Raw genomic sequence first — 72089 nt, forward strand, 5'->3', positions numbered from 1 at the left:
TATCGTGGGGCTTGTGATTCCCACCCCAACACACTACCATCACTAGACCTGTATTCACTAACTGTCACGGGGCATGACGGAGGACTCAAACGCAGACCAGGCAGAGTAGCGTGAAACCGGTATTTATTGAACACAAATAGGAATAGTTACCAACACACAACAGTCCAAGCACAAGACGAGGGGGGAAACCCAGCAGGAACCGGGCGGGGCAGGCAGACGGGCAAACCGGGAACAGGACAAGCACAAACGGCCAGGTAGACATGAACAATGATCTGGCAGTGAGTGATTGAGAGACAGCGGTTTATAAAGTGGCTTGAACAGGTGAGGGGCGTTGTGTTGATGAGGAGGGAATGCTTGATTAGAGGCAGGTGAAGGTAGTTAGGCTGATGCTGAGGGAGTGACTGACAGGTAGAGTGAGGTGAAGCTACACAAAGACACACGGAACACACAAGGCAAAGCCTGATCGTGACACTAACTGAGGAATTAGTAAATAAAAGTCTTTATGAGACAGTTATTAGAGACACACTTTCTATTTTTGAGTACATTTGTAGTTTAGTGGTGGTGCTTGTATTCAAGCAGATTACTGGACAACTACAGATGTCACGTAGAAAGTTTTCCAGAGTTTCAGTGGAACTTGAAGTTAAAACAGCCTGGATATGAACTCAGCATTCGTTCACACAAACTGAAAACCAACAGAGGAAACCATACCTTATTTCACAAGCAACCACTTTGTTTAGATAGACAACCATGAGAAAAACCGTTTTGCAATCCTCAATATTTTTATACTGTGACGACAAAACATAAGCCTTTAATTACCGGCAGATAACATAATGCAGAAATGCTCACCGCAGTGGTCTTTCACTCCTGCTGCTAAAATAATTACCAGCCATGGTGGGATGACGTTAGCTGTGCGAGTTTAAGCTGGCGCACATGTCAGCAGCTTCGCAGGCTTTAAACATACTGCACACGTTTTTGTGTGAAAAGTATTGTGAAAAAGAGTCAAAAGTCCACCACTCGCTTGGAAATTGAAAACATGAGGGCGTTTTCACACAGGAAGGGAAGAGGAGGCTTTGATTTCTTAAAGTGTTGACAGTGCAAGGCCACCTTGTACAGAAACCTCCTTTGTTAATGGCTCCTTGAGCAGCTCCCAGCACAACAAAGACTAAAAAGAACTGAAGTACAATGACGGTACTATGAGAAACAAATGCATATGATGCAATATCTTCATTGACAGTATGTGGTAATGAAACTGTAATACTGAGCGAGAAGAAAAGGGCAATGGTTTGAATGTAAATAACTTCCAAAATGTCCATTTACTGTTGCAGTGATCAGGCTGTTCTCATACAGCAGATATGCCAATGAGAATACAAACAAAAAACAATCTTTCAGCTCGGAGACCGCTGTTCGTGCCGCGTTTGTAACAAACAGCCAACGGAGATTTATTTGTCGCGGAAACTTCCGTAGTTATTTGAGCCCAAACCATGTACGGAGCAGAAATCGACACAGTTGCTGGACTTTGGTAAGAAGACGCACGAAAAATGAGGAGTAACTTTTTTGTAAGATGTCTTACAAACAGTTGCATGAGGATACATTGCAATGATGTACACATATCTAAACCAGGAGTCAGGAGTAACTATCAGGCGCTAATTGAACTTCAGGGTTATGCAAAGTCTCTCATCCAAAACAAATTTAAAAAAAACTTTTTTTTTGGCCTGCTGATCAGAGACTGATTTGAGGCAGCAAAGGGTATAAATAGGAAGTTGAAAGCCAGCAATGAGAATGGCTCTCGACCACGAGAACAAAGATGAAGCCGGGTTTTCAAATCACACTAACAAGAGTCATATGGGGAGAACAAGGCACCAGCAGTCCACACTGTGGATTGATGTAGAGAGTATGAGAGATCGTGGCAGCACTGTGTTTTTCTTGTGCCGTTGCGAAAACAGACACCAGGACTTTGTGCAAGTAGCCGCCACACCATAATGCGTGGTTTTAGGAGCAAATGAGCAATACAACCACTTGTGACTCTAAACGCTGACACCATGTATCAGCATTAAACCACAACGATCTGCCACTGTGTGGGTCACATTTATTTTGTCAGTATATTCAGCAGAGAAATTGTGTATTAAAATCAGTCGATTATGATGCCATTTCACTGAAGAGAAACATTCTTTTATGTATAATAATAGAACTTGCAATCTCTTCTTCATGGAAAACTAAGTTAGAGTTCATTATAAAGATGATTCGATGCTCCACTGGAAAGTTTGCCGAAGGGCCCAGTAGGCTTCAAGCAAAACCCTAATTTCCTTGCAAATCCCATACAACAATATTAGTTTTCAACCAGCAAAGCATTTTACGTCATCTCAAGAGAGCGATGGTGGCCAAAACTGTAGAAAATAGAGTCACAGGAAGGATGTAACACTCGTGCCAAGAGACTGAGAGAACTGTGTGAATTTGTTCATATTGCAGGCGAGGGTGATTTAAATTGTGTTATGACAGTATTTTTTACATCTGAATATCCAGTGGGATGCAACGATACTATGCTATTGTTGAGAAGCAACATTGATACAATAATATTTCGTGTGATTGTAATTTTTTATAGCTGGAATGTCAAATAAATGACTTGAACTTCAACCAGGGGCTTGATAAAGGCCCCAATCATAACAGTAACAGTGTATTGTGTATTCAAATAAGCACAGGTTGTTTAAAGATTTATTTACGTGGCTCAATATATTAAAAATGTAGCATATCTGCTTTCCTCCCTCATCTTTCGGTATATTTTCATTGAAAACACATTGAGTATTGTACATTGTACATTGAACATCTGAGGTATTGCTTCTTTTGTCCTGCTAGAAATAAGTGCAGGCCTTTCATATTCAGTTTTCTCTGTCATAGCCGTTTGCCATTTGCTGATAGAGCAACCAAAGTTCCCCTCATGGATCATTAAGCTTCATTTTTAGCTTGTGATTAACTTTGGTTTAGCTTCCAGCAGGGAGCAGGGGAGGGGGGGGGGGAACTTCCCCCACAACCAAAATGTGATGCATCGTCAGCCTGTATTTCTCTGAGAAGGATATCTGTTGCATCACTTTGCATTTTTGTGTAATGACTAATGTTTTGAAAGCAATACAAAAGCTCGGGCTAATTGCTGCGTGGGATTATGATAACATGATAACTGTAGTAACTTCCCATACACTGAGGCAGAGGGTGAACTGGGTTGAAGGGGAATTTAACAGCCTTTTAGCTGCTAGTACCCTGCTTCACCCCGTAAGCTCTTACAGTTCTATACAGATACACGAGTATTCTTACCAACAAGAAGAAAATATTCGCATGAACAAAGTATAATGCTGTCACGCTAAACACAGATCCCATGTGCATGCTAGCTAGCTAGCTAAACGGTGTGTGTTAGGAAAATCAGAGTAAATCCAAGGCTGCTGAGGCAGTGGGTTCGGTAGTTGACCTAATCAAGCCACAACCAGCTCTTGCTGTTTCTAAACATTCGTTGGGCTTTGTGGAAGACTATGACTGACTGTAATTCACTAACCTGGCTTATAGGAGGGCTGATGTAACTTCCCTTTTCGCTCCCAGTGATCACATTCACAGTTGACCTTTTTCTTGCCAAGGGATCATTTCCAGAGGAATGGCGGTTTTTACCTCCCTAAAATCCAAAGAATTCACATGATATTCAGCCCAAAGGGCAAAAAGGCAAACCGATGGACAACTGATGCAGCGAATAAGAGATCTGTGTGGTGATTCACACACCTGCTTTGTCAAATAGTGAGATGAACAAATAAGAACCGGCCAGAGGATCCTGGATCAAGTTCAGTCTGAGGCGGCCAGACAATGACTCAATAGCAGGTTATTGATTCAGTGAGTAAATCACAGACGACAAAGTTTGTGCACCATGGACCGTAAGAGCAGGTGCCTTCAAATGTGTTCCAGTAAATCTTCTTTGTTCTTCTTGATTAACATACTTGCTCCCAAAAAGCGGCTGATTCTGACAGTCCCATACTTACGTATTCATTATAGTATGCTGTGCAGTTATTGTTTAATCAGACACCGTTGTATTCTGGTGATCTCCTCTTGATAAACTAGGCCAAGTTCGAACAACTGAGGCAACCGGCAAGACGCACGATAAATACATTTTCATTTACATCCCGAGATGATGCAATTCACACAATGTTTTTAAATTCAGTTTCACCAGCAAAGGCCTTTTTCACATTTTGACTCGCAAGAGAAGTACAAGAGTTATTGATATCATTAACACTACAACCGCCAAGACAGTGTCATAAAAAGCCAACGGTCTGTCAGAGTAATAACTCTGTTTAAATAAAAACTGCAAGCCTTCCAGTGCGAACCTTTTCCTACATGTGTGTTTATGAGACCGCGAAGACATTAAAATAAGCTTTTATTCCTCTGAATGCCACTACAGTCATATAGACAGCAGTTGCCATATTATACATCATTACCATATAGTGTCTTTTTTTAAATCGCAAAATATTCCATTTCTTAATGCGATGAGAAAAACCTGATGAGAAAAACAGGCTGATTTCAAGTATGATAGAGCAACACATACTGTAATTTACTTAACTGTGATCTGTAACTCAAAATTGAATGTGAATAAGCCTGTAATTAATATGGTTATCAACACAATTCTATGGGAACATTTTGGGGGGGAAAATACATCGGTGTGCGTTTTAAGTAAGGATCTCACTCAATAACAGTGTTAAGGCTGGATCGGTGCCTGGACGCTATCAGCCAACAACAGCTGTGTTTGTTTGAGGAATAAAAAACAGGGTGAGTTTTGGATACAAGTCTCTCTGCCTTCACTTTCCAATATCTTCATCCAGATGATTGTCAGTTGAAGAATTCCATTTTCTTGTGATCTCAGGACGTGTTTGGTGGATCAAAGTGGTCGTGGAGGTGATGTGGCTTGATTTTTTCGTTTTTCATTGCCGGTGATTGATCTCAGGGGAATTTGTCGAAGAAGAGATTCTCTTTGAACACATGTTGGTGGGCGTTGGTGTGCAGCAGTGCTTTGGCACAATGTAGCATGATGTAGTCATGCAGAGCATAAAAAGAAAAAAGGGATCAGATTGTCATGGCTTGTAGATATGTTTTCTGTAATGTAGAGGACATTTAGATGTCGATAATGAGCTTTGCAAGGACACAACAAAGTAATACAAAGAAAGGTGACAGCACCTGGCTCAACAAATCAGCATCATCTCTGGAACAGGTAACTAGATGTGCAGTGTTAGAGTCACGTTTCTGGTTGATTACAACCATGACAGGGCTTAACAATAAGGATTGCACACTTTCGTAAAATGTCTCGTCGGGCTAGTAAATCTAGCAATTCCCTTGTCCAATCAGGCAAGTGGTAGAAAATAATCAGAAATCGATCGAACTAAATGGTTGTTGTGACGGAAAGTTATTTTGAAAAGACACTTTGCATGTAATGGGTGGAAACCGACACGCCGTCCCCGACGTGTCCAAAACTAGAGCACTATCTAGAGCGTCATGGTTTGATACGTCAATATTTGATGAGTTGAGAGGGAGGATGTGTTGACTCTCACTTCAACACTTATCAGACATCAATTTCTGCATCTTTTCATGTTTATGGTTTGATTTATGGAGGTGTTTATGGATGAGAAGAGTGGTAGAAATTGTCAAAGCGCCCGTCAGATGAAAAACTGAAAGCACTGTGTCTAATGGTGTTAAAGTTTCCATCGCCAAACAAACAGATATGGCTTAAAGCCATCATGCCATTATTCATATATTGACCAATAGATTACTGTGCTGTCGGTCTTTTGAACATTATAGAATGAATGTCCAGTATTTCCGTCCACTGATGAGTACTTTGGCTCTAATGGAATGCTCTGCTATTGGATTTGTCCAAAAGCAAATGGGAACAGTGACAGATCCACTGGACAGATCCACTGTGACCGAGAGCTTAGATCCATACAAGCTATTTTCAACGTTACGTATCCGTCTGGTTCACTGGATTCAGACCCCACTTTAAAACAATGTGAAAACTGCTGCTGTACTTCCTATTTGAAGAAAAAAAGATTTCCATCCATGTTTGTCCAAAATCTCATCACTTCATAATTTTAGATATATTAGACGTTTGTGTGAAATTGTCGTAATTAGCATATGAATAACTGCGTTATGGCCAAAAACATGGTCACAGTGACCTTTAACCAGCAAAATCGAATCAGTTCATTCTCAAGTCCAATTGGACGTTTGTGCCAAATTTGAAGAAATTCGCTCAAGGTGATCCTGGGATATCCCTCACACGAGAATGGACCAGACAACCCAAAAACGCAGATCGCTGCGCAGAGGCATAAAAATGTACAAAATGAAGGTTATCAGCAATAATTTAGTTGAAATTACACGAACTTCATAGTGCATGACATATTTTTGTCTTTTGAAAAACCATGTGTATATTACCAACAGTGTGAAGTTAAAAAGGTACAACGCATTTGCCAAAACAAGTAACAGTTTGATGGTTTCTATTAACAGACGGTAATTTCAGAAATTGTGTTCGGAATTAAAATCTAGTCTTGTAATAAAGTGCTTTTTAATAAGATTAGTGGTGGGATTGAGAGTCACAATGAAATAGATTGATGGTAGCTTTCTTTCTTCAGACTGAGGACAAATGACGCAGTGTGTGATTAAATCCAGGCCCTTCGCTTGGACGCTTCTGGGGCGGATTTTCCGAGAGCAAGGGACTTGGCGCCGGGGATCCTGTGTATTTTCCACCCTGATCTCTGCTTGGCAGAGGCCTAAATAATAAAGCTCTCTTTACTGAGCAGCCCGGGGTTCCCTGTGTACAAACACAAGCCCCCCCCCACCCCTCCCCCTCCCGTCTCCCCCTCCCGTCTCTGCTGTTTTAACGTGACCCGCCGCCGTGGGGGTTTACCTTACACCCCACCAAGCTCCCGTCCTGCAGTTGTCTTAAAGTCCGCCCCCACTCTGCCACAGACTCACACTGGGGTCAAGCCAATTTGGTCTTGAGGTAATTTTACTGGGACCCAAGTGCACAATGCAAGGCTTGATCAGTGAACACAGGAAGCAGCTAACAACTGACAAAAATCTAAACCAAATCTTGAGAGAAAAAGTCATGGAAAAAGCCCCAAGCGAAGGAGGTGATTTAGGGAGTTTTCACTACAGTGCCCACTACACCCAAACATATATTTCCTTGTCAGTCAATATTACACATGTTTTAGTGTTTTGACTGTTATTCTTGATTGCATCATTGAGTGCAGTAGGGTGTGAGACGAGTACGATCACGGAAATGTAGCAAGCAGTGATCAAACGTCCATTCATGCGGGCCACGCATGGATGTGTGTTTATTTAACTACTGTGCAGGTTAATCTGGGCCCTCAAAGCCTGGTGCAGTGTGTTAGTGCCAAGGCTCACAAACTTTCTGTGCTCTGATCAGCCAGCCAGCTTTGAAACCTGAGGCAGAGAAACGAAACCTCCTCCAAAAGCTGCGGCCCAGGCCCCCTCTGCTCTCAGAAGTACCTTTTTAAAAAGGTAAATCAAGGTATGATTTCTGCAAATTATTGCATGAATACCTCGCTTGTCATTAAGTGTCTGCACAGTAGAAAAATGTTCTGACAGTACTGTTGTTCCTTTTGGATTTGGTGGCACCTTTTCCTCCAGTTGCCCATAAACGTAAACCATTTAATGGAGATCCGGTCTCTGGACAGCTGCATAGGCAGAGGAGCGAGCTCTAAAAGCCAAAACAGTAGCTCGGCAGTGGAGGAAAATTAAGCGATTTTCCCGTTTTTTAACCGGCTGAGCCATTTTCCCCATGAACAATAAAATGAACAACACAGGGGGAACACTGGAAGAAATTAGTCCCCAACTGCAGCTAATCAACACAGCCACAACACACATCACAACGCCCTCATTTTGTGTGACAGAATTGAAGGCAAACGCTGGCCTGGCACCGAAAGATTTTGTGCTGTAATCATGGCAAACCACAAAAAAAAAGTCTCCATGACATCGTGTTATTTAAAATGTACAATAATTACAGAGGAGGGATGCTTAATGAGATTTTTTACTGTTTAAAAAAACAGATTTAATATGTGAAAGTATTTCAGACGAGGGCAGTCTGCATGAAATCTAAATCATCCTTCTTTACGAGACTGAGACGTAATACAACCTGAAGAGTTGTGGCTTCTTTGTGTTTACTGGAGGATTTTCATGCCCTAACTGGAATCTTCTGCGTGCGCCAATCATAAACAAATACCTCTGGTGGGTTCCGAATAGAACACCAAACATACATTTTCTACGTTTGGTATTTCAAACATTCATTATAACGACTGGAGGCCCCGCGCAGACCAACACAAACACGTCCGAAGAAGACTGACCGAACTAAGAAAATGAGACAAGTCTTTATGTTCTCTGTGGAGAGAGGAAGAAGAAAACACGGGTACCAAGCACAGCTCCTCTGGCACCGAGCCACTGCTGAATATCAAGAATCACAGTTGTACTTCGTAGCAGCACCTCCCTTCTCTGCAGTCCATCTGTGAGTGAGTTATATTCCTCCAGAACATGCATGGATGAGGTGCTCGTTCAGCTGCCTCCCCAAAATACACAGAGTGGCCATCTGTGTGTGACACAGTCTTTACCACACTTACTTGTGTTTCACTTTCATCTCCCTCTCTTTCAACTTGCAGTCGCTTCGGCATCGCCATTTTTTGTTCTCATCTCTATAAAATGATCAAATTCTTTTTTCCATTTCTATTTGTCTGCTGTGCTTGGGTGCACACCGCTCCCTCTTAGCGACTCTCTTGTACGTGGCCAGTACCATCAATCTGTGCTGTTTGAACAGGTAACAAATGTAGGAGGCAATGTGTCATGGTGTGTTCGTTTCAGCTCCAGCTCCCACCCCCTCCCCACCCACCTCTTCTCCAGCTCGTGCTTCAGGAGGCTGATAACTATCTGCGCTCCTATGCTAACTAGCATGCAAATTGATGGTTTCATTTTAGTTTCTAGTTGTCGGAAGGCCTTCAATCTAGTCCATAAGTCCAACTCGACATAAACAGCATACAACTCATTGCACAATGCCTTTTCCTCCCACCCCTCTAAACAGAATAACTGCAGTGTTTGTGATTTTTGCAGCGTATTTCAGGGTGTTGGGTTTGTGGGTGCAGGATGGATCATGGTGTGGATAGTTGATAACATCTGAGAAGCGCCAGCAGGCCGATAGAATCAGCCGCCGTCAGGGGCAATGACGTACTTCATCATGCAACAGCGTTGCAAAGTTAACCATCAAGCCATGGATCCTCACAAGAGAGAGTATTCAGTGTTCGAGGGCAGCGCGCCATGAGAGTGAGGCACACCATCACCCATCCTGTGGTAATGCTGGTAGTAATCTGTCACATTGGCATTTCTTTCAGGCGGTGAAGGCGACCCATCTCTGGGGGCGGTGTGACGTGATGATACATGCTGCTTTGTGAGCTAGTGGAGTGCCATGCTTTACACATCAAGAATGATCCCAGCTGATCAATGAAACACTCGTATCAATCTGTTACTCCTTATCAGCCAATACCCAAAGCCAAGGAACGGTTCAACCCTCTTTCCAACCTCCTTCACACCAGCCTTTATCTGCATTAGGAGACACGCTTTGAGTTTCAATGCCGACAAATCAAGCAACCAAAGGAACGACAACGAATAAGCAAAAACAAAAGGCCCCTTAGTAAGAACCAAGTGACCTAACTGTTTGCATGTACAGTAAGTTCTTCCAAGCAGAGCTACGTATGCCATATGCATACAAGGGGCCTTATTCAAACATCCATCTCTGCATGTGGGTGGGCAGCCGTTCAGGAGTTTCCCCATGCGAGCCTGAGGTCACACCCTGCTCGTCCTCCTGTGACCTTCCTGTCTGCAGTTCATATATTCCACATTAATAAAAGGTCATAAAAAAAGGAAACTCTGCAGTGCAGCATACTGCATAAACAGTGTTGACATTACAAATGACGAAAAGGGGCACGATGTCAGCCGTGTGCATCCTCGACACAACCAAACAGAAATCTTCTCTTTGCATTTTTCCTCTTCATACTTCTCTTCAGTGCTAAAGTGCTGGAATAACAATACCGTAGTAGCAGCTGAGTCATGGATGACTGGCAGCTGTGAGAATGCAGAGGGTGGTATTTTTATGCCATCCTAGCAGCTGGGTCTCATATTAATAATCTATCGATCTACATGCAAATGAACCTCCGATGAAAAGTCATGACAGAAACTACCAATGTATGCCAAGAATCAGTCATTAGCCAACAAGAGAACAATGTGATCATGAGAGAAGCAGTCAAATGTACTGGCCTCAAGTCAGGATGATCTCATAGCAGAGCGGAGGCAACTTTATATCTCTACTTATGCCAATGAGAAGTTTAATGTAGGAATTCATTCAAACCAAGACTTTGCTGTCTTCATTTTCAAAGCTGATTGAATAGCAATAGAACAAATCATAATATGGCACTGGGAACACAAATTATATCCACGACGGACTGACGATTATGTGTTTTTTCTCTCTCTTGTGCCCCTCACCTGGATCCTTCCTCGCTTTCTTGTCCCTTAGAGGAGTTTGTATGTAACAATGCGGCCCCCATGTGGCCAAGAGAGGTACCTATATACACTCCTGTATTTATTTGTATTGTACTAAAAAAATGAATGGGATCACTAAGGACGTATACAGAGAACGGGAGGCTCAGGTGACTCAAGTCAAATCATAAAACTGATTTACCAATGATTTAGGTCTCTAGCAACAACACTGCTGTGGAGATCTGCCTTTTTTTGTTATTATTGTGAACATGGTTTTTTTTCATACTTGCAAGCAGTAGGCCCTTTCCCAGCGCACTACAGAACGCAGTCAATAGTCTTGAGGCAAGTATATCATACAGACATGCAGTACACATATGAATTTCTTTATAAAAATCCGACAGGTAGCCATCGTCTGGGGCCCTCTTGGACCTCCCGCAGTGAAATGTCATTTTCAGTTAAGTCCATAAAGAGGAAATACATCTTCAGAGTGAAGAGGAATTATATATTTCGTCTGCTCATTTGTGTGTGAATCCCCTTGAACTAAAACATTCAACTTAGTGAAAGGGAGAAGTTCAGGGTGACACACTCTCCTACTAACTCTCTTTCTCTCTTTTGAATGTGCACGTTGTTTTTTTAAAACAGTCCTGTATAGTGCAAGTACATTTCTTGGCTTATCAAATGTATTTAAGAACAATGTATCCAGAAACCATCAAGGCCTAAACACTAGTTTGGAACTAAGGGCCTCTCAAAAAGATAGAGGGTCTCCAACACACGCATTACCTGAATGCTTAATTACTGAATCATCACAACAAGGTGAGCCTAAAGTCTTTGGGGCAGTTGTCGAGTTTGTAATCCAGCCTTGGATAAAGTGAATTTCATTCTTTAGAAACAAGGACATGAACTTTTTTTTAATCATTAAATAATTAGATTTGACTGTCTAATAAGACAAAGTCTGCATCAGGTGTCCCTGGTTATTCGTTCTCTTGCAGGATCTGGGTTGTCAGCCTCAAGACTCACTATTCAAAAGTTACAGGCCGAAATGTAAAGTTATTTTTTACAACAGCAAACATTATGCAAGATAATCGTTGTGTAAACTGCTGTGCGTGCGTTTTTTTTACAATGATCGGTGGCTTTCAGTCAGGTAGTTTCACCCTGAGATACAAATTGTGATGTAAAAACATGTGACCAATTAAAAAAAGACACTTTATAAAAGTTTTATTTCATGTTAAACAAGTAAACATGAATAGTGTTACAGACAATATTACACAATTGTGTATAATTAATATTTCATCCCTTACTGTCGACTTAAATATGCTGCTGTATAAATTAATTTAATCACAAAGATCTTCCAAAATCACTCACAAGAACGTGGATACTGTGAATATATATATATATATATATATTTATATATTTTAGGGGTGTAACGGTTCACAAAATTCACCGCTCGGTACAGTAGAAAACTATAAATGCCAGAGAAATGTACTTGATTTTAAAACATATTTATTCATTACAACTAACATCATGAAGTTATTCTTTGACTTTGAACAATGATGGAACTATACCTGAGTGACCCGTCTTCTGGGGTGTCTTCTTAGCAACACATAAGCATACAAAACTAAAACTGCTCCTTAATATTATGTAGTATTTTTACTTACATCTTGTATTGTTACTTACATCTTGCAAAACAGATTTTTAATCTCAATGGGACTACCTGGTTAAATAAAGGTTTAAAAAAAAAAATTAAATTAAATTAAATTAATATATATATATTAATATTAATATATATATATTAATATTAATATATATATTAATATTAATATATATATATTAATATATATATATATATTAATATATATATATTAATATATATATATTAATATATATATATATATATATATATATATATATATATATATATATATTAATATATATATATATTAATATATATATATTAATATATATATACACACATAAACTGTAAACTCAAAATACTGACTGGTAAAATTGTTGAGGCATAACATTTTACAGATTTCTCTTTCAGATATAGGTTTCAATTTACACTTAAATATTAAAAGAATATTTGTAATCATTACATTTTTAAATGCTCAAATTGTGCATTATCAGATTTAATTCAGCCTTTTTTTCTTTCTTTTTTTTACTTGTTTTTATTTATAAATACTTGCATCTAACAATCGAACTCTTCTTAGAAGGGAAGTGGGTCTAAAGACTTCCTGATTGTGTCGTTCTATACGTCACACTGCAACAGGATGGAGATCATGGCGCTTTCCAAGGCTGGTATGTTGGCGTTTGTGTGCGTTTGTGTGTTTAAAACTTGGATTCCTCGATGATAGAGGCTGCAGCCAGGCTCCCATTGTGGCAGTCGGCGGGTCCCTATCAATCAGAACAGGCTTGTTAATTCAACCGTTTTTATGGATTCAACACAGAATTTGTCTTTCGTCTGTAGATTTTAAGTCGATTGGTGGCTGAGTTCGAGAACACATGTGACACTCATATTAAAAAGCCAAACACGTGTTCAGATAAACGTGACAGTACATTATGTCCTTCCAACGTGCGCAATCTTTCTAGACATATTGCTACAAATGAAGATAACATGTGACTGAAAAGAGCCCAGATGATCTTTTTCACATCATCTTACCTGTACATGTGTACGGCTGTTGCTTCCGGTTACTGATAGATGTAAGGTGCACGGGACCAAAATGATCAATTCAACTGCTGAAGCCGCTTCTGTAAGGCTGGCTGAGACTAATAGCTAGTCCTGCACTTCTCAAGCGGGTTAAGGCACAAAAAAGCAACTTTACGTGTTGATCTTCTCATAAGCTTTTGTTTTCTACCCTGCATCTCTCTCACACATGTACATTACAAAACATCACATGAATAAATAAGACTGTAGTTTTATACAGGATGCAGTTTCCAATCTAAGTCTCTGTGTACCAACATGTAACAGTCTCTGAAACAAGCTCAGTGGAATCATTGTGTGAACTGAATTCAGCGTGATCGTAAGAAACAGAGTGAGAGACAGTAAAGGCAGGTTGAACAGTGACAGGTGGAAGGGTTTGCAGCGGGGTGTTGGTGATTACAGACAGTGTGTGCTGATTGTTCTGTGCGCCTACCTTTGTGCATTTGCGTGTCGAGCTAAGATTTGAGGAGATTTTTGTTTTGTGGAAGGAGAAAGGTTTATTGATCAGCCTTTGCAGGAGGAGTCTCCGGCTGCTGGGAGATTAGCGCCGTGCCTCCGTAGTCTTGTCCCGACATCTGCCCCTCCGCCTAAAACAACAGCTACCCATCACTTCTCATTCAGCGCTTATAGAGGCGCGAGTCTCCAGTCCTGGATGAAGCTGCTGCGACAGAATCTGATCTACCAGGCAGTTTTATAAATCCCTTCCTGAACCATGCTTGAATGAATCCCTTCTTTTATAACAGAGTAAAGTCACTTCAATCATTCTTAAAGTTCAAGTAAAATCCAGCTTGGGTGTATTGCTTAAAGGAATAGTTCAGCATTTTGTGAATTATGTTTCATTTCGAGAGTAAGCTGAGAAACAACGAAGTGGTATTTTTCCTCGGCCTGTACCTCAAAACACCCATACAACTGTGACTATGGGGTTTTTTTTACACCTAAGTGTTTGTACAGATTAAAACAAACAAGATATAATATAATTACTGAGCTTTAGGGATGTTGGTAGGTGGAGGCAGACTAGCCGTTTCCCCCTGCTTTTACTCTTTAAGCTAAGCTAAGCTAAGCTAATCGTCTCCTGGCTCTACAGTAGCTTAGTGTTTAACAGACAGACACCAGAGTGGCATCGATCATCTCATCTAACTTCTCTCTTTTTGAGTCGATCATCTCTGTTCCTCACTGCATGTTTAGGTGAGTAACTTCACCACAGGCCTTGGAGACTCACACAGGCATAAATAATGACAATGTTGTCCATGATCATGTCACCTCCTGGGGGCAGCATTGCAGGTTCTTTATCCAACAATCTGCTACCAAAGGCGGGCAAGTTATTCAGTGGTGGTGAAATAGAAAGGCATGCATTAGGAAAGAACTAAGACAGCATGGGTTAAGAACAGGAGGTAAATCACAGGGATACAGCATTAATTGTTGGTACTATCCAGACAAATTCAATCATCTCCTAAGATATGCGTTAGTTAATACATGAACTCATTAATGCATGCTCTGTTCTATAAAATACAGAAGACTGAGAAAGATGAGAACAGCCCAACGTGCAGCAGAGGCAGTGTAGCAGTATCGGGCCATTTTCACCAACATATGAATGTTAAATTGGGGCAGGCATGCAGGCCGACTCAACGACAACAGAAATAGACACAATAGGGAACAGAGTAAGTTATTTCTGGAGCAGCACAAGACACATGTGACACGCAAACACATGACATGCAAACGCATAACGCATTGGGCCTTTTTCACAGCAGGGATTTTGACTCGTCATAGTAGGAAAAGCACAGGTTTTTTTTTTTTTTACCAATAACATTAACAACGGCTCTGTTCATGCAGATGTCTGGTAAACTATGGGAGAACCAGACAATGAAACTGAAGCAGCTAAATGGAATTCAGCCATCATTGATGATATTATCCACACCTGTGCTTTTCCTGCCTTGAGGATGTCAAAATGTCAAAGTCATGAAAAAAAAAGAGGCTTATTTCAAATTATACAACCGCCACCGTTGTTCCACTTCAGTATCCACAACAAACACACACTCAGCATAACACCCGATGTCTCGCTTTAACACTTACTGCTGCTTTGGCCATCAGGTTTGCCTTTTGTCTCCGCAGATCAGACTTAATAAAGCCTACAGAGGAATGAAGACAGAGAACAGGTGCATGAGAAAGTGTAATAAAATGATGAATAAGAATGATTTAATGACGGTGACTGTCCAGTAGGGGGCTCTTGTGCACAGACACATTGAAGTACACAGTAAAATACCTTCTTGAGGATTTCCTAAGACGATGTAGCAAAAATTGCAAATCTAAAGAAAATACAGAGTGTCTAACACAAAACATGCATCCTAACGTACTCTTAAACGTTGCATTGCAAAAATTATGAAAACAGCTTGGTTGACCTTTAACCTCAATTTCCACCACAGCAGAATGTTTCCCAACAAACAACCTTTGTGACTGAATATATTACAGAGAGCCAGTACTGTACATAGGGCTCTGCGGTATATCAACAAATCATAGAAGTAGGAGTTCAGTTGTGGCTTTCTCGCAAAGCTGCTCTTTTCCTTGAACCATGGCATTGACGGCCACAAGACGAAGTCCACTCATATGTCTAAATGCTGAGTAAGTTACAAAAGACGGTGAGTCAGTCTGCTGACCTTTGTAGGGGAGAAAAGTTAAAGTGTTTCTAGTACGCACAATCTGTATTGCTTCAGTGGCTACTGCATTTTAAATTAAAGTTATACATTACTCATAAACCGCTAAATGGGCCATGCAAAAAGATCTTCGTGGCTTTTTATTGCCCGAGGTGGCAACTGAGGCATGAAGTCTCACATTTGACACCTGAAAACAAAACTGCTGCCGTTTGTACGTCAGTGCTCATGTGCAGCGCTTCGGACTGAATGTTTATTACGTTTCTGAGGGACGCGAAGTTTTCCATTATTCCGTCAATGGACAACTAAACGTTTGAGGCTCTCGTTTTTCTAGAAACTTCTGCTTTGAGCTTTAACTAAAACAGTCCCTTTAGAGTGAGGAGGACAGAGGGAAACACACTCTCTTTTCCCAAACTTTAACTTGTTCAAGGAGAAAAAGAATCCTATACCGAGGGTGCTCCTAAGTTAAACTCACGTTATTGTAAAAAGGGGACATAATCATTTAAGTACATGCAACAATAAAACACATTTGTCATTACGTGACATTCTATCTGTATCACAGCATTCAACCTTGAAACCTCAAGTTACACAGTAATCGTCTTCTGCATTCTTGGAATTCGACTTTTTCTTCCCACAGGAACGTTCGTAAACTAATTACAGAAACAGTGATGAACAAAGAATTCCTGGATGTGACATACAATGTGTCTTACCTGTCATTATTGCGCCGATTAGAAGAAAAACACAGAGGAAGATGTTTCCTGGCAGTGTGCCGAAGCGGTCCATGATCTTCCCCTGGCAGATGGTGAAAATAATGCCAAACACCTGTGCATGCAGAAGACAATGCAATAGTTAGGAACACGGCTGGTGCTTGCATGCACACAAGCATTCTCACGACCGCAATAAAAGAAGGTGTTTGAAAAAGCCTGAGTATTATGGAATCAGCTCTTCAGCGGCCGTTTCACAGAAGTGAATTTGTGAATGGTGGCAGTGTCATAATTCATAAATTGTCACTCTGAAACAAGAAGGATATTTGTCTGTTGCATGTTGCAGATTTGGTGAAACTGGTCCCAGAAAGAAGGCAAATGACTCACTGATTTCTGTACAACCAGTAAAAAAACAAACATTTCTTCTCACGCTATCTCTTTGGGCTTTTCTGCATTATGATGTTTTCAGCGACACTACGCGTCATTGAGCTGCACCTGTGCTGAACAGTTGAGGAGTCCAGATGAGGTTCCCTCCGACTCTGGGTACGTCAGCTCGACTGCAAACTCAAATCCCAACGGCAGGTAGCCCGTCATGAAGAACCTGGACACACACACACACACACACACCATCGTTAATCATATAGAAGCACAAGCTGATTTAACCTCTTTTTTCTGCTAAACTACAGGATTTCTTGTACTAAATTGATCTAATTTCAATATTACAGCCAGTATTTTGCATGAAAGGGTTACATTAATGGGTTAGTGCAAAAACACACCTCCTATACAGACTCTGTCCAGTGATGTCACTTGCCTCTCCCTCTTCATAATAACTTGCAAGTCCTCTAAGGATTGTAAGCCTAAGCTACTTATCTGTGGTTTAATGGCAAAGGCGATGCCGTGCAGGAACAACAGGCCCATCCACTGAAGTGACGACAAGTCAAACTAAACGACAAGGTTCGTACATGGCAACAGCAGCAAAACACATCAGCATGAGTCACATTTATATGCGCTCCCTCTGCCTCTGGGTATTCTTTGACAATAAGAACATAGAGCCATAGTATGTATATGTCCATATAGGGTTTATGTCCATCAAGAGGAAGGGATAAGATAGTGATGCATAGAGAAACAGAAATTCTTATCAAAAACAAGAAAAATACTCGGGACAATGCTTGTAAACTGGAAAAGAAATGTTAACTTCATGAATTGAATACCAGGAATTCCTGCAGGAACGTGGAGCTAGCCACATGAATGGTGTACAATGGCTGGCATGCATGCATGTGTGGCATGTGTATCTTGTCGGCAAGCCTTCACAGACAGGGCGAACCCAATGTGGAACGGTGCCACTGAACAGGTGTAACGATTTCACAACAGCCACATAAAAGGTTAAGGCTGCATGTGAAGGTCACACTGGCAACAAGATCTGCTTTGAACTAACTTGTCGATCATTTTCAGGTGTAAAGATGGAATTCAGAGTAGCTCTACAACCTTCATTTTCATGCATTGTACCCACGTTACTGTGATACTTGTCATCTTTAACTTTTAATTGTCCCATTATTGTTTGTTTGGAATATACAGCATGGAACCAGGCCTCACTGGGAAGCAGCAACAATATAAAGTGAGTGAGCCAGATGCAATGAAGTCAATTTAATGAACTGTTAAATATGATAACGCACAACTGTGGCGTGTATCCACACATTGTTCGTTTCCCATGAGCAGGCGGCTCATCACCTCCGCTCTATATACTGAGTTTATGAAATGGGTCAGCGTGTAGAGAGGCACATCATCCTCTTCGATCATCTTTGATTCATGTTGGTAAAAAAAAAGCTGTGGTGAGCCTCTGTGTATGAAATGTGCAAATAGTTCGAACTTAAAATGTGATGTTATTTAGCTCACTTCAGCTTGCTTACTTAAGATCAAATCCATCTTGAAATACATTTTTGGTTGCAAATATTTCTTTCTAAATTTTTATTCGGTTTTCTGTTCCTTGACTGAACAAATTAAGTGTACAGCAAAAACATCCTGAGATCAAAGCACTTCTATACCCAAAAAATAAAGAAATGAACGAAAAAATACCCAAGCGCTCCAGCGGTGATGAAGACCACCCAGAGGTGTCCCAGATTGAGTGTAGCAGCATAGACCATCATCCCCACCAGAGACATGAAGTACACTGCGAGGGTCGTCTGCCTGGAAAAACACATGAAAGACATCAAACAATGAGCACTATAATTCATTATCATGGCAAATTCAGAGTACTGCTGAATAGGGTGGACACTGCTGTCACTCCACAGCCAAAAGGCCCACAAGGTCAGTAAGCTCGCTGCTGGAGCAGCATGCTGCACCTGGATAAACAGACAGAGTCCTGACAGCCAACACAAAAACACTCAACAAGATCTGCAGCGAGATGAGAAGCAGAATGACAATAAACAGATAAGAAAAGAAGTTGGTGCAGCTGCGTAATGTCGGATACAATCATGTCAAAAACAACTCTGCGTCCTTCAGGAGGAAAGAATGCTCTTCTTGTACTTCTCCTTTCTGACAGTCGCCTTACTTGTAGGTTTTAGTTTTGTCCAACCAAATGCCGCAGATGAGGGAGCCGACCATCCCCGCAATGACAATGGTGAGTCCAATCCTCCCAGCATTCACCTCTTCTCCCTAAAAGGGCCAAGGAAGACGGGACACAGATTAGTGACCTGATGGTCAATTGGAGTGAGTTTCTACAATCTACGTTTTTCATTTCTCTACAAAACATACTGATGTGAGAGTAAAATCGAACCAACAGCTTCAGAAGGCAACATCATTCATCAGAAAAAGTATTTGCAATGCAAAATATGACAGCTGAACCAGCTTTTAAAGTCTTGTGGGAGGTGTAACAAGGGTTTGGGTAATACAGTAGATAGTAACACTGTGCTTTATGTATATCCACATAGAGACGCAGTAGGCGGGACTTACAGGGTAGCGCTCGATGATCATGCGGTTCAGCAGGGTGCTGACAGCATAGAAACAACCCACGTTCAAACCTGCGAGTTGGGAAATAATGTCAAACACCACGACCCGCAGGACAAAAAACATCTTTCATAACATTTACTTCACGGAATCATTGAGCGGACTTTCCTTCAGCGAATTACGAAATACTGTAAAGTCAGCAGTCGAAGGGATTTTGGTTTGCAGTCAAATTAACCTAAATCAGGCTGGTTTCCAAAACAGAGATCTGTCCCACACCAAGGACTTCTATAAAAGGACAGGACAGCACTCAGTGTTTTTGTCCTTGAACAAAAGAGAACATCTGCAACTCAGACATAACCTGCACAGGAAGAACATTCCCCCGCATAAACAAGCACCTGCAAATAACTGTGTAAATACGTTAAGTTGACAACAACAAGATATTCAGGATCAGCAGCTGCAGCTCAGTTAAACATACAGCGACAGGTGGAGCTGAGGCCTGCAGGGCAGAGTTACAATCGCAGGTAAATCCGATCGCGCCGGACCAACAAGTTACTGAGGCTCAACAGAGGGAGAACTCAATCATACAAATAACTGAAAAACACTGGAGGCTACTGTCGGTATATGTGATGTCTGAACTGCATAGTTATCCTAAAAATTATATTACAAAAAGACAGTAGGACAGAGACAGTAGGACAGAGACAACACGCAAATATATAAATATCCAGACGGCATCAGCTCAAGGCTCCTCAAATCCTGCGCAGACCAGCTGTGCGGGATAGCGGAGCACGTATTCAACTTGAGCTTGAGGTTGGGGAAAGTACCACAGCTATGGAAGACATCCTGCGTGGTACCGGTACTAAAGAACCCGCGGCCCAAGGACCTCAACAGCTACAGGCCGGTGGCGTTGACATCCCACCTGATGAAGACCCTGGAGAGGCTGGTTCTTGCCCATCTCCGCCCTCTGGTGAGTTCATCCCTGGACCCACTTCAGTTCGCCTACCAGTCCGGTATCGGGGTGGATGACGCAGTCATCTTCCCGCTGCAGAGATGCCTCTCTCACCTGGAAAAGGCTGGAAGCACTGTGAGAGTCATGTTCTACGACTTCTCCAGTGCCTTCAACACCATCCAGCCTTTGCTTCTGAGGGACAAGCTGGAGCAGACCGGGGTGGACCACCACCTCACCGCATGGATCCTGGACTACCTCACCAACCGTCCACAGTATGTGCGGATACGGGAGTGTGAGTCAGATCGGGTGTCCTGCAGCACAGGGGCCCCACAGGGAACCGTTCTGGCTCCATTCCTCTTCTCCATTTACACCTCGGACTTCAAACATAACTCTGCCAACTGCCACCTGCAAAAGTTCTCTGACGACTCTGCAATCGTCGGTCTCATCTCCGCCGATGATGACAGAGAATACAGGGAACTAAACCAGGACTTTTTAGGATGGTGCCAGCGGAACCGCCTCCACATCAACTCCAGCAAGACCAAGGAGCTGGTGGTGGACTTCCGCCGGGGCAAACGCCCTCCTCCGACACCGGTGAGCATCCAGGGACTGGACATTGAGGTCGTGAAGTCGTATAAGTACCCGGGTGTGCACGTGAACAATAAACTGGACTTGACTGACCACGCTCACGCTCTTTATAGAAAAGGACAGAGCAGACTCTTTCTGCTGAGGAGACTGAGGTCTTTTGGGGTGCAGGGAGCACTCCTGAAGACCTTCTTCGACTCCGTGGTGGCATCAGCCATCTTCTATGGAGTGGTCTTCTGGAGCAGCAGCATCGCGGCAGCTGACAGGAGGAGACTGGACAAACTGGTGAGGAAGGCCAGCAGCGTGCTGGGGTGTCCACTGGATACTGTGGAGGTGGTGGGAGACAGGAGGATGATGGCGAAGCTCTCATCCCTGATGAGCCACGCCTCCTACCCCATGCAGGACACTCTGGCAGCTCTGCACAGCTCCTTCAGCCACCGGCTGATTCACCCCCGGTGTCTGAGGGAGAGGTACCGCAAGTCCTTTCTCCCCGCTGCTGTCAGGCTGCACAACAAACTGCTGTCGGTAGACTACTAACACGCTGAACACGAACACTTTTAACATTTTAACACTTTAATTCATTCACCTGGTGCAATATCTTATCTAATCCGTGCAATATCCAATACGTTTAAGTATTTATCTTATATTTTTATTCCGTCTGTATATTCTGTATATACTGGTATATTTAATATTCTTCTTTACCGTCTTATTTTATTACTGTTTCACTGTTTACTGTTTAGTTTATTATATTACTTGATTTTTATCTTTAATTTTTTACTTGTGGGCAATGCTGCTGTAATCCTGTAATTTCCCCACTGAGGGACTAATAAAGGATTATCTTATCTCTTATCTTAAAACGCTTGACTTTTAGGTCACATCGATTGTTCGTTAAACATTGTCAGACTATAATCAAACTTTGAACCTCCCCGAGACACATTCACTCTCGTCTCTACGAGTCGGGAACAGTGATTTCTATGAGACTTACTGATTTGATGAACTTGTTGTTTGGGGGGCTTTCTTGAAAAAATCAATTCGTTGTTCAACTATGGAATGCCATTTCATTCAACATTACATAATTACATGAATAAATAGGGCTATGAAATAAATAAATAAAGACAATAAATATATACTGTAAATATAAGTACATAAATGAGTCAATGTAGTTCAATATATAACTACGTCTTTGTTTGAAAAAAGGAAATTTATAAAGGACTACTTTTATTTATTTATTTCGGGAGACTTATTTCCTTACGCAGCATTTATTTCACAGCTCATTTGATTTCCGTCGCTATATTCAAACAAATGGGATGCGGTTCTCTCATTGAGTCAGATCAAAGCACAATAATTAGTTTAATGTTTTTCTCAAAGCCTCACTTTCAGATGAAAAAAACCCTCTAAAAACCCCACCGTGCACGACCTGCTCAGCACCATGTAACAGACATGCAATGTTAGTGACTAGCTGGTGAACACAGTGGAGCATTTAGCAGCTGAAGAGAAAGAGCTTTCCCTCAGAAGACCAAAAGCAGAGCTAAAAAGAGAGTGAACATTGGACCGACATCCATCAGATGACCATGAACATGACGTCACATGAATGATAATGTCTGGAACTTCTGGATGTGTAAATAAGCGACTATTTTCGAAACAATTAAAATCCGCAGCACAAACAAATGACTCGGCTATCACTGTGGGAGAAAGGTGATGACTAACCGTACGTGACGATGAGGAGGTTGAAGGGTCTGTTTCGGAGAAGCCTCAGAATGGAGGCGGTGTAGGAGTAGTGCTCTGGCGGGATGCTACGCGCGGTGGCCTGGGCCTGAGTCGGAGGAAGTTTAGGACGCTCCTGGAAGACTGACGGAGAGACCAAAACCAATGTTGAATGCAGCGAACACACATAACAGCAGCTGCAAACTCCACACTCACGCATATAAATGATTCATGCCTTTGGGAAGCTCTTCATTACAAGCTCATGTTGTTCTAATGGACTCTGTTCAAACCTAAAGAGCTTTCGTTCAAATTATCGATTTATTTTCACTTTGGAGCCACAAAAGGGGAAATTCTAAAAAAGGGGAATATTGAGTACATTAAGGTTACTGTTGGACATCATGTTTCTCCACTTTACACGAGGAGAGAAGAGTACAAACTGAATGTGAGAGGGACATGGAGCCCAGCCTTGGAACAGGACACATTCAGACACAGCTGGACAGGTCCAGACACGTACAAGCTCAACACACCATCTTTCGGGGGCGACAACTGTGACGACGTGACCCGTTCCCGTTTCTCTGCTGCCTTCGGGCGTCACGAGGAAATACAGATGTCCGTCTTTGTGGTTCTTGGAGCTGAAACCAGCCGTTTCCAAATCAGACTTGGGAGTTTGTGTTCAGTAACCGGGTCGCACTAATCCTTTGAGACAAACCGACTCTTTGGCTAATTAATGATATCAGCTACATCTCACTGCATGTCGTTGTAATTCAAAAGAAAGAAGAAAGACGTTTTATTCAAATACTGTACATTTCTTTGAATTGTTTGTGCATGCTAATCTTTCTTTACCATCCTCCGGTAAATCCCCTCATCAGTCAACCAGATCCACTCATATCTTTCTATGTGGTGAACTTTGGCTGGCAATTCGTTTGGAGGAAGATAGCAGCCAAAACGTCTTCTCTCTCCACACTTTGCACATTCCTGGGACTTTGTCTGCCCTGCTGACTCACAGGCCTGTTGCGGGCCCACAGATGGCCCTGCCAGCAGGACAACCCTCACACATGGCATCTTGCATGCATGCGCGAGGGTGCGCTATGTGTGCGAGTATATGCGTCATATCATGAAACCACTGTGGCCAACTGGTGAGAACTATCGCGCTGGAGTAACTCAGAGAAGCAAAAGTCACATCCATTTGCCCAATAGAATCTGTCACATGACCAAAAGTGGGTGTATTTCAAATATCCATCCGTCTTTCTCTTGAAACAAAGAACACTGACAGTTTGTCTGACTGCTGTACGTGGTGCCACTATGAAATGCCTTCACAAGCATGCTTTTGTGTTTCTGAACGCTTACGAGCGCAGCCGCCCCCCCCCCCCCCTGTCCCGACAGCTTGTTCATGAAACTGGTTTCTCCTCCCTTACAACTACCCAGCCTATACTGTTCTCTGTAGAAGAGCACTACATACTTACAACCTCCTTTGTAATTGCATTCTGCAGAGACATTTGATTGTTTTACATGTATGCCAGATTGTAAAAAAATAAGGATAATCTGAGCCCTGGAGGTACTGGTCCCGAACATTGAATGAAAATTCTTTGATTGACGCAATTAGTCTGTTTTTAATTGTTGCTGTTTTTGTTTTTTAAAATCTGTTATCTGTGTTTTTATGTGGTAAAACTTTTACGATGCCATCTTGGACAGGACACCCTTGATGAAACCTCTCAATGAGATAATCCCGGTTGAATAAAGGTTACATAAAAATAAAAATAAATAAATAATTCTGACGAATCTCCCTCCCTATGATTCTAGTCTTCAATGAGAACAGACAGAAAAACAAGTGTGATTTTCAACAATTAAAACTATAAACTCTGAGGGAATCGTTGGGGAAAAAACAAAGAGGGTCAAAGTTCATTGGCAGCAGATATAAAGCAGACTAGAACTCAGCATTTTTCCAAGCAACTCACATCCTCTTAGTCACGTCTGTCAGGTCACGCCAGTTCCTTTTACCAGAAAATGTCATTTTCTGATCACAGATCCTCCATTTCTAATATATCTAAAACAAACATATACTTGACAAAATAATATACCGTTCAGTATGCTGAAGCACTCACTTTTGTGCCTGTACCCGAGACATTGCTCCTGTCCTTACTTGTACCACAATAGTAACTATTTTGTGGATTTCCCCTTCAGAGAGGGCTTTGTGTTAAAAATAGCAGTTAAATCCAGTTAATCTAGATTTTTATGTAAATCCAAAAACTGAAACTAGCCGTGCAGAAAGTTGCAGTCTTATCTGAGGGTTTAAGATATCCAGCACTGTCTTCGTAAGTAATAAAACACTCGTTTTGTAATGTGGACAAAGCCTTTATGCGCTACAGGACAAATCTTACCGCAGACAACAAGGATGAAGAGTAAGGTAGCCACCCCTGCTGTGATGTAGAACATGATGCTGATGTGGTGAGCCAGCTCGTCCATGTCGTCCACGTTAGGCACCAGCATGGGTGGCACAAGGAACCCGATGGCAATACCCAGCTAGAAGACAATCAATGCATATATCATGAATTAAAGACAGTTTGTTTCATAAGTAATATCAAATCAAGGACGCCTTAGTGCCAGATATTTTCTATACCACAACATGTATTTAGGAGCTATTATTTCTTGTTTTGACAACAATTAAAGTATATATTATAGTAATTTTATATTATTTACCGGTTTAACTGTACATTTAATAACCCAATTGGTCTTTAAAAAGGTAGCTGGGAGCAGTGTGAATTTAACAATCAACCGATATCTTTATTTAATTGTCAGTGCTCTCATGAAACATACCGCATGAAACTCTTTGCCAACAAAAAACTACTTTGAATACATCTTGTCTTATAACTACCAAATCAGGTGGCTTTATGTTGCAACAGCATCTATGTCATCGGAATAATTCAACGCAGAACTTCACAATTGTGAAAGTGTTTTTACATTTAAAACAGCAAAAAAAAAAGAAAGTACAGGGAGGTTTCAGCAAACAGTTCACACAATTTTCTCTGGACTCTCGCACCGAGACACTAGAAGTCCTATGTGACTCTGGCATCCAGCAGAGCTGCATAATCGACAGACAGCTGCCTCGCTATGTGGACCCTGCTATTAAATGAGACATTCAGACAGACCTGGTTTCCCACAACTCCGATGGAACAAGCCGTGGAAACCTCTTTCTCTCCAAACCACACTGAGGCGAGGTAAGAAGGAATACCAAGGACGAAGACGGTACCTACTGAGCACACAAACTGGCCAAAAAAGGTGACTGGGAACAGATTGGGACCGGCACTACCAATCTTAATCCAAGCACCAATGCAGTTAAAGGCCGACCCAACATATCCACATATTGATCACCTTCAGTCCCGTCATGTGATGTCAATGTAGGAAATCTTCCAATTACCTGGTGTTACCTCTGTTTCCTGTTCGATGAACAAAAAAACAGGCACGTTTATCTGTTGAACTTTAAATAACGAATTTAAAGGATTTTCTGGATCCAACAACAGGTTTAAGTTTCCAAATCTTTGCGATTGATCATACGGATCTCTGTACTGTTGAGGATAACACCTCGAGTATTTCTTTCCGCCAATTATTTTGTACGCCTGCTGTTTAAAATGTAGAATTTTACTTTTTAAGTGTAATGTCTTTGAGGTATGACTCACTTTCACTTATATTGTTTCATAAAGACAATTGAAGAGACTAATATGATGACATGTGCTGATATAAAAGGCAGGAAGGATGCAATAAAATAACCTGTGACACAACCAAACTGAGGCCTCTTTGTTCAGATGCACGATATCTAGTCCGGTGAATTATTATCAAGTCCTTGAAAATTGTTTGTCACGCACAAATGACAGGAGACAAGTAAAGTGCATTTCATTTGTATTGCGCCAAATCAAGTCTAAACTGTATTCTTTAATACGTCTTGGAAAAAGCTTCTGATGTGAAGAAAATAAGCTCCGATACCTCCGAGTATTCAGGCTGTCTGGAGGTGTCCGTGAATAGTATGAAGGGAAATGTATCAAGGCGGTTTTGATAAGCCTGTCTAAAGACCAAAGCGTTGAATACACAAAGATCACAAGTAGAAACCTGAGCAAAACTACAAAACTACACCCAAAAACCCAGTTTGTGCTCTGGCTTACACACAGATAATTATCCACTCAGCGATGACTTCTCAGTGACATTTTACTTGGAGTTGTTGACTCAAGTGTTGTTTGTTTTTAAATGCGATGCTGGAGAGCTCACAATAACAGCGGCACACGATGCTGCTCTTTGCACTCTTGTCTGCTTTTTTTGGCTGCTCATGTGGATTTAAAAAAGTGCCCCATGTTGCCTCTAATTTAAGCAGAAAAACACAACAACAGTTACTATTCTGTATTGTGTATACAGTGGAAATAAGTCAAATTAGCATAGAATTTTGCGTTGTTGATTTGAAGTGACCCTCACAAGTCACAGTCAGCGATCCAGAAAACAGTTTCCACAGGTAATGTCCTACCGCACTGGGCGTTTAACATGGATAAACGGCACCAAGTTCAGCCATACTGGTCTGGTCAGTTTTTTGGACATACAACAAGATTCTGCCCTCCTTTTTTTTGGCTATCACACAATATTTGAAGACGTCAAGAAATCATTTTTCAAACATGTGTGGAGCGGCCTTGCCAGAGGGACCTGGGGACCTCCGGAGCGGCTCACGTCTTAAAGACATACCTTTTCAGTCTAGTTAAATTAGATTATTCCCTTGCTGCTTTTTGACTGCCACTATGATATTGGTGATTTACACAAATTGGGATCCTTTATTAGTTTGTTTCTTACAGACATCTTGTTTACATCTAGGTTTTCCTTTTTGTATTACCCTTTCCTTGGTCACTATTTTCACCATAAATGAGGGCAAGTAGATAAAGGTTAGACCACCTGAGGACAAGTTTAAAAGAGAGGTTGTTTCTGAGCCTTTTCATCCCTGTGTTTAATGCTGGTAAATGATACGTGACTGTGAATTGACTTAGTTGTATGTGCGGATAGATGTTTAATGTATACATAGCATTAGATAAACTTCATCTCTCACTGTTACAATATCTTCATGGAAGGGGATTGAATCAAGGTACACACTGGTTGTCACTTCTTGCTGGCTGGTTCACTGCCTGCCACTCATTCACTCACATTCTAAGCAAGCAATGTTGTGGCTTGAACGCACCGGGCGCCTGAAGGTGCGTAATTACGCAAACGTTCCAAATAGATCTGGAATTGTCCGCATGATCGCTGGTTAATGGGGCTATTGCATGACGTTTAATAAGTGATCAAGTAGGTGAAGAGAGATCTTGGCCTATTTACTGACTTACCTGATTCCCGAATACTCCGATGGAGCAGGCGGTGGACACTTCCTCTGAACCGAACCACACTGACGCGATTCTCGACGGCATCCCGAGGATGAACACCTGTGCGAAGGAGCAGCACAGCTGTCCCAGAAAGGTGACGGCGAACAGGTTGGGTTTGACACTGGCCACTTTGATCCATGTGCCTGCACAGTTGAGCGCAGTGGCCACCAGCGCGATGACCCGGAGCCCCTTTTTGTCCAGCAGCCAGGTCACCGGGAAGATGAAGGGAATGTACGTCAGCATGTAGATCATAGACATCCAGTCTATAGTGAAGGCATCCACGTTGTAGAACTTCATGAAAATGTTGTTGATGATGCCGTACTGTATCCATTGGAAGGAGTTGCACAGTGAATATGAGCTGAACAGGAGGACAATCATCCAGCGCCGTTTGTACAGGCGGGTGGGTTGCAGCGCTTCGCGGCCGTCCAGCTGACTCGGATTGTCGGCGCGCGGCGCGGCGTCACCCGCTTCCAGTTTATGGATCTCCAAGTCCGTCTTGGATTGATCCGCGTCAAGTGCAGCGTCTCCTAACGGCACCGCTTGTTCCTCGCTCATATTAACGCAGTCTGCTAAATATACTCATGGAGTATGAACTTTCCACTGTGGGGTTGAGTGGAACAAACACAACAAACTTGACAGAAAGTGGCTGAAATTCGCCCTGTTTCATGGGTAAATACTTAACTTCCAGCACTTTCTGATCTGTTAACAGGCCTACAACTTCATGTTTTCATATTAAAGAAGTTCAAACTAAATCAGAGGCAGTTTCAAATATCCAGAATACTTAGTTAGCAAGTAGGGAGGGCTCTTCAACTTCCAGTTTCAGCGGCATTTCCTCCCCGGTTTGAAGTTCCGTAGTCGGATTTGCGACCGGAGCCTGTGAAAGTTCAATAAATTAGAGTGACAGATATTATAATAAGTATGATTCTTTCAGTAAGGAGCTTCCGTGTATTCACACATGTCAGAACGACTCTCCACCAGGACCTAGAACTACTTTGGCATTGAACAAATCGCTCAAATAGGGGCGGAGTTTCAAAGAGTGTGCGGAGTTTCAAAGAGTGTTCTCTGTGGTCTCGAAGCAGCCTGCAACACTGAGATAATTCACAGATAATTCACATTTGTACACCTTGTAATGGACTTCAGCCTCGGCCATTTCTTCTCAGACATAAACTCTGTAGTGGAACACTCCTTATTATTACTACTTCCAAGTTTAAAACAAAATGCACATATTAGGTTATTTATTTCGCCCACTTTCGCCTAATAATTATGGAATTATTGCAAAAAAAAGTGAGTGCCATGAAAGCCTGAGTTGTGTTCAAGGACAAAACTTAATTCATACCCACTCAGGGCAAAATGAAAAGTTTATTTTTGTGCTTGACGTGGGCTACTTCTACTGTTGGTGAACAGTGCCATCTAGGGATTCCCTCGTCAGAGACACAAAACAATGAAGGTGGATTGTCAAGTGTCCCCTGTTGTCAAACCCCAGCGCAGACTTTAATCACTCTGCTGTCCGGACTAAGACAAAACACTGCACGGAGGCACGAATAACAAACGTGGAGGTCAGAAATGATCACCTAAAAGGCATCACATTTAATAAATATATTTTGCTGGGTCTTCTCCCACACCAGTACACACGTCGAGACCCATTGAATGCCCATCCTGCACCGGACAGACGTTTCTTTTTTGGTACATCGAAGCCGTTTTTTTTTTTTTTAGGGATCTCGACTTTACATTCTCTTTGTCCACAATCAAATCTGTCAAAATCTCCTGAGCGTCATCGATCTACATTTACACATTGAAACACATTCATAAACACGAGAAAGTAAAACATGACAGGATGCCAAAAGGTGCTCTCCGTGACACTAAAAATGTACAAAAACACTGTACCGCCTGAGTCACCTGAACAAACAGTAGGTTGTTCATTTTCTCCCAATGTAAACATAGACTGGTTCATAACTCTACCCATCGAGCCATTTAAGTTCACATACAGATCACTGATATCAATCAGGGGAAAGCAAAGACATGAGCACAAGCAAAATAAATAGTTTTCAACACTGTTTGTGACAGTTTGGTGTCCGTACTGTCATTGTTTGGCCGGACACACTCGCTGGTCATGTCAATATTCATGTTTTAGAACGATGATTAACGTTTGTAGACACATTTCCAGTCAGTCTTTCTCTCCACTGAGGTCAGTCGTCGGTTCGCAGCACGTCCCCGGCCGCCTCGGTCGTCGATCGGGTCAGTGCTGGTAGTGTGGCACAGTGATGTGCTGGTGGTGGTAGCTGCTGTGATGAGGAGGGTAGAGGAGGTCGGGGGTCTGAGGAGTCAGGCCGCTGCACAGAGGTTCGTGGCTGCTCAGCATGGTGGTCAGATACTTGGCCTCCTCTGTCAGCTGCTTCACCTCCTTCCTCAGGGCAGCGTTCTCCTTCTCCAGGTTCTCACTCTCCTGCAGGCACACAGGGACGCGATGTTTGTTTATTAGTGATACAAGGGGTGTTACTGTGAGGTTAAAAGTGTGCGAATGACATAAAAGCAGTATTATATCGTATATATTTGAATGCTTTAACCACAAATTAAAGTATATTTGACCCCGAAACATATGAGTCTATTTAAATGTATTTGCTGTATGAACGGCAATGTCTGTCTGTCTGCCTGTGGGTTGGTCCACAGCTTCGGTCCAGACTGATATAGATTAACAGAGGTTGAATCCTAGACTTTGATGATCCCCTGACTTTTAATCTTGCACCACAATGAAGCTGACATTTGTGGTTTCGAGGTAAATTTCTCCACAGTAACTTCTAACTTGTATTAACTTTGGTGATCCTCTGGCTTTTTCGTCTTTAGTTCCATCTTCTGGCCGAAGTTTGAATCTGTGCAACATGTTTGTTTGGGATCAAATACCTGCACAACGAAGGCGTCCTGCCTTCATGGAACAGGGCCAGAATGTTATTAATTACACCTGTGGTTATCCTGCAATTACTTAATGGCCCATTATATCGTGTTGCTTTGCATTACCAGAAAAAACAAAACCATAAGTTAATTAATAAAAGTATTTTCACTGTCGTAGTGGAACGTTGAACTTTTACGTCTATTCAACGTCTTTTTCTTTCCGTACTGAAATGAATGAAGACTTTTCCTGAGCTACTTTATTGTAATGTAAAGTAAAAATGTTTCATAAAAGTGCTTCAACACCAACTCGATGACAATACTGATTCAAAGAGAGACTGCCTGCAGTTCACAAAGCGCCACAATCTTAAAAGTTAGATGACGAAAGTACATTTTCCAAAACAAGCTCTCATGGCGATAATAAAAGTGGAGCAAAACTGTGTATGCGAGAAAGAAAAACTTTTTGGCGTGGGTATAGCAGGGGGGAGAAAACCTTCCACTTGGTTGATGAAAAGGTCATCACACCATGGCCGAAAGATTATAACACTGAGCTGTGGGTCCTTACTGTCACAGCACCTCTGGGCAAACCCCATACTTGCGTCACTTAGCCAAATACAGCCCACTGCTATCAGAGCTTTACAAGAAGTGACTGCCTTTTTCTCCCCTCCTGCCCACGATATACAATTTACACAGAAGAAAAAAAAAATACTACCGAAGAAACAGGAAATAAGCCACGGTGTCATAGAGAGGGAAAATTCGCCTTCCTGTTTATCTAGTGAGACGATGACAGCAAACCACAGACTGTGTTCTGTGGTCCCCTGGTGCGCTCTGTGACTGACATGCTTTAAAAGAGGTTGATGTTTTACACTTCACCAGAGGTTCTCACGTACTCAGAGCTCCGTATTTATTCGTGTGGGGTTTTCTGAAGTTCAAAATCTCTTCAGTTTATCGGATGAAGTTCACAGAAACAAGCTGCTCTGAAAACATCATGGTGACAGCGTAAAGTACAACACAAATCAAATCGGCTTGAACTCGAAGAAGGAAGTCACACACACAGTGGACAGGTAGTCAGCATGTTACAATAAATATGCACTGGTGTGACAGCACGTACAGCTATTGCAGGTCATAAAGGAAACCAGAAGACAGTTGCATCATCAGCTGAGAGGCCATTGTGTTTCGTAGACCTGCTGCACACACGAGTAAAAGAAGATCTGAGAAACGCCTGCACTCTTTTTGATCTTTTCGTTCAATAAAAGACTCATCTTGTGGAGAGTCAAAATGAGTAAAAGCTGAAAGACACTGACCACCAACTATCACGCGTAAAAAAAAGAACGAGCTGCACAAAAAGAATAATGGGGGCCACAGACAAAGTGTCCGGCCCGAACACTCTTCTGTTATCACATTCAGCGCTGCAATCTCTGGTGCTGGATTCTGCTGCAGAAACGGAGTGATTGCCCACACGTGCTAATTTATTCCTTAAGCTTCTGCAAACACACAGAGCAGCGTCCAAGTGGGCAGCCCGACAGAAGCCATGACACATCGCCACATGGTCAGGTAGCATTTCGTAAATATAGTACGAAGCCATTCCCAGAGGCTGTGGGATCGATTGATCAGCTGGCTACAGAAACATCACCACCTAATGCTGCTGAACATCCTCCAGTATGGTCCTATAGGGTATGACTTGTAACCAATAAAGATATGGCAAAACAATGGCTTTTTACATTAACACCATGTAAGATCTTCTGTTCTTTTGCTTGTGCCTCTGTGGCCAGTAGAAGTCAGCGTTAAACTGTGTTGCTTTTGAGTCAGAGTATGGTGTGTATATCGTAGAGAGAAGCCTCCTCACCAAGTGCAGGGTGTCAGCTTTCTGAGTTTGCCTCATCCTGCTCTTCTGAGCAGCGATCCGGTTCTTCTCTCGCCGCATCACCTTCTTCGCGTCATCCGAGGAGCTCTGACAAAACACAAATGTCGACGGTTAATTTGTGTGCGGCGACATAAACGTCAAGTGGCAAAACTGAGAGAGCGAGAGAGCGAGAGAGAGAGATGCTCCTGAACCTTGAGAAAGTGAAGATCAGACTGATCGTGCCACTTGCCTGTTGCCAGTGGGGTTCATGTGTGAAATGGAGGCGTTGTCTGTTTCAATGGCAGTTTGACAGAAGACAGGCCCAACTTTACACCTAATGTGAAGGGCAGGGTCGGGGAGAGGCTGAGTCATCGGTTAGGTATAACGCACACCCTGTTTCGTGTCCTGAACACTCGATTTTCTTGGTATCATAATAACTAATCCCTTTCAAAAATACTGAGTCAGTTGTACATCAAAGAGGTTCCAATTTCATTATCTAACGTCTTCTGAATTGTCCGTTAAAGCCTTGCTGGAAGAAAAACCCCAAAACAACTGATGCTTGAGAAGATTCCTTTATCCACAAACAAGTGAGGCTCCCTGGCACATGTGGAACAAGCCTCACGTGCAGAGAAACGTACAGTAATAATGCAGTCATTCACGGTTTGAGAGACTTGCTAAAACAAAGGATTCCCACAACTTGGGCGAGTGAGTGATACATTTTGCAATTCACAAAAGCCTACACTTGAGGCGAGTCGCGGCTGCAGCCCATGTGTGCACGTGAAACCTTTTCTGAGAAACTGTGAAAAGAGCGAACAAAGACAGAAGAAGCAGTGGCTCTTTGAAAAAGGGCTGCTGCTGCTGCTGCTGCTGCCCACTAAACATGTACCACACACTGCATCCAGTCACACATTTAGGAGGAAACACGTCGCGTTCAATCTGTAGATCTTCGGTGTAAATAGGATGTAAACAAGTAAACGTGGGTCCATGATTGAGAAAGTAGATGGAAGAGCACACTTACCGGCCTGCTTCCAGGTGATGGGGACTTGTAACTTGTGTCATTGCTGTCAGAGCCCTGAGCCATAGCCAACCGCGGCGACTGAAACCGTGTGTCTTTCTCCACTTCTGCTTTGTATTTTTTAGTATGTGTGTGTGTGTGAGAGCGAGAGAGAGAGAGAGAGAGAGAGAGAGAGAGAGAGTCTGTGTAGCAGAACGAGTGCTGAGAAGAACTTGGCTTAATGAGTCTCTTTCTTCCCTCTTTTCTTTCCCTTTCTGTCACTCCTCCTTCTCTTTCACTCTCTCGCTCACGCTCTCTCACTTTATCTCTCTCGCTCTCTCTCTCTCTCTCTCTCTGACACACACACACTGTGAGACTCGAGCTGTCTGCCTAATTAGCTCTATCTGATGTGGCTTCTGGTAAGAATCTGGGTAAGTTGCATTGGACTGGAAGTCACATGTCTGATGGAAAGTCAAAGCACATAAGGTCATGTTGTAAACTCCAGAAAAAAAACATATTGGGGGGTTAGAGTTACATTTTAAATACACAGGTGTGGATATTACCAGTTTCAGAAAAAGGTTTTCACTACTTACCTAGCTGACTATATGTCAAAATAAATAGTATTTATAACTTAATGTTTGGTAGCAGCAGCATCAAAAGACCTGATATTGACCGAACTGCAACTTTCTTTCCGGTTGTGTTTAAGGGTGTTAGACATCATGGGCATTCCCTCTTCCTCTTTTCTTTTTAGCAGCCTCATATGATATGTTTCGACCAAATCCTCAAGAGACAAGCACATCCTAAAACTCCAAATGGATGACTGAGTTGTGAATATTTACACACACTTCATGGTAATTTCCAGAAGTGCACCACGCGTTTTTGCTTTTGCTCGCCACGCGCACAGCTGCTGCAATAAGGTGAGGCTGTGTGTCGAGGGCTCGGGGCGCCACAAAACCCCACCTGTAGAATTCCCTCATCTTTCGCTCTCAACGTCTCTGTGAAGTATAAGTGTAGAGGTGTGGGGAATCTTCCAGAAAATGTCCAGTTTGAGGAGGTTTAATATGTGAAGCTGCATAAGTGATTTCTTGTGTTATTTTCTTGTTTACTCTCATCACGAGGTAGCATTTGGTGATGCAAGAACAAGATTTTCTTGTGAGCAAAAAAAAAAGAAAAAAAGAATCAGGACCAAAACAGCTTTAGTTGGCAGAACAGCCCTCCCACACAAAAACATGTTCTACCATCACAGGAATTTTGAAGAGCTTGGGCACGGCCAGACATTTCTAATACTTGGCATTTAACGCCGTCCAAAAGAGTTGAGGCTGTAAAAAGAAAATAAAGAGGAGACAAGCTGATTCGTCAAATTCTGCTTATTAATCCAGGGCACAGACACAATGCGGCACAAATATAGAAAAGCAAAAACCAGCCTATGGCTTTGTTTATTTCTGAACCTTAAATGAGCATAAGGTGCTTGGGATGGTCTTGAGCGCCTCAGAAACTACATTTAATAAACCGTAAAACCCATTAAATGTTGAGTGATCATCTCAAAACATGTAAAGAAGAATGTTTTTATCTATTTATTTGTTTATTAGAATTATGACGCTTTTCATTTGTGAGCTATTCCATCTGGAGATTATTGAAACACAGAGGGCTTTTTGTTCCTTTTTTAAAATCAGGAGCTTAATCAAGCCCTTCGAGGCAGCGAGACCTCACAAAACAGGCTGGACAGCAGCTTATCAAGTTCCAGCTCGTTACGCTCGCTCAAACAACATCCATCCTGAGTAAAATTTAGTGGAGGCGACGCCTCATAAGTACAGTGCAAATTAACATTAGCAACTGCAATCTCTTCTTCTTCTTCTTCTTCTTCTTCTTCTTCTTCTTCTTCAGGCCCTGCTTGCTTGGAAAAACCCCTGATGGGCCATTTATTGAGATAGCACACTGAGATGCCCTCATTTGTGGTGTCTCTTCTTTGGAAATGACTGTGGGAGGTTTCTAATAAGCACCCAATTATTGAGGGAAAGTGAAGAATCATGCAGACGCTGATGACCGGAAAAATAACACTGATAGCATACACACATGTTGTGAGTTCATTTATACAGAACACAGTTTTCACTTCAAAACAAAGGTCATCTATGAGTCAGTGAAGTCCAGTCTGTAAAAAGTTGCCTTTTTTTTCAAAATCTGCATATTTTTGCAAGCTCTAACCCGGAGATATACATGTATTATCCTGACATAAAGTTACTTTAATCCAATTGTGGATACATATTTTGGGTACTTTGCAAACTAAAACTGTAATAATGTTTAATATATTGCCCTGGAATAGTTTAAATGTCACCTGTTTGTCAATTAACAAAATAACATCTTTGGCGGTACATTTCCACCCTTAGTGGTTACTTTAGGCTGTTCTTTGATTTAAAATGTACATTTACTCAAGTTATTCCAGAATGTTGTTTGCATCTGTTTGAGGCAACACTTCCTCAACAACTGCATTTTTGGTCCACAAATATAATCTGTAACTCTCTCGCAAATAAAGACAGCCTTGGGGGAAGACACATCCTAAAAACCATAGATTAAGATCAAGGTTCTGATTGCCCCAGCTGCTGGTAACTAACACCAGAGAGTTCAATTTGATTATGTTCAAGGGAAGGCAGTGGGGACAAGCACATTGCCTGTTATGGTGCCACATTAGTTGCATGCACCATCGTCATTAAAGCACTGAGAAAGCCTGACGTGTGGTGTGCTTTCGATTTACAGTATATTTAAACTGACGGTTTGATTAAAATCCTCCTTTAGTAGTTTAGCGGCACTTACCTCATGAGGAGTATTCAGTGTGGTTGATGTAGTTGCACGTGTCCTCCAGGGGAGGCAGTGTAGCACACTCAGAACAGGTCTGTGAGGGGTTTTCATGTGAACAAGATAAAGAAACAAACGGTGAGGTGTGCTATAAATATATAATGTAGTGTGTATGTGTGTAAAAGGTAGTTCGTATATGTGTTAAAAAGACTGGGTCCCGCTGTATTACTCAGGCTGCACTACAGCGTCTATTCACAGGCGCGATCCCACTACTGAGCGGCACGGGGGCTTTGACCTGCTCCGTTTCCGGCCTGGGCCGGTGCACCCCTCCTTAGACGACCTGGTGGTCCCGAGCTCCCAGAGGAGCACCATATCGATACCGAACTTAATGCGGACACCCGATCGGCATAGTGCACTATAGCTCAGAACTCCTGAGCTCAAACGGTCCGCCAGACTTAGCCTCCCAGCAACTTGGATTACAGGCGCGCGCCACCGCACCCGGCGAGAAACACAGACGTTCACTGGGCTTTTGAGTTGGACTAAGGTGACGTCATCACGGAGCACGCTGCAGCTGCTTCTCGTGGCGGGAAATAGAACTGCAGCTTCAGAGAGACGAAGGCCATAAACCATCACACATAACCTGAAGATAATGTGCTTATTATGCCTCTTTGAATGACATCATATTTACATATAAAAGTCTCATTATATTTATCTTCATCTTTTTATGTCACAGGCTGATCGGCACAACAGTTTACCTACATAACTATCTGTCCACTCTCCCTTGTGCACACAGCAAATCTATGAATTAACCAGAACACACAACTGTGTTATTACTTTATAAATTACATCAGTTAACAAGAATGTATTTTTGCTTCTTCAATTCCTCTCAACCATCACGTAGAAAACAAACTAGGACGAGCAGACCTCTTGTCCCCGCAGAATGTTGATGAACATATTTCCACTTTTACCCCTCCATCTTATTATATCTGAATAGACATGTTTGAAAAAAATACAAATCTTGACTTCATAAAAGTAAGTCACTTATACATTATATTCATAGAACATGTTTCATCAGTCTGTGTCTGCATCTCATTGTTTACCATCAAATGTTAACGGTGAATGAAATCGTTCAGCTTACTAGAGGGAAATAGGTTCCATGTACTTTTCTTTTTAACTGAAAGTTTTAGAGTTTGGTTCCATGTTCTGTGCTTTACTGGCTGCCACTGCATGTGACTTATACCTGATCTCATCCTTTTAGTGGAGTGCAAAACAGCCAACAACTATCCGGACTTGATAACCACTTTATTTATTTATCAGTGGTGAACATCTGCGAGAACCAATATCATGAAGAACACGAGATAAATGACAAGATGTTTAAAGTTCACTGCGGAGTCATTTAATATTCTGAGACAGCAAAAACCTTTTCATCTTACAAAACAATTATTTTAAAAATAAACCCAAAGAGTACGGTACATTAAAATGAAATGAAACCGTTGAAGAATGAAAAGATTGAAAACCAATAAACACAGATCGGACATTTTCCAAAGCTTCATCATCAGACTTCCGTCAGACTCCCTGGACTTTATTAGCTGTGAGAGAGACAAACAGCAATTAGTACAATATAGATGATAACATTACATAAATCATGGCTTTTATTGATGAATGAATATTTATTGGGTGAAGCCCCCCTCGTACATTGGATGATTTAATGCAAGGGATACTGTTATCAACGACCTAAACATTTCAACCATGTGGAATTTAGCATTAGCCCATCTGCTCACCTGCTCTGCGTCTTTGTCCACTTCAGGGCGTGTCTCGGAGGCACAGCTGTGGTCGGGTGGTAGAAGGTACATCCAGCTCGTTTGCACTGTGCCGCGAAGCGACAAGGCTGTAGATGAGACGCAAAATCAAGAACTGCGACTTAGGGTTTCGTGCAAAATGTCTCGAGTGCAAAATAAAAGCACTTTAACCAAATCCCACATATTTTCAATTTACCATCACAGATCAGAGCTCCACATCCACACGTTAAAATGCTTTACCTTGGGATGGTAAAATGGACAGTCCATCTTCTTGCACTCTGGGAAGAAGCGGCACACACTCGCGGTTTGCACTGGCTGCACGGCTGCAAACACAAAGAGTTTAGAAGTTCACATCCTCTTTATGTTGCTGCTCTGTCCGTGGAATCTAAATACACTCTTACAAATCTTAGTTTGCGTCATAGTGGTCTGAGCAGCTTGTGCTGAATCACAGATGTAATGAGAGAGTACCTGGCCTGGGCGGAGGTGCAGCAGCTGTGCTTCTTCGGCTCACATGAGTGAAGGGACAGTCCGGCTTGGTGCACCTGGCGTCGTATTTACAATTGGGATGCACAAAAAGGCATTTATCCCCAAACTTGCAAGTGGGAAAAGTCCTTTGGTGGAACAAAAAAGAAATCATGAAAGAGTACCGAGCCATAAAAACTCCATTACCGTATCTTCGGTTCAATAACAGAAATACTCACTTGCACTGTGTTGTAGGGTGATGGTACAAACACTCGTCTCCACTTTTACAGACTGGCCAGAACCTGCAGCGCTCCATCACCTTCCGCTTCTTTAAAGAGACGGCACCCTCTTCCCCCATCTCAACGTCCATCATGTCATCTGTCAAAAGATGACAGAATGCCAAGCCTTTACTGAGGCACTTTGTAACGGTGTTTGAAATGTGCGCCGATAAGAAAGTAAATGGTTATTATTGCAGTAAAGAATTACGGTGACAAAGCGCCCCCACACACACCTTCAGATGGTGCAACTCTCCCCTGCAGTCTGTGGAGGATGCTGACTTTGGAGTCCCTGTTGATGGGCACGGTCGCATCGGTGGCCTTTGAGACCGGTCTCACGCTATCCCAGTCCATCTCACCGTCTGCAAGATTCCCCAGCGGGCTCGGTACCCCGTCTAATGTCACTATGAACTTGGGGCTTGCAGAGTCACCCTTCTCCTTACTGGTGTGAAAACAGAAACGCTCATGTATAAACGAGAAGAGCTGAGAATATACATTCAAAACATCTGTGTGTGTGTGTGTGTGTACCTGGCCTGGACAGTGCGTGGTATAGCAGACTGGACTTCCCCTTTGACCGGAGGTGGATGTTGGCTTCTGGTTGAGGATTCTCCCAGCTGCGGCCGGCTCACTATGAAGGAGCGGGTATCAAATGGCTTTGCGTCGCTGCCTTCAGCGACCTCGGCAACTAGAAAACCCCAAACGCAGACATCTCAGTCTAATGCATGAGGCATCTTCTGGGATATTTATCATTAGTTACTACATTTACATGTTCTCAGTAAAGAAGAGGAACTTTTTATTGTAGCACTTTTCTAAAGATCCCCATAAAAGAAAGACGGCACGCGAAAAAGACTCACCATAGTCACGCTGCTCTGTTCTTTCATTGCTCTCTGCTAAGCCCAACTGGAGGCGAGAAGCTAAAGATCTCACTGGAGCTGGGAGGAAAACATCAGTAGAGTGATCAGTGGAGTAAATACAGATTGTTTTTTTACATTAACTTATTAGTTTAGCTCACTGGGATTCTGGCTTTTGGGTGACAGATTGTTGAAAGCAGTGCACAGCAACCACGTGCTGCACCAGCTCTACTCTTCACCTACCAGAGGCTCTGGAAGGAGGTAGCTCTGCAGAGGTGTAGGTCTGAACCCTGGGGGTCAGGCTGTGGAGGTGCTCCTGGACCAGCTGGATGGCTGCAGTCATCTCCTCACTGCTGGCCATACGAGTACGAGGTGCAACAGGAACAGTCTGCCTCTGGGGCACTGGGGTTAAAAAGATCAATGTAAGGGATAATGGCGACAACTAAAATGCATAAACTGCAGTAAAATAACAACATTTTCATGGCAACTCATGAAACATACTTTTGGGGTAGGTTGTAGTTTTGGTAATAGAGTCTTGAGCCTCAGAGATGGCCTTCAGTATCAGATTCCTGTTGGCTTGCTTGGCTGGAGGGAGAGTAGGCCTGAAACCATAGACACCACAGTAATGTTAAAGTTCAGCAAAGACTTTCAGCTGTCTGATCATTCAAAAGATCAGTCAGTGCTGGACTGTCACTGAGGTCTTTTGCGATAACGACTGTGAAATATGGATTCCAACTGAATGCAAATACCTTGGACAAATCACATTTGCTACATAATTGTGGTTATTAACAGTGAATTACAATCCTTGTGGGCCCTCTAATTCAATAATGTACAATATATAATGTTAGAAAACATCACACGAGGCGTGAACACTGACTTGCGTTCTGGTTTGGAGGGTAGGGACACGCGACTGGAAGGGCCTCTGCCTCCATAGCCTGTATCCTCCTCTTCCACGTCGTCGCTGTCCTCGTCTGCTGCTCGGTTCACTCGCACCACCGAACTCGCTACCGGAGCCTTACGCTTCCGTGACAACTCCTCCTGCTGCTGAACATAGACACGGTTCATCGTCACTACGGATCCTAACCTACACCTGTCTGGCACCATGTCCACAGAAATATGCTGAACACATTAAATCGAATCACAGTACCCTGCTGGATCCAGTTCTGGAGGTTCTGCTGCTTCTGCTGTCCTGCTGCCTGGAGTGAGAGGACCCTTCCGATGGTCGATACGTTTCTGCAGAGCTTAACGATGAAAACTTGCTCTGACCCGGTCTGTAGATTTCAGCTGTGGGTCTACTAGCTGCGCCGCGTGTTCGACCATGGTTGGTGGCTATTTCTACAGGATCCTCTGCGATGAGGTCATCGTCCATGTCTGGCTTGATGTCGATAACGGCATCCAAGGGGAGTGGCTCCATGAGGGGCTTAACCGTGGAGGTAAGTCGAGAGGAACTCTTCTCCAAGCTGCCTCTCCTGGTAACAGACAAAGGGTATACAAGTTTGTGCATTTGCAAGGTCTGTCACGTGTGCCGTTTAAGAAAATGAACTGCAAAACATTGTCAGCACATGAGGGCAAAAAGGAGAATTCTAGCTTTAGGCACCTGCTTTCATGAGCAGAACTGGACACGCGTGCTTCAGTCCTATCAGAGCGCGAGCTGGACACCGTCAGCACCTTCAACTCCTCCGCTCTGCCGTCCTCGCTTACAGATGCCCAGTTCTGCCCAGCCACAGCATCACCGTCGGATTGGAGCTCATCTCTACTTAGAGATGCGGGCTCTGCAACAACCATGTAGTTCAAGCGGAGGAAGAACAGTTTTGTGTGAGATGCTAAAACTACAAGCTGTCGGCATGTAATAAGCATAAACACAGCTATCCCATCATGCATTCAACGTAGTCTGACTTACCGACTGCAACCGTTCTTAACTTCTCAAGGACACCCTGTAGCCTAAAATCAATAAAAAAAACCAACCATGTTAAGGCTAGAACTGGTGGTAGTGTTGAGATAAATATACACTAGTCTGTTTTCATCGTACCACACTGTGAATTTAAAAGTGTTGTGTCCAAGGAAAAGGGAGAGATCGTCAGACATCTGTTGAGAGGTTTTCTTGTTCGCAACCATCACCATAATATAGTCAGGAAGCTCTTCGTCTGAATCAGTAAAGAGAGGAAACACAGATTACCGCGTGTAATGTGTGATTGGAGTATCGAGATTACCAGGCGCGCATCCCATATTCACTTACCAATATATGCACCGAGCTCCTGAAGCTTGCCCTTGATAGCCGCCTGAAACAGACCAAACGTACAGTGAGATATTATCTAGCTAGCTACCTAGCTGCACACATGATACAGCGCTAATCATTCATACGTTAAACCTAACAAGTAGCACTGCGTATCGTTATCCTTTAAATAAGATAAAAAGCAGCTAACACGTCTGTAAACATGCCTGATGGACATGTTACCAACTGATGTAGCAAATCCTCCACCGGCCTTCAAAATAAACAATACCATTACCACTCTGCGACTAAGAAAGTACGCTAGCATGCTAATATTAGCTAGCAACGCATATGGTATTCAAATCTCAACCGGGCACTAAGTCCGGTGATATGCGTCATATTTAGCAGATAATGTTACTCACTCTTATTTTCTTGCTTATCTCCGTCCCAATCTCCATTCTTGTTTTTTAATTCAAGTAAGTAAGTTATAAAAGAAGCGACTGTTGCTCAAGCTTCACTGCTAACCAACAGGGACAAATGTGACGTGTGGTCAGGAAGCCGAAAAGGGACAAATCAAGGACAAAACTATCGCGCATCTTATCTTTTGTATACAGTCTATGATCTATCCAGTGGTGTATAAAGTACCCAAAAGCCATACTTGAGTAAAAGTAAAGATACCTTACTGGAAAATTACTCCAGTAAAAGTAAAAGTCACCGATTAGAATACTACTTGAGTAAAAGTCTTAAAGTATCTGATATTTATTGTACTTAAGTATCAAAAGTAATTTTCTGATATTAAATGTACTTAAGTATTGAAAGTAAAAGTACAAGTAAATGCTGTTAATAAAAAAGCAAAGGGTCAGAATTTTGAGAATTATGATGTTTATTCTTTTAAGTGCTGTGGCCACCATGACCAAGGACATGAGCTGTGTTACATACAGTTGTGTCAGGATTCTCACTATCCCAATAGGATACAAACCTGTTGTAGTTACGGTTAAACAAAGATATGGAGATCAGATGCTGCAATAATCATTTGTGTTGTGTTGGTAGTTGTAATTTACAGTGATACTAAATGAAATGAGCAGAGAGGAAAGCAAACATAAAGACTATTTCATATCTGAGTGCTGTGTCCACAAGATGGCGGAAGAGACCATCAATAACAAACTGTGATATTCCCCCCCTCATGAGGACATGTCATATTCCACAAATGGATGACTTACTCCAATAAACAATGATCAAAACTAATTCAGAAAACTGAAACTGGGATCCCTGACAGACCATTCAAATGTCAATTTAATCATATTTTGAAAAAAAAGATTGGTATTTAAAATACAGATTCAAAAGATTAAGGTTTAAATATTCGTCTAAACTATCAGACTAATCATAGACGTTGTACCTCATCTTGGACAATCTAAAAACATTCTGGGCGTGCGAGTTCAAGAAATGTATGTTGCAGCAAGTTATAGATGAAGAAAATAAAAAGTATGTGAAACAAACTTTGTTAAAAACACTCATGTTAGTGTTAGAATTTAAATTCACTTTAACTTAAAATGATGTTAAAATGCAGGATTTTGTGGCACGTGTCTTTGACTTTCTAATGCTCATAAGCTGTATGTTTTCCTCAGATATTATTTCCTGTTTTGCAGCCCCTCAATGCCAACCAACAATGACGGGAAGGATCTTGCTCGCCGTCTAGACGAGCGTCTAACACACTCTCAGCCACGGCTGTCTGCTCCGTCTCTCCGTCTGCTTTGTTCACACTGTGTGTTGCACAAATTGTTTAATGTGTAGAAACAACAACTTTGTTCAATTTTTTCCCACGATCACGTTCTATAAGAACAGACGTTGACCTCTCATAATATTCCTGTTTATACTGATTGTGTATTTCTAATCTCATTATGTGTAGCATTCACATACATGTGGGTGGTCTAGTACACTTGTGCTACAACAGAGTTTGATATCTGTATGAGAATTCACTGTTTGGATAGAACCATGATGGGTGTGGCACAGTGTGGCTGTTTGGTCTCAAGTTGTGTCAACCTTTTCCAGTCTTGCTTCAGAAGTTCAAGTCAAACCACGGTAATGAATACAGCATTGATTCCCTTGAGGATGACCGAACACGGTTATTCGTGAAAACAAAAGTGTTTATTGGACCAAAACTTTCAGGTCATTCTCATAAATCACCAGAAAATCATCACCTAGATAATTTGTTGTACACACTATAATCTGCTGTGGTTTCCATAAATGTCAAGGGGAAGCAGGAGCAGTTTCCTTTTCTATCTTTTTTTTCAATGGGAATGAAATAGAGCCTTGAATGGCTCCAATAGAAACCCAGGAGTATACGGCAGAAACAAATTCCACTCACGGCAGAGAGATGCTTCATCTCATTGTTGCTCATTTCTCTAGTGCCTAATTGGATCAAGGTGGAGGCAGGACCTCTGCAGTTGCAACAACATCCTTTTAGCACAACCAAAACAGCCCTTGTACTGCATCATCCCAAGCAGCAAGTCTGAGCTGCTGCATGTTCTGAGGCATGGTGGTGGTGTATTTTTTACCATCCAATGTGTACGCTCTCTTGTGCGATATTACTGTGTAAGTGCAGTGCACACCAGGTGCTTGCTGTATTAATCCCTAGATAGGCCTAATATAAACCAAATCACATTTAGGTGCAGTGAGTGTTGGCAGCTTCCTGGAGTTAACCTTGTCGTCACTGTGAGATTGGCATATTTGCCTCGTCGTGCCCGTATAGGAACCTCTACTTAAGCCTCGGCTCATTGATGGTATTTTTCAACCCACGTTGTGCAGAAGTGCTGGGCTGCTGGATTATCTGGATAACTCCTTGTGAAACCACAAATTGAAATTTTAACATTACTGTTCGAGTACAATTTAAATGAAGAATACATAGCATGTTAATAAGTGAGCTCAAGAGGCGTTGGTAGGTGTATTTTTGGAGTTTGTACAGGGCCAGGCTAACCTCCAGTCTTTATGCTAAGCTAGGTTAACCATATCCTAGCTCCGTAGCCAAAGACAAACGATTGTTATCATACTTCTCTTTAAAAAAACACGAATAAGTGTGTTTCTTTGAATGTTAAACTATTCCTTGAACACGAGCATGAGGGATGCTGTATGACCTGTCCTGTATGGTCTGTAGTACACAACAGTTGAACGTAGTTTGACAATAAAGTTGAAGGATTGTCTGCCGAAGCAGCGACAACAGGCAGACCTACTGAACACAACAGCAAAAGCAAGACAGCATGATGGTGCGACACTTCACAACCTACTGTTAACTTTTCTTATGTTATATGATTTACTGGCAGCATATTATCAACATAAGAACATGAAGCAATACAAGGGACCTTTCTCTGTACTTTCTTTTGAATAAAATTATTTTGGTGTTCCAGGTGACACATGCTGCATTTGCATGGAAAGTACAACATACCAGTAACATCAGATAAGGGTGCAGTGTGAAAAACACTTCTGAAAAGTTTTATGTCAATGCAACTGCTATCAGTCACCATCTGTGGGCCTGTATGTGACCGCAAATCTTCTATCAGCTGGCATTCACTCCTGGGACTGTGGTAATTCTACTTCCCTTTTCTGTGAAATGTTGTCATAAACTAAGTGACATAAGTTGTGAATCAGCTGTTTAACTTCTGCGAATGAATCCACAACGCGCTCTTTACTTACCATGGTGCCACCAATGCTTCTCACCTCCTCTTAACTCAGAGACACACTCATCCCGCTGAAACCGCTTCACCATTAAGGAAAGTAATACTCTTTTAGTGTCATGTTGCAGTTTGTACAAGTCAAGATCCTGCCTTGAGGCTGGAGAAAGGGAAAAGAAAGGATGTAAAGGTAGATTACAGGAAAAAAGCCTTCAACAAAGACGTGCACAGGAAGATAATTCATTGCACCTGCTCTGACAATGTCCAGTAACCTAAGACGGGCTTTCCTGGACAAGATGACACCTGTATGAATGAAGCTGCTGCAGCTGGGTGTCACATTTTCATTTTGCGTAGATACACACACACACACACACACACACACACACACACACACACACACACACACACACACACACACACACACACACACACACAGAGGAATCCTTGTATGCATACAGAGTCACATAGTGGAACAGCTGCTCAGATTTAACACTTAGATAGTGAAGCAGAGGTGATGTCAGAAAAGTTCCAGTGGAATTTTCGGTTTGGCTGCAAAAGACAAAGACACCATGCAATCAGTTAAAAGTGCTTGTTAGCAACCAAGTGTGCAACAATATGATCCTTTTTTTTTTTTTGGATTTGTGTATTGTGTCCAGACATGTTTTGACTACACCCACACGCCAAAAGACTTAACCCAGTTTTGATTCAAAACATCTGAGCGATGAAGCTTTTACTCATTAGTTTGACGAGACAGTGAAGGCCGATTAAGATGCACAGCTGGTCTAATCACTGTTGCCAAACCTGCTGGAGGTTCAGTGGAGGGACTGGTGGGTCACTGCAGCACAAAGTCTGAATGAGTCAGGGTTACGCAGCTGGCAACATTTTCAAATATCCATCTTTGTGTTGTGTAGGAGTGCAGGTCAAGGGTCCAACAGCAAATCCAGAGAATTACACAACCTGGAAAGTGGTCCACATAACTTCAACTTATAGGTGAACTTCGGTAACAGCAGTCTCATCAGCATGGAGGTTGGGCCATGACCTAGACTGCATCTACATGTATTATGAACTGGCCATTGGGAGAGCAGCATTATTTGTGTGGAGTGAATGTTTTGTTTCTGTTTTAACCTTCTTTCAATGTTTTTTTTACACACACCAACCACCCACACAGACTGGGTATGTTTTGGTAGCTTCTTCAAGCGATATGAGCTGGTTGTTAAGAACAATTCCACACTCTTCTTTTTTTTTACTGTCATTATGAGCGCAGAGAATAAGGAGATTTTCTGGATCATATGAGGACATCAATTAAGTGCAGTAACCTCTTAACTGATTCTTGCGAACACATATTCAAGGAAATAGACTGTTAAAGGAAATGTGGTTATTTGCTTTTTTGTTTCATGAGAATATTGGTACTACAGTTGTGTCTGCATGCTTTATATGAAGCTGCAATCAGCAACCGCTTAGCTTAGCGTAAAGACTGGAAACAAGGGAAAACAGCTAGCTCTGTCCGAAGGTAACGGACTCTCTGAAACACCCACTTCTAAATCTCATGTCTCGTCATGTCTCCTTTGTTTAATAAAGACCTTTGTTACCGTTGTACAGAGCCAGGGTAGCTGTTTCCCTCCAGTCTTTATACTAAGCTAAGGTAGCTAGCACCTAGCTCACTCTCAGCAAAAAACTATTTCTTTAACATTTGAGCTGACTAGATGTTTGCAGAGCAGGTTCTCAGTTATCAAGTAGCAAAAGTAGTCTTCTGTTTTTTTTTTGTCAATACATGAATCAGATTTTCCTTTTATGGCTTGTGTTGACACTGCAAGCCAAATAAAAATGTGTTACATCACCATTTTTGGAGAGATTATGTGTAATGGGTCAAAACTTATATTTGCAAATATATATCCAATGCAAATGTAAATGTGACAGAAAAGAATGCAACAGCCAATGTAATTACATCGAAATAAAAAGGTATGAACGAATCAAAATGAAATGTCTGAGAGCAGAATAATACAGAAAGCAAACATCATGAACACCAAAGACAAATACTCATTTTGTGGTTACAGTTTCAACCCACATCAAGTCACTTAAACAGGAAACTATCAGGTGCATCTGTTCTGTTGATGTGGAAAAAACAGCATTTGAAAATGCTGGTAATTTTAAGTACACGTTTTGATGAGACCTGACAGGAAACCATACCACACTTTTACATATCATCCACATGTTGTTCGTTGTTTTCTTCTTCAGGCCACTCCTGCAAACTGAACATGAATATGCATACAGTAGGGCCATAATTCACTATGAATCCTTTGATAATGAAGCGTCATGTTGGTGAATGACAGCAGTACTATCACAGTCGCAGGTCACAGACATTGTCAGAGCACAAGATCCTTTCTGACCTTAATGTGTGGAAAAATCCCCTGCTGGAAGGCTGACCATGTGGTTTGCTCAGTTTCTATTGCTTCCCTAAGATATTAAAAAGTGTGAGTAGTGAATGGTGTGAATACTCACACAGAACGTTGTGACCCTGATTATGTCTGAAGACAAGTATGCATTGCAAAAGTATCAAATATGACACCTTTTGTGCAAAAGACGCAGGCGGATTGCCTCTGATATGTTACAATATCAAAAGTGTGTTAACTTTCCACATGCTTTTCCCTCTGGGACATGCTTTGAGCTACTTGGTGCATTCGGGGAGGATGCGTTGGTCTGAATCAATGGCAATGACAGGTTCAATTTACAGCTACTCAAGACACTTCCAGGATGAGGCCTGCAAAAACCCTCAACATCTTGGCACGCCTCATCGAGTCATGTAACAACTGCGGCTGATTGCATTTGCAGCTGGTTGGCCTCAACAAGTGCATTTTCCCATTTGAAAAGACAGCATATGTGGAGTCGCTTTGTTTGCAAAAAGGTTCAACTGTTGATTTTTCTTTGTACTGTAGCTTTCAATAACATGCTTATTAGTATAAGGGTCTGCCATTTGGTCTTGAGGTTTCTACTATTTTCATGAAATCAAACAAAATAAGTCTCAAATAACACTTCAAAATATGATGTTGGGACTTCACCATGTGGTTGAAAGCCTAGATTGCGAAATTGCACAAAAAGGCGACAGAATAAGATAAGAGATAAGATAATCCTTAATTAGTCCCTCAGTGGGGAAATGACAGTGAGGATTACAGCAGCATTGCTCACAAGTAAAAAATAAAAGATAAAAATCAAGTAATATAATAAACTAAACAGTAAACAGTAAAACAGTAATAAAATAAGACAGTAAAGAAGAATATTAAATATACCAGTATATACAGAATATACAGACGGAATAAAAATATAAGATAAATACTTAAACGTATTGGATATTGCACGGATTAGATATTGCACCAGGTGAATGAATTAAAGTGTTAAAGTGTTCAAAGTGTTCGTGTTCAGCGTGTTAGTGGTCCACCGAGAGCAGTTTGTTGTGCAGCCTGACAGCAGCGGGGAGCAAGGACTTGCGGTACCTCTCCCTCAGACACCGGGGGTGAATCAGCCGGTGGCTGAAGGAGCTGTGCAGAGCTGCCAGAGTGTCCTGCATGGGGTGGACAGGGATGAGAGCTTCGCCATCATCCTCCTGTCTCCCACCACCTCCACAGTGTCCAGTGGACACCCCAGCACGCTGCTGGCCTTCCTCACCAGTTTGTCCAGTCTCCTCCTGTCAGCTGCCGCGATGCTGCTGCTCCAGAAGACCACTCCATAGAAGATGGCTGATGCCACCACGGAGTCGAAGAAGGTCTTCAGGAGTGCTCCCTGCACCCCAAAAGACCTCAGTCTCCTCAGCTGAGTGTGAGATTTTGTTCTAATCACAACACTGGTGCCTCATTGGACGAGTCACAGGAACCCTGGGTTGTCCCTGGGACACGGCCATGACTTCACTAAGACTATAGACCGGCGAATCCCTTAACCCCGCGCCATCCATGCGACTCACGTCGCTAAAAAGGGGGTGAAACAACGTTGGGGCCTTTTTTGATTTGAAGAACACACTTGGATCCTGAAGGAGAAATGGATAACTTGTCCCGGTTTCTGCCACTTTAACCTGCAAAAGGAAGATCACGGAATTCACGGATTCTTCAAGTCGACATTCGCTGTTTACACCCTCTTCTACACACACACACACACACACACACACACACACACACACACACACACACACACACACTCCCTTTGCTTTTAGATAGCATGCTTGAAACTGTATTATAGATGTTTGTTGATTTATAATGTTATTGATTTTTGGTCAGTGATGTTAAAAATAAATAAACTCTGATTATGACGTGCATATGTGTTGTGATGACAGCTGGTTGTTACAGTCAGTGCTTGGATTAAACCCTTCACTGCATCAATATCAATCATTTGTTTTTCATTTTCGCTAATAACAAAACCCGCTCCTGCCATATCCCAGCAATGTATTCCAATAACATCATAATCAGGTGCTTTAAAGATTGCTTTTAAAGAGCTGTTGTATTTTTTCAGTACACATTAAGCCACAGGTTTTCTCTGACCTTCTTGAACATCTTTCTCCTCCCCTTCTACTTTATAAAACACATCACGTTCAGTCTATTTTAACTAATAATCTTCTTATCAATACGGCAGAGCCATTGTGGTGGATGTGGTGTGATTATGTGGTGGAGCAAGCTGTGCAGCTGTTTGGCTTTAATTAGAGTATTAGCAGGACGCCGAGCCGTGCGTTTCATGAGAGGACCAAAGGAGGGAGAAGTTTCACAATGAGATCCCCTGCAGAGCTATCGTTTATCACTGATGTTGATACGACTGATCTCCTCTGTGAACGTTGAGATATGATATTCAATGAAAATAATTAACATGTTGCTTTTGAATACATTAGGAGACACTATTAAGCTGCAAGACAGATGATTCTTTTTCAGGTTCATGGGGTCTGATGATTCTTGGCTGTCTTCATCGTTTCTGCTTTGGCAGATGATTCATTATTATTATTATTACAGTTTTCCAATCAATAGGTTTTGCAACTTCTGGCATGTTTATCACTTCTTGTAAAATGTTTTATGCTTTGCAGCTGATCTTCATCATCCTGACCTGCAACACTCTGAATACCAAATCACTTGGAGATGCACTGATGCTTAATTTCGACTGCATGGTTCAACTTAACTCAACTCAATTGACTTTTGACACCAGGTCCTTTTCTTTATTCGGTATTCTGAGCTGATCGCCTTTGCAACGGCACGGGAAACGGCTGTGACATCATCTTCAACACGACACTCATTGAATTCTTCAATCAGCAACCAAACAGAGGAACGTCTGCAGTTTTGTCAATTGTATGCTGGAGTCAGTGTACGCCGTAGATTTGCGGGCGGCCATTTTCTTGAAGGAGCAGTGTGGAGGATTTAGTGGCATCTAATGGTGAGGTACAAACTGAATAGCCCTTTGCGCCCCTCCTCCCTTTTCAAGCATGTCGGAGAACTACGGTGGCCTTAAGGTAACATAAAAACACGAAAGGCTCTCACTAGAGCCAGGGTTTGGTTTGTCCGTTTTGGGCAAGAAACATGGCGGTACAACATGGCTCTGTGATGACAACCTGCTCACTATGTAGACATAAGGCTCATTCTAAGCAAAAACACAACAATTCTAAGTGACATTATGAACTAATGAAAACATAGTTATGAATATTATATTCCATTTCCATGAATATATCCACTGCTTCTTTTATATTTGGGATAAGTGAATAACAAAATTCCGGTCTTGACAGTAGCTTGGCTATTTAAAATGCAGTGAATATGCGGCATAACACCCACATGAATGACTTCTCCCTACATCCGGATGTTTATTCCGAGAGGTCGTGGGCGTGAAGTTTCTCACTGTAAGTGACTCAGTGTGAACACACTGAGGCATTTCCTCAAACTTCCAAAACTACTGAAGCGCTTATTACTATGTATTCTTTCATGTATGAAAACCTGTTGAAGCATTTTATGCACACTGAACAGAAAAAGGTATCAAACAACGAGATATTGAGCATTTTTCTCTTCTTATAATCATTACAAAAGCCAAAGCCCGATCTGATAACCATGAGTTTTATGTAAAAATCTCCATGTCAAAATGTTACCGCTCATCACACATACTACACTTGAACAACATGCTTTTCTGTCGACCTATAGATCTTCTAACAGAGAAGCACATGTTTCCACAAAGTCAGGCTGCTTATTCTTTTCACTTAAAATTTTTTTACAGTCTTTTATTTCTCTTTTTCTTATATTTTTGAATGAAAAAGAATTAACTAAATAAAGCGACTAATGATGCATTCAAATATTCAGTGTCTACTAGATGTAGACGAATCGATACCTGAAGAACAGCCTGAAGGCTGCAATGGTTGTGTGTCACTAACACAAACACACAAAAAGTTCTGTTGGTGAAATCAATGGTTGTGATGTCAAGATAGTCCTTTCAGCAATTACCTTCATCCAAATTTGAAGAGGTCTGCACTATTCTCTGTCTGATGCCTGGCAGATGGATCTAAGCTGGTCTGGAATCCCACAGATGTTGTGAACTGTCCGAACAACAAGTTGTTAGAAATGGTAATTATGCGGTCATGGCCTCCAGGTTTGAACTGTGACCTTGTTATCTCAACTCATCTGTCGGTACCATCATTTACACAACTCCACACCTTTACCGCCACTAACCTCGTCTCGTTCATAAAGGATAGGAGGAGGAAAACGGTTATTAACTCCTTTGTAATGATTTTTAAATAGATTTGATCTCGTTTTGAATAAAGTGCAATTTAAAAACCTTCATTCCACAAAGGGCAGCTGGTTGAAAGAGCAAATGAAACTCTGGAGGGTACAACAAAACAAAAAACTTCAGATATAACTTTTTAGTCTCTAATTCAGGTCTGTCTTGCAGCACTTTCATTGCCCTCGTACCCCCAACGGCCTGTAGCTATAATTATCTGCGCTGTGAATGGGGAGCAGCCTTAGGTTTCCAGATTAATTACCTTTGCGTGAACTTCACTGCTGGCGTTACTGCATGAATAAAGCTGTCGGACACACTACACCTGACGGCTGGGAGAGGGAAGGCTAACACCGAGGAGCCAGACTTATCTCAGAGGGCTAGACAAGCCTTGGGAGATTACGGGTGCTAAATGATGAGGAACGGAGTCGGGAGACAAAGACGTTGACTTTTTTCACTGTCACATCAAAAATAAATTGGGATAGGTGATTTAATAACTCGCTGTTTGGTTGGATTTCTAATTAAATTTGAGTTTCCCGATGAATAAAGGAAGAATTTACTGTTTCAAAAGAAAGTGGTATTTATTTCTATGTCGCAAAATGAACAGACACAACTTCAAATCTGTCAGAGGTTTAAATAATCCAGCTGTTTGCTCTGAGTCCCGTCTATTTCTGATGACAAATGATATAAAATGATTGTTGTTGTATGAATAATAATTCTCTGATATTTTCTTGAATCTTGTTAGAAAGGTCACTTCCAAACACCAGGATCCAACTCTAATGTCCGCCGTTCTCCTCTGTTCTGATGGTCAAGTGTTCTTAAGGAAAGTCCCCCAAACAGTCCCGGGAATCTTCTTCAGTTTTATAAATTTTTAGGGACTTCAGTGGGGAATTCCTTCATTGGCCGATGCCAATGAAGGAATACATAAATCAGGGCTGGATGCCTGCGCTGAATAAAGACAACATGACCATTAGCCCATTATGATAATCATTATTCTTTGTTTTGTTTATTAATACTGGTCACAGGGTTTCTGTGTCAAAGCATGAACATTTATAGCTGAGGCAGTGTTTCCACCAGTGAGACCTGCAGCTCGCCAGGCCAGAGTCCCCCCCCCCCCCCCCCCCCCCCCCCGCTGGGCCTAGCATCGAGGAATTTTTTATTAAAATATAAACAAGATGTTGTTTTTAACCACAGTTACAGTGGAGCGGTTGAAAATGTCACATAATGGTTGGCAAAGCTCAGCAAGATGTCCTTTAAAGCGGCTACGATCAATGTTTTTATAACAACAATGTTTCAAATGACAACGTGAAAACTGTTTAAGTCGCTCAAAGTGATTAACCCACAGAGAACTATTATGCAAATATGAAGCACCCTGCTGATTTACAGCGCTCTAGAGAGTTTCAGATCATTGTTTAGCTATCCGGCCCATGGCGTTACTCCCGCCGCTCTAATAGCACCTCTTTCAGAGCAGCAGGCAGCGGTTTTCAGAAAAAAAGCACTAAGAACTCACTGCACGCTGTTCAGCACCAAATGGCACACAGTCACGGTAAAGCGAATAGCTGGTGAACATAATGGAGCCTTTAGCAGCTAGTACGTCGTTCAATATTACACAACTTTAGCCCAGATTTTCTGCTCGCCGACAGTTTTTGAAGGTCACTGACAAAATCCCCAGATCAGATGCAAGTTTGCGTTGGCTTGGCGCTCGCACATAGGTGCTTGTGGGCAATGTGCGGACTGCCTAAAGACACCGAGAGTCTCGATCGTGCCCCACAGAAGGATTCCAAATATCCAACATGCTAAATATCTGCAAAATTCGACTTATAGCTTAAAAAGTCGTTTCTGTCAGGAGTTGGTGTTGTGCTCACAACTTCTTGCCGCTGCCTCCAAGTGGCCACAAAAAAATGATGTTTTTTCTTTTGTCAGAATGTTTTGTTTCTGCTTGCATACTCTACACATAAGAGTCACACTCACATGTACCTGTGTGTGTCTTCATTATGGTCATGCATGTCATGTGGCCATTATTCTCTGAGTTGCTGATGAGAGTTGAAAGTTCAGCTTGAATGCGGCGTGAGATCGCCCCGGGCTGTTCTCTGGGGAATTTTACAGCCATCAGGGGTCACAGCTCTGTCTAATGCGAATGACACATTAGCAGGTAATTACAGACAGCGTACTCTGCAGCTGTATGCAACGTGCCCGTGCATGTAGACACAAACAGACAATTCTATATGCATCATACAAGCCATGAATAGTGATGTCGACGGGAGAAGTCATATTTATTATCTTCTAAATGAGCTACATTGTCGAGTGTTGTAGATTTGTGGTATTTGTGCATTCAATTGTTGTCGTGTTGGGCTTTGTCTGCCAGTGCTGGGTTACTAACTTGACCATATTTTGTGTTTTTGTTCTTTGCCTGTGTCTTCAACCTATTTCAAAAATGGCATCAACTTTATTATAAGGGCGAATTTCATGGGTAACCTGACAGGGATCACTCCCATTTGTTCAATTTTAGACAAACACTTCATCAGCCCTATTTTCCGTGAAAACAGAGTGGGGTTTTTCTTCTCACTTCATCACGTGTGGGAGACATATGGGGGGTCTGGATCCACGATGCAGACAATGTGAGTCAGAGGAGTCATAGGAAGTCATCGTCTCAATCTGGACCCAGTCTGGCAACAACAGAATCAGAGAACTCATTGTATGTCTCCTTTTCATGGAGGAAACAACTGTCAGTATTATTCACTGTATTCTAACCTCATCTGTCAACACGTGCCGCGGGGCAATAACAAACGAGGGTAAGATGACTAACAATGGCTTAGAGAGCAGATTCACATCTGCACCGTTTCCATACCTGAACTTCAGTGAAAGAATAAAAGACAGCACTGTGGTGAACCGATGACACAGTGCATGCTAGGATTGGCACCAACACCCTCTGTGACCCTGAACGGGATACTGAGGTGAAAAAAGGATGGATGGGAACCGGAAGAGAAGAAAAAACGGCTGCAGCTGTACTTAACCAAACCATTGTTTAGTACAAACACCAAGTGCATGGTCCTGCGTCTTGACTGAAACGCCTACCGTGTGCGTTCTTATTCGATATAAATACGTAAAATCTGTTAAATCCGTTGTTTTGTCTGTGTTATCTGATATCAGTTAAGATTTGAAAATCCTCTAGTGTGCACATAGCTCTCATAGGAACAATGGTTTTCTCCAGGACACAGCCGATTTGAATTGCTGTAGAAAAGAAAAATCTGACAACGCAGCAATTCCAGAGGTCTTAAAACAGGCCCCCTTACTACTGGAACACAACTTCTTTCTGCAGAGGGATTCTAGAGCTCTACTTGCTAATATTCCTAACAATAGTGTGACTGTTTAAATAAATATGTGAGGATTCATCGATGTGTTCTCAGCTCTCTCTCTCTTTATCAACATGCATAAGTGCATAAACTGCACGCTCAAGACTGTCCATTTCACTTGTGTCACAATAAACTGGTCATGCATTGCTTTTCATGTGAAAATAATCATTTCCTATGTCAATAAACATACAATAAGTCAGCAGATCTTTCCTCCCTGTCCCTGAACTCAACACGAAGTGTCATACTGAGGTTTCCTTTCATCCAGTCACAAAATGTGTCACAGGAGAGAAATAAATCAGCTTTGAGGCTGCAGTGTAAATCCGCCCTGACAGGATTGCTGAGATAGCTCTGCGTCCACGGCAACGCTCAGAGAACTGCCTGCCTCGCCGTCCACACGGCAACAAAGCTCACGCAGCAGGCTTCGACCAATCAGGACGCTCAAAAGGTGACAGGCCCGGGCCAGGTCTTCCTTTGCTCTCTGTCGCTATGGCTGCTGCGGTTCTTTGTTTTCCTGAGAGAAAAACCTGGAGATAGAGGGAGAGGAGAGTGACAGAGGGATGAAGAGGGAGTGAGAGAGAAAAAATGCATGTCTCTCATTCAGAGAAGTCCAAAACTGGCAAAGGCTAATGTATGTGGGTGTCACATGTCCTTTGAGTTTACAGTTTCCTATTTTGTAGTTTACACCTGTCCATTCTTTTTTTAATATTTCCATGTGGTCTACATGTCTGCGTTTGACATTAGTACCAAAAGTAGATATTGTGGGATCAGATCATTTCTAATAATATACACATTAGTCGGCCTGTTGACATACATGTCATCTGAGTAAAGAGCAACCTGTTTTGAGTTTGCACACCGTCTTACTTGCACACCGTCTTACTTGCACACACATTAGAGGCCGCAAACTTTCCAGAGTTGCCAACCGTCTTTATGTTTTATGCCTACAGCGTTTGCAAAGGAATTAGGCCTTCTCATTGAACAGTTTACATTGGAGACTGTCAGACCTGCAGGTTAAACTAGCGCCCGTCATTTGCTTTCGACTGAGAATACATTCAAATTAAACTCACACAACTATGAGCTAATGCATCTATTTTTTTTTTTACAGACTCTCTAATGCACCAGTTTGATAGTGCTGAGGCATCTTTCAAGTTCAAACACTGCAGTGCTGGTGCACTTACATAATGAATTTTTAGCACTGACGTAGATCTTGGACAAGAGCCTAACAATGACTGAATCTCAATAATGCTTACGGAGTGAAAGAAGGCAGCCGAGGTTGTTCTGTGTTTGTGGCGTACATCAGACCAGCCAAAGCTCGGCTCATTGATGCTTTCAGCGTAACCACTTAAGCTGTTTTTTGAGGGCCGGGTCTCTGTTAACATTGGAGTCTGATTGTTCACCAGGTTGTCCTCGAAGTGCGGAGGATACAATCTGAAAAATCTTTGAAAAGAGACAGCCAGTCACAATGGATTTATTGTGTGTGTGTATCCTGAGGTGACTTCTATTCTCTCTCAGTGTGTGTGTTATTGCTGGAGCCTGTTGCTGGAGTCCATCTGGGTGCTTGGATTTGGTCGCTTCGATCCAAGCCAAGAACAATACTCCTTCCTCCTGCGGCCTGGTTATTCTGCTGGCATCGCCTCACTACTTCACTCTCACAAGGAGTTTTGGCACCGCACCCCGACCAATTAAGGGAGACTGTCAAAAAAAAGTATGAAGTCACTTCAGGATGATAACCTTTGGTTCAGTGAATTAAACCTTTTTTTTATTCAGCCGAATCCATGGAAAGACCGGGTGTTAATGAGGCCATTTAATTGTAAAAACTGAAGTTTACAAAAATGATTCAAGTTCTCACCTCCCTCCTGCCAAAACTAACTTTGACTCGTTGTGATCGAGTGAGGATGGACTGGACATAACAGGACGTGAGAGGATACATTTTCCCACCGCAAAAAAATGAATGAAAGGTGTTTGGACAACAAGCAGGAGTGTGACACCGAAGTCACAGGGTGGACGAGTGCATCAAAGGCTGCACGACCTGCCTTAACATTCATTTAAGATCTATTAGTTGCCTTAGCAATGAGTTCACTTTCTCCTTTAACAAACTGACAACTGGATGTTCACTAAACATTTCCTCTTAACAGCGATTGTCCAATCACAGCTTGGCAGCCGCAAGTCAAGACAGGCCTGTCTAGCTTGTATTTCTCGACATGCTGAAGTGTGCATGGCAGCTGTAGTAAGAGGGATAGTATTATGCAACATCTACATGCTTCCACTAGCTCAGATTATGGAAAACAACAAAGTGTGTTATCATAATTATGCAGACGACACACAAATCTACATAACTATGTCACCAGGGGACTATAATCCCATACAAGGGCTGGGTAACTGCATTGAACAAACAAACAACTGGATGTGCCAGAATTTTCTTCAATTAAACAAAGATAAAACAGAAGTAATTGTTTTTGGTACCAAGGACAAACAATTGAAAATCACCGCTCAGCTTCAGTCACTGATGTTAAAACCCACAAACCAAGCCAGAAATCTAGGTGTAGTTATGGATTCAGACCTCAACCTAAACAGCCATATCAAGACAATTACAAAATCAGCCTACTATCACCTGAAGAATATATCAAGGATTAGAGGACTTATGTCTCAACAGGATTTGGAAAAACTTGTCCACGCATTTATCTTCAGCAGACTGGACTACTGTAATGGTGTGTTTACAGGTCTCTGTAAAAAGTCCATCAGAAAGCTGCAGCTGATTCAGAACGCTGCAGCTCGAGTCCTCACTAAGACCAGGAGGGTGGATCACATCACTCCAGTTCTGAGGTCTTTGCACTGGCTTCCTGTCCAACAAAGAATTGACTTTAAAATCCTGCTGTTGGTTTACAAAGCACTGAATGGTTCAGGGCCAAAATACATCTCTGATCTGCTGCTACCTTATGAACCATCCCGACCCCTCAGGTCGTCTGGGACCGGTCTACTTTCTGTTCCCAGAGTCAGAACTAAACATGGAGAACAGCGTTCAGTTTTTCTGGTCCACATATCTGGAACAAAGTCCCAGAAAGCTGCAGGTCTGCTGAGACCCTCAGCTCATTTAAATCAAGATTGAAGACTTTTCTGTTTGCTGCTGCCTTTAATTGAACCACATTCAATTCATATATTTATAAATTTCCTGCCTGCATTTTACTACTGTATTTTATTTCTTACACTGTTTTTTAATGTTTTAATGACTGTTCTTAATTGTTTTTAAATCTCCTTTTCTTTTGCCTTATGTTTTGATGCTTTTAATGGTTTTATGTGAAGCACTTTGAATTACCTTGTTGTTGAAATGTGCTATACAAATAAACTTGCCTTGCCTTGCCTTGCATCAGAAAAGTTTGGACTTTGGTGTTTATAAGCAACAAACATCTGGCTAACTAGCTTACTATGTGGTAACAACGATATACTTCCAAGACCAAGGAGCACATTATTAACTACTTTAGTTTGTGACGTTACAAGTATACAGGACAAGCACATCTACGATGTATTATTTCATCTCTTTGTGGATGCCATTTAATGGATTTGCAGAAGTTAACCCTCCAGCAACCACAGCAAAAGTCCTTCCTCTTGTAACATTAAACATTCGTATGAGTAAGCTGACAAAATCGATGCTCAGCAGCCAGAAATGCCGCTGTGGTAACATAATCTACTCATGGCGGAGGAATGTATAACCTTTTCTGTAATGGTTTCTCACTAACGTTGCAGTGTGTTGGAACAGTCCATACACATGTTAAAATACACATGACCATGCATAGCCACATATAGCAGATAGCGCACCGTCACGGTGACAAGTCTTTCTAATGAAGGCCCTTAACAGTTCTCTTTAGGTCACATGTTACTGCTGAGATGTAAACAATTCTCTTGAAAAGAGATAGACCGATAGAAAGGAGATAGAGATCTCTCCTGCACTGTCCAGATTCAGACTGCGGTTGCTGTGTGAGACGTGCTGTGCCACACCGTGTCAGCTGCCCTCCACTGATCCACAGCAGAGACAATACTCAATATCAAACAGTAGATAATAGAAACAAACTAATTCAGTTGTTTCTGTCGTGCCAGCCATGTTTATTGAATACAACTACGTTATTATTAGCCTTTGCTGTCATAGAAACGGTGGCAAACATTGTCTTCATCCATTCAAGTTCTATAAAATCCCTTTAAGCATAATCAAATGTTGAATTAGTTCTTCTAAATATACTCTCTGCAGATTAGCAGGTAATTCTCGCTGATCTTCGACACGCAGCGCTATGGCACGTTTGGCAAGTCAAGTGCTCCACTGGACTGCAAATTGAACGCATGTCATTCAGCTGGCAACTCATCTCTTCACCCAGCTGACGGACTAAGAAAACATCACAGCACAGCGCTCTCAAGAGTTTTCCCACGACCGCCTGTCCTCGACAGTTGGCCCCGACAGTTAGGGAGACAGGTGCACGTCTTTCACTATGCTACGCATTCGGTGTCAAATGAGCAGTTAAATGAGCAGGGAGGATCTCTCTGTTTGGATCTACAGCCGTTGGCATTGAATTGACTGTGTCATTGTAAAGTTACAGGAATTAATATTCGTTACGCCAACTTATTTGGACAGAATCTTCACGTGGAGGCGTTCACTCACAGTCACTGGATGTTTTGTCTTGATCTTCAGTTTTGCTCTGAGGGACAAAAATAACAAGGATTATTCAGTCTTTATGTAGAACTCCGTGGATGAATGAGGTTCGGAGTCGCATCGACCGTCTTTGACAAAACAAAACATGCATAGCGTCCAGCTATACCTGGCGAAACTCGGCCACTTTGACTCGTTGCTTCTGGCTGGAAACTAGAATCCTGTCCTCTTCTTTTTCATCCATGTTACGTTGCAGTGATGCAACGTGTTTTTGAAATTCAAATGACGGTTGGACACTTTGAAATGTCCGTACGTAAGGTTCGAGTACATTGGAAGGAGTACAACTTGGCATCAGCAGGTTTACTAGACCAGGGGGCAGATATTGTAACACCACAAGTAGAAGATGATCCATGAGGCAAATGGAGCACCAGAGCCTCTGTTGTCCCACCAGAACAAACTTTACAGCACAACAAACTCTGAAACACATCTTTACTTTGCCACACTGTTGAGGAAAGACGCTCCTCCGCTGCAGCACCGTCTGCCCAACCGGTCCTCCGAACTGAAAGTTTTGACCTCGCTGTTCAAATCGATGACTTTCCGACCTCCGCTCAAGCTTTGCCTTGACCCCTGCACAAGTGCACAATGCCCTCGGCTCGGGCCAAACTGCATGCCGTGAATACCTGGAGCGTGGGTTTACTTATGGAGCGAGGCGTGCCAGCAGTAAGGAGAGCAGCAGCTGCCGCGTGAAGCTTCTTGTTATGAGCCTGTGATACTTTCACATACCGAACCATCAGTGAGTATGGATATGAGATGTGGCACGCTCAGGGGAGTGACACAGATATGGGTGTAACTGATGTGTGAATGCGTCTGGTGTGTGTGTGTGCAAGAGTGTGTGTTTACAATACAAAAACCACAGCAATGTGCAGTGCACTTAGATGCATGGGATTCTTAGTAAGATATGCACTGCTTGTGCACAAGGGGCATGTTAGTTCGTGTATCGCTGTGCTATCTACTTTTAGCTGCTGGAACACTGCTGACACAACTCAAGTGCAGCGGTTGTGAAGTGTTTGGAGCTTGTGAAACCTTAGCAGATATTATCGTACGCATGCCACTGTAGGCCTATACCAGTAAAAGCGAGATTGTGTTAGAAGCGTGTGTCTGTACATGTTTGTACAATACACCCCCTCTCCACATGCTCCGGCAACTTAAGATAAGTTTGGGGGCACTGTAACATAAGTCAGAAACGCTGATGGAGATACTATGTCTTAACGAGGCGGGCGGGGCAGGAGGAGATCGAGAGTGAGCGACAGCAGCAGTATGTGGCCCTCTCGGCGACTTCAGCTCCTAGACTGAAAGGAAGCCTGCGAGTAAACAATAAGGGATGCTTCCTTGCCACACAGCCCATTATAATGGCGGCTGCGATAAGAGCGATAACAACCTCCCTGCCATGCTGCGCTATTCTGGGAGGAGGGGGTTGTGGAAAAACAGGATATCCCCCTTTGTTTTGGTCGGTGTTAGTTGTTGTGTGTGCGTGCAAGCTTTGTCAGTGATAGTGATGGGCTGTGTCATACGGTCACATTTCTTACCGCACATTTTTTTACCCAGTCTTGTCTGCAGATTGGTATGTGGGTCAGAGGGTTGTCGGGGTCAAGCATGGGGTTACAGCTGGTGCTCTCCATGTCTACACATTGATACTAGGAAAGACCTCCACTGAAAACCCCATAATAATCATGGGACCACAGTGTTATCGGTTGATTAGAAAGTAAGCCTCACACAAAGAAAGAGCTAAATATAAGAATTAACAGGGTATACTGGATATACATGAATGATAAAAACAGGTTTTGATTTGCTGGATTCAGTGCAAAATTAGCTGAGTGGGGTATGACACTTTGGGAATCTGATGTTTAAGGCAAACCGCGAGACGCTGTTGATGATCGTGGCAAGTTAATGGCTTAAATGCTGTTGTAACTTGTAATTTAGTGAAAAGGGAATCATCTTTCTGAAACCTGTGATACTGTAAAATTCTACTCGACACCAACTGCGAAATCAATGATCAGGAGATTTATTCTTGCAAGGAGGAGCAGAGTCACAGCACATACAGTTATGCGTCTCATAGCTTGCTCAGAGCTCTGTCATGAGTCCCTGTCTTTTATACACTGTGACTAACGACTTTCACACATGATATAGTGAAGGTTTGGACCAGTTTGAACCATCTTCTTGGTTGATTCATATGTAATTGTGTGGCTGTGTGGGTGCCTGCCTCTTTGAATGTGATATCTGTCTTCAAAAAACATCTGTGATTAGCAAGACCATATGAAATTGAAGGCTATATTCAAACGGGTGCCCAGTCTGTTTCATCATGAAGACGGTACAAGCATTATGCATATATCATTCTGTGTTTTTCCAACAGATACCTTGGCCAGTTTGTAAAAATCTCCCCCTGCCAACTGCTAGCTCCAGTGTCAACATCTGCATTTGTGCTTGGCTACATTGTATAAAGCCTTATTGGCAATAAAATAAATTGTTTGACAATTTGGAGAGCTTGAGGAACTTATTAGGGACATATTTGGTTTAATGAGACCGGCACTCATGGTACTTATGAAAGTAGCCTCATGGGGTAGTTTTCTGAATTGCTTGACGGTTATCAGTTGATTAATGTTTTGGTCGCCGACATCCTGGTTTTTTGGAACCAGAAGTACACGAGAGGGTGGAGTATAGCTATAAGTACAACTGAACGCTGAACAATACATTTTTAATGTTTCACTTAACTTTCATGAAGTGAAAACACTCTGTGAAAGAGTTAAAGTTGTAAAACGCAAACATAGACAACTCTCAGACCGGACAACGCCATGGCAGTCACCTGTCAATCACAAGCCAACCACGCCCTAAAGCATACCCTGTTTTATTGTCTATTTTTCTGTAAATGGGACCATAATTTACTAAATGAACATCATGCTGTGTTGAATAAGCATTAAAACTAGCAACTGAGACCATAAAGTCATGTTCACAATGTTTAATAAATCAAGTGAGAAGTAGGGCCGTTTTCTCATCAACTTCTATACAATCAGATTATTTTTTTGTGTCCAGAGGAATCGGCCCCTGATGGCCTCTGGGCTTCCCTTTTCAGAACCAGAGGTTGTCGCCTGCTTGATGCAGAGGTGCTGTGAACCCATTATTACCTGTATTTAAACACTTGTGTGTCCCATAAAAGTCAATGCTGTTGAGTTGAACAACAACATGAGTTTGTTTCTAGTTTTTCAAGTTTGAAGTCCTCAACATACTTGTCTCATAATGCAGACAGACCATTGTGGGACCACAATGCTCCATGACAGTATCAGAAATCACTTTGGCTGCTTGGTTTCATCCCCTTTTGGAGTTTATGTAATGTGTTATTATGTGTTTTTACCACCATGGCATATATCTTCTCTTCTTTTTGCACCTCCTGCCTCCTCCTTTGTCTCTCTCTGTGCGAGCGTGGAGTTGTCTGTGAAGGAGGGGGAGGGCTACTCCACCACCCGCCCTGCACTAATCCATCCCTCTCTCTTAAACACACACTGGCAGCATTGAAAGGATTTGTTTTTCTACGTTCCCTCATCTCGCTCCCTCCATCGCTGGTCTCAGGTTACAGCGACTCGATGTTTTCCTGTCAGCTTTGTGAAAAATACAAATTCCCAGCTGAGACTTTGGCCTGGACCGGGAGACACAGCTGGTGGCCCCAAACCCCAAAGTCTTTCCCCTGTTCTCCTCATCTGACACTAAAATTATAACCTGCCACAGACTTTTTCCTATTTGAGGTGCAGAATCAACGTTTAAGTGCTTTTTAAAAAGTGAATCATAAACACACTTTGGCTACAGTCTTATAAGTAAGTTGTTTATATTTAGCACTTTGCAGAATTTGACAGCTGCTCCCACCTGATCCCCATATTTTATCACTGTGTAGATACATGAGATCTTGTTATACAAACAAAACAAAGTCCTGTACATATATGACGTCTGTAGTTTTATGTGGTCATACTGCAAAACTTTAAGGAACAATCGAAAAATGATACATTATGGCTTTACCATGGTCACTTACACTTAAAGCTGAGATACAGCCAAGAGGATGACGTTTCCTTTGATGACCTGCAGGCCTCTGCGAGGTCCTTTCTTGCCACGATATATTCCTTAATATAAAACTTAAAGCAGCCTTGGTGTCATTTTTTTTTTATTTTCAAACAATCTCTGTTGTGGACATTTGAGAAAAGCAGACTCCGTGGAGACTCAGTGGAGTAATGTCTACCTGAGCAGAGAATGAAGTTGCTCTCCCTCTGTGTGTGTTGTAATCAGAGCTTCTCTGTGCTTTGTTGATGTAGCCGGCCATGTGCGTATTTGTTGTGTCCCACATGGCTAGCTCATGGCCGCGCTCTGTACTGCACTTGTACGGCGTTGTACACGGAAGCGTAGCACCCACCCACTGTTACCACTGTTGCCATTGTTTGGGCGGTTAGCAACGTTAGCTGATACCCGCCGACTCGGCCTTCTCGATGTTGAGAGCCGTGCGGAGGCAATGGATATGCTCTGAATCCTGTATTGACCACCTTTAAACAACTTTTTAAGCTTCTGCATTCTGGGCCTGGCTGCATCCAATTTGTGTAACTTAACCAAACCACTCACACCCTCTTCATTCAGCCACTGGCCAGATGGAGGTAAGGAAGTATGAATGCATGAATACTCAAAGTATGTCAGCTTGCAAGTTAAACAGGAAGTGGATTTGAAATGTTTCAACAAAAGCTACAGGGATTTCCAGGATTTGTGTTTACTTTCGTTTTAAAGCTGTAGAAGGCTCCAACTGCATGACTCAATCAATCCCATTGTTGGCAGAGTCAGTGTTTCCCAAATCTCTTCAGACGTGTTAAATTAAAAGGTTATCTTGACCCATATAGTCATAAAGGACAAAAATATGAGATTAAACTCCAGATTGATCAATACCAGAATGCCCCTTTAAAAAGATCAAGCTGGTTAATATCAAGCTTTCATTTCAAAATCCTCCAGACTGTGGCAAGCTTATAACAAGGCCTGCCACTCTCATAATCTCATGCCCATGCATCTCTGTGTTATGATAGTCTGCACGGACAGTGATGTCACCTCTCCTTGTGTTAGATACGAGCCTGGAAAGTCCCCTGTGCGTGACTGTCCCAGCTCATTTAGGAAGCTGGTTAACTGAGGTCTCTTATCAAGAAAAGTCGCCATGCGCCTGTTTGTGATCATCTTTCTAATGCAAACAGACGTACATACAGACACTGATTACTGCTTCTTTACAACAAAAGTAAGTATTGGTATTTGCCCATGTTGCTAATACACTTTTTAGTGGCCCACTTCTTTCTGAACCACTGAAACCTGAGTCAGAGTCATAATGTCTCTCGTATCTCGTATGTGTTTTCAATGTAGAGATGAATGTGACTTTATTGTCACACAGGAGAAATTGTCTGGTTTTAATCACTGAAGTTATCATAATGTTTCTTGAATCTACAGACTACTGAATTGCTTTGTTTCACTGACTGCATGTGTGTGTGTGTGTGTGTGTGCTCGCACACACCAGCAGCTGGATGCCATTACTCATGTTTGCGTGTGCTCTGCTCAGCTCCCCTTTTGGCCTTTTGTAAGTGTCTGTGGAGCCAAAGGCTGTTTGCCTGTGCACTGCTGAGCAACCAGAAGTTTAATGTTGTCCACACGAAATTAAGCCTGTGCCAAGATGGACAAGCTTCCCATCACTCAATATCGTGACAGTCGGTGCAATTTTTTTTTAAACTAGGCCTGCTAACACTGGGAAAAGTTCACTTTGGCGTAATTTAGATCTGAAATGAAATCCTTCCAATGAGGAGCTTTATGTTGGTCAGCTGTCACATTGGGCTTTTTAAAGTTACACGGAAGATGTTCAGTTTTTAACAACTCTCTTTATGACCCTTGGAAATTCTTAACGGCTTGTAACAGCTTCTCAACTTCACAGTGAGCCAGGCTGAGGTCTGTACGGGTTAGTATTAGCACCAATTAGTTAGTTAGTATTTTCTGAGTTTTAAACAAGTTCATTGGTCAAATGGGTTGGGTCAGTTTCCACTCTGATGCTGCTTCATATGTTTAAAGTTTCTCTATACGACATTCAGAACATTAATACAAGCATCAACAACTGTTTGCTATGTAAAGATATAGCGGAGTAACGTCTACCTGAGCAGAGAATGCACTTGCTCTCCCTCAGTGGGCCCACAGCGTCGTAAAGGAAGCGCAGCACCCACCATCCGGTTGCCCCTCAGGTAAACACTGTTAGCTCTGTCAGCACTGTTGCCATCGCTTGCACTGTTAGCCCAGCCGTCGCCATGTTGAGAGCTTTGTGGTGGTTGATATTTTATATTTACTGAGCTCTCGTTGGATATGGTGATGATACAGAACCCAACGGAGAACATTCGCTTAACAGAAAAGACAAAGACCATATACTGTACAGATAGGATCTAAACTGGTAGTGAAACCAATGCATGCATGAGTAGGTCTGTTATCTCTCTCCGTGTGAAACGGATCAGCTTGCGTGCAGCAACTTATGCGGTGCATATTTATTTCAAGCATATCTGAATACCCCTTCAAATATCTAAAACCACAACATTATCAACAGCAGTCAGTGTCTGACACGAGGTGTACGTGTCTGTAAAGCTGTGGGAAAGTGTCTGATGGGAACAGCGAGTCACACTCTGACATATGGCAACAAACTCAGCGTGAAAGAGACTGTATGTGGACGACATCTATGCATTCATTATACAGAGCTCAAGGCATTATAATACATATAGGTTAAAGTCTAAACAATATTTTTCAAAGATCACACAGAAATGATGATGCAAATGATTCGGTTCCCAGTGATGGACTGTTTTGCGGTTTTGCCATTTGCCTTTTTTAACACTTAGGTCTGTGTTTCAATACGTTTCTGCTCTTCTTGGCAATTAAATAAAGTATAATCCAAGACTGTACCGAAGCAGTTTGAATAATGAGACATGAGTTTCAAATGGTGGCCTTTCAACCCATTTAATGGACGAACACCTTAAAAAGGCCATGTGGCTGTAGGAGAACCCAAGACAGGTTCAAATTCATGAATCCATTTCCAAAATGCCATTGATCAATTTCAAAAATGTTTTATATTTACATCTAAAAATCTCTGTCACATTACAGTGTCATCACAGCTGATGTCCACTTGACTGAAGGTGTTCGGGGAGACACAGTCCATCGCGCTCGTTGTTATCGCCATGAAGCAAAGTCCATCCAGAAGTTGTTTCCCCTGGTGGCTGGCCAAAGTGCTGTGTCTCGTCTGAAACAAACCAGAGCCTGTGATGTGCTGAAGGACATCAGGGCCAGCGGTTGGACCATTTTCATCTGGTAGCTCACAGTAAATGGCTCGGACTTGTGGAGGTCATACCAAGGATATGTTCTCAGAAATGTGGCCTCTTTCAGAAAAAAAGCGACGTTTAAGTTACAGTCCGCTGAAGCTGAGTTGATGGGCTGTCTAAATATCAGACATTTTCTCTGCTACCAGTATTATTAACATGCTCATCGAAGGCAAGGTAAATAAAGTGGACTTTGTTTTTAGGTCTTGTTGCTCTTCCAAAACAAACAGAAACATGCCGTTTGACTTGTGGGTCACAACAAACATTGAACTGAGGCATCTCACACATCACAATTATTGATTTGGAAATAAACACATATTGAACCAACACACTGGGCGACAGGTAGTGACATAACAAATGACTGCAGTTATTTTTAAATAATTATTTCCACCATTAAACGGATCTCAATGCTTAATATGCTCAGTGACACCACAATGTAACTTACAATGTAAAACAATCCAACTGTTTCAGAAAAAGAAGAAGTTTTACTGCCCCTCAAATGTCATACACAGTCAACTTTTAAGGAAGTTCAACGCATGACCATTCTGTCACCGTTTCCTTCCTCACCTTCACTCAGCGGCAGCCAAGTGGCCTTTTCCTTTAGATAGCGAAAGGACCTCTCTGCTGGCGCTCACGTGCCACAGCATGATAAAAAGCCCGAGGCAGAGGGTTACGTGTGAGGGAGCGTGAACAACAACCAGGCACGGTGACAATGAAAGCCTCTGCGCCTCTTTCCTTACCTCCGCTCGCTTCCTTTCTCCTCATGGACACAGCTGCGGAACATGACTGCATTGTTTCAACCCCTGTTGCCTCTTTTAAGCTGTGTAATTAAATGTAACTGCTGTGAAGTGAACCTGCCCTGCATTGTTGCACCAGTTGTCACAATATTGCACAACAACATCATTACCCAACGTTTTAAACCTCACATGTACCCTCGTATGTGTACCTGGTTCAGCTGGTTAGATGTGTTGACTGAAAAACAACTCTGTGAACTTGTCAATGTCACGCAAAGTTATGTCACAAAACTGGCTCACTCAGCGCCAGAAGGTGTTTTCATTGCATCGGTAACAGTCTTTTGAAAAATTAATTAATTTGATGACAGACTGAATAGTTTGTTGTCAACATGTCGTGCAGACTGATAAAAGAAAGTAGTGTGGTGCAGGTGTTTATTGTTTGAATAACAAAAGCCCTGACACGGTGCATGAAAAAAAGACATCATATGAGGGGCTCTAACAAAATAAATCTAGAGACCCCGTTGCATTTTGGCAGTGGTGTCGGAGGCATTTAAGCTTGCTAGAATGAAACAGGATCATGTAGCGCTCGTGTCTGTTAGCCTGTTGATTTGATTCGCTGCCATGTCAGAGTGCCAGGTTCAGGTCACAGTGTGTTAGCCTGCTTGAGGAGGGGGGAGTAGAAACTGATGTGAAGGCCATTGTCTGGGGGTCTCTGGAGGTGGTGTGGATTTCTCTCTCGCTGATACTGCTGATTGAGATGGAAAATCAGCGTTGCAGCTCTTACGGGTGTTGAAGTGTCTCCTGAATTTGTGACAAAACACGTGACAAATGGTGGATATAGTTATAATAAAAAAGGATCTGGCTGCATAACTTGAATCCGTCTTGAGTTTCACTGGATATCACTTTCTCTTATCTGCAGTATCTGAATGTGCAACCGAAGCGGTGTACATGTGTTGGCATTACATGCTGAATGACATGCTTTTGTGGACACAAAGCAGGGCCTTCATTTTTCTATTTCCATTGACTGATTAATTGATTTCACTACTTTGTTTATGAGTGAAATATTTCATTACCAGATCAGATACAGTATGAGTTTGTTTTTCCAAACACACAAACAGTTTACTCTGCAATGTAAAACCAACCAGGATCAACACCCAGAAAAAGCAAAAAGTTGCAGTTTCTTTTCGTCATATCGATATCTGCATACATTTTATAACACGCAGATGTTGCACATAGTCGTCAGCGCTGTGCAGTTTCAGGCTTCAAGAGCCGCAGCAAATCGGAAGTGACTGAAGCTGCATTAGAAATTATTTTTCTTTGCTGTATCACCTGTAATATATATAATAATATATGTAGTTGTGTATATGTGACAAACGTGTGTACTGAATCATATGTAAGTGATTTACAGATTCTCAAGGTTGGGGAGTCTATGATCTTCTAGTATCACCATTGTAAATGCAGTTTTAGTGGAGGACTTCCTTGCTTGGGAAATCTGGCAGTGATCCGACTGTCTGTGTCCAAAAGTCAAACATTACCCCTCATTTCCTGTCATTTTCTGTGTCTGTGCGCAGATAACATGCCACGTACACCAAAGCGATCACAAAAAGCAAAAAAGAAGACGGGGAGACTGCTTTCTCAGCTCCCAAATCAAAATAAAGTCCCCCCTGACATATACAATCAGAAATAAGTTGCCGAACTCTATGAACTATCCCCCATTTCATTTAAACAGCCAGGTTCTTCATCATCTATAAATCTGAGCCTCCTATTGAGTGTCTCGAGTTAAGATACAAGCAGCCACTCATGCGCTCCCTCAAGTGTCCTCAAAAACCACATTGTGTCCAGCTTACTCTCCCCTCACCCTGGAGGCGTGCGATGCCAAAAGTTCCCCTCGCAGGCCTGTCCTACCGGGCTTGTTTGGGTACATCTGCTGCCATGTCCAAATATTGTTTTTGGCTGAGCCATCGCTGGCTCTGCTGCGAGAGAATAGAGCAGGGAACTATTTATACCTCAGCGGGATAGACTGTGTTAACACACAAAACAATGCCTCTATCCCCCGGTCTTCCAGCTGCAGAGCAGGGCAGCAACTGCTTTGCTGCTTGGGCGAGCTGGTGGAAATAACATTGTGTATGTGTGACCCTTTCACCTGTTTGACACGCCCTCTGGTCTTCACTTCGTTCATTCAGTCTTAGGAAAAGTTTCTTTTTTAAACGAAAGTAACTTGTGAGTTTAGCGTATATGTCATGTTTCATTTGGACAGCATGATGTTGATACTGAGCTTTCTATAATGTCACTGGAATATGTCACTGAATACAGATATGTAATGAAAGGAATAGTTTTACTTTTAATGCTACATTAAACCAGATTGCTGTATAAACACCGTTAAAACACAATCACTTGGCTTGAGAAGAGTTCCCTAGTTGCTCCTCCCAGACTATTTCGCTCTCTTTTTCGACACAATCCCACGAGCCCTGAAATCACATTTCATATCCGTTTATTGCCCATAACAAGGAGAGTGCCCAATTCATTTTTTTTAAAATTTGCAATAGACTTCTTAAGGCCACGGTTAATGTGCGGACCTTAGATTTTTCAGGGCACTCGGAGGAAATTATACTCGGGCTGAGTAATTGAAACAAAAACACTGGAAGGAAAAGAATCTGTGTTTTAAGGGAAGACATAATGACTGCTCACGCTGTTTTCCCTTCACATCATATTACAGTATTAATAGACCTCTTCTGTTCCAGGCGGCAGTGGTTTAGAACTACACAGTAAGAAATAACAATCAAGTAGTCAATCAACTTAAAAAAAACATGACAATTTTCATGATGGTGAATGCAGCAATCTGAAAATGCTTCTTGGATCTATTTAATGTCTTCATTTATAACTTATAACTGAGTATCAGAAGGAGTTTATCTTGCACACTGGGTATCTCCTTATAATGAATAACCTCTTAAGTTGTGCTCATGCTATTTTGTCCTCCGTGTTTAAAGGGGTTATGTTTTATCATACTATTATTACATTATGCACCTTAGGTACTCTAGTGATGTAGTATTTTTCTTCGATGACATTTTTAGCCTGACCAAAATGACCAAAATCAAAGCAGCAGAGAACACAATATCCTGATTTTAGTTGCCAGCACCTCCTTGCCTGGTAAACACCCAAATCTTGCAAAACTCACACTTCAAGTTTGTAACCCAGACTGTTTCCACTGGCTGAGTAGTGCTCACCATTACAAGTAAACAGTTTTTCCATGTGTAAAGTGCCCCATCAATAAATAAAAATACTTTCAAAAACATTGGCTCAAACCTGACGTCTTTACATTTTATGGACACTCTC

General features: G+C 42.2%; 3 protein-coding genes across 5 annotated transcripts; all 3 read right to left on the reverse strand.

Moving 5' to 3' along the window:
• Nucleotides 1–12547: 12547 nt before the first annotated feature.
• Nucleotides 12548–29111, reverse strand: flvcr2b (FLVCR choline and putative heme transporter 2b). 2 transcript variants are annotated; one of them, XR_013772880.1, is made up of 11 exons: nt 28116–29111; nt 25146–25287; nt 22771–22911; nt 19542–19609; nt 19141–19244; nt 18666–18776; nt 17088–17193; nt 16599–16710; nt 15314–15369; nt 13677–13830; nt 12548–12936 (listed from the first exon to the last, which is right to left on the reverse strand). XR_013772880.1 is itself a non-coding variant. In XM_079290978.1 (10 exons), exons 1-10 carry the CDS (start codon nt 28704–28706, stop codon nt 12871–12873), a joined length of 1497 nt encoding a protein of 498 aa, XP_079147104.1. In that variant the 5' UTR covers nt 28707–29111; the 3' UTR covers nt 12548–12870. The 2 variants fall into 2 exon arrangements, 1 of the variants encoding a protein (XP_079147104.1); XM_079290978.1 differs by lacking the exon at nt 13677–13830.
• Nucleotides 29112–30214: 1103 nt separating this feature from the next.
• Nucleotides 30215–34021, reverse strand: batf (basic leucine zipper transcription factor, ATF-like). Its single transcript, XM_079291544.1, has 3 exons — nt 33896–34021; nt 32881–32985; nt 30215–30594 (listed from the first exon to the last, which is right to left on the reverse strand). Exons 1-3 carry the CDS (start codon nt 33956–33958, stop codon nt 30388–30390), a joined length of 375 nt encoding a protein of 124 aa, XP_079147670.1. The 5' UTR covers nt 33959–34021; the 3' UTR covers nt 30215–30387.
• Nucleotides 34022–38040: 4019 nt separating this feature from the next.
• On the reverse strand, nt 38041–42802 carry zc3h14 (zinc finger CCCH-type containing 14). Of its 2 annotated transcripts, none has more exons than XM_079290984.1 (17): nt 42680–42802; nt 42285–42327; nt 42078–42192; nt 41949–41989; nt 41646–41820; nt 41196–41517; nt 40926–41089; nt 40550–40650; nt 40292–40450; nt 40052–40129; nt 39726–39882; nt 39434–39639; nt 39162–39300; nt 38929–39071; nt 38701–38783; nt 38443–38549; nt 38041–38250 (listed from the first exon to the last, which is right to left on the reverse strand). In XM_079290984.1, exons 1-17 carry the CDS (start codon nt 42713–42715, stop codon nt 38247–38249), a joined length of 2073 nt encoding a protein of 690 aa, XP_079147110.1. In that variant the 5' UTR covers nt 42716–42802; the 3' UTR covers nt 38041–38246. The 2 variants fall into 2 exon arrangements, with proteins under 2 accessions (XP_079147110.1, XP_079147109.1); XM_079290983.1 differs by having other exon boundaries at nt 40926–41092.
• Nucleotides 42803–72089: the final 29287 nt, after the last annotated feature.

This window comes from Melanostigma gelatinosum (genome assembly GCF_949748355.1).
Source record: "Melanostigma gelatinosum genome assembly, chromosome: 19".
Lineage (NCBI taxonomy): Eukaryota > Metazoa > Chordata > Actinopteri > Perciformes > Zoarcidae > Melanostigma > Melanostigma gelatinosum.

Bases quoted from the DNA above. Each gene is read 5' to 3' on its own strand.
- zc3h14 (XM_079290983.1), bottom strand. From the start codon at position 42,715: ATGGAGATTGGGACGGAGATAAGCAAGAAAATAAGA. The intron at 39,640-39,725 runs GTACACACACAC...TTTTCACACCAG, and splicing joins CCACGCACTGTCCAGGCCAG to TAAGGAGAAGGGTGACTCTG. The intron at 39,072-39,161 runs GTGAGTATTTCT...GTTCCACCAAAG, and splicing joins CACCCTACAACACAGTGCAA to GACTTTTCCCACTTGCAAGT.
- batf (XM_079291544.1), bottom strand. From the start codon at position 33,958: ATGGCTCAGGGCTCTGACAGCAATGACACAAGTTACAAGTCCCCATCA. The intron at 32,986-33,895 runs GTAAGTGTGCTC...GTGTTTTGTCAG, and splicing joins CATCACCTGGAAGCAGGCCG to AGCTCCTCGGATGACGCGAA. The intron at 30,595-32,880 runs GTGAGGAGGCTT...GTGTGCCTGCAG, and splicing joins AAGCTGACACCCTGCACTTG to GAGAGTGAGAACCTGGAGAA.
- flvcr2b (XM_079290978.1), bottom strand. From the start codon at position 28,706: ATGAGCGAGGAACAAGCGGTGCCGTTAGGAGACGCTGCACTTGACGCG. The intron at 17,194-18,665 runs GTATTTTTTCGT...GTGTGTGTCCAG, and splicing joins ATCACCGCTGGAGCGCTTGG to GTTCTTCATGACGGGCTACC. The intron at 12,937-15,313 runs GTAAGTGTTAAA...TCTGATTGATAG, and splicing joins ACCTGATGGCCAAAGCAGCA to GGACCCGCCGACTGCCACAA.